The 72,089-nt window shown below is 37.3% G+C and overlaps 2 protein-coding genes and 1 long non-coding RNA gene across 5 annotated transcripts in view; all 3 read right to left on the bottom strand.

The window, feature by feature from the left end:
• plekhg4 (pleckstrin homology domain containing, family G (with RhoGef domain) member 4) overlaps positions 1-12,150 on the bottom strand; it is a 76,508-nt gene extending 64,358 nt beyond the window's left edge. The window contains exon 1 of one of the 2 annotated variants that reach the window (XM_046840172.1): positions 11,927-12,150. In XM_046840172.1, coding sequence (XP_046696128.1) covers positions 11,927-11,950 — 24 coding nt within the window. In that variant the 5' untranslated portion in view covers positions 11,951-12,150. The remainder of the gene's footprint in view (positions 1-11,926) is intronic. The other variant, XM_046840174.1, reaches the window with a different exon arrangement.
• Positions 12,151-19,010: 6,860 nt separating this feature from the next.
• Positions 19,011-28,341, bottom strand: LOC124379692. 2 transcript variants are annotated; one of them, XR_006924481.1, is made up of 5 exons: positions 28,310-28,341; positions 28,098-28,179; positions 21,828-21,883; positions 19,860-20,006; positions 19,011-19,471 (listed from the first exon to the last, which is right to left on the bottom strand). It is a non-coding gene; the product is annotated as an uncharacterized LOC124379692 (long non-coding RNA). The 2 variants fall into 2 exon arrangements; XR_006924480.1 differs by lacking the exon at positions 28,310-28,341 and having other exon boundaries at positions 28,098-28,303.
• Positions 28,342-29,364: 1,023 nt separating this feature from the next.
• Positions 29,365-71,139, bottom strand: slc9a5 (solute carrier family 9 member A5). The gene is made up of 16 exons (XM_046840916.1): positions 70,705-71,139; positions 55,559-55,861; positions 55,290-55,453; positions 50,315-50,393; positions 49,133-49,310; positions 46,585-46,805; positions 43,490-43,692; positions 42,141-42,230; positions 41,107-41,177; positions 40,043-40,169; positions 34,931-35,022; positions 34,666-34,792; positions 34,004-34,153; positions 32,725-32,797; positions 32,046-32,177; positions 29,365-31,859 (listed from the first exon to the last, which is right to left on the bottom strand). The coding sequence occupies exons 1-16, from the start codon at positions 71,012-71,014 to the stop codon at positions 31,351-31,353; spliced, it is 2,829 nt and encodes a 942-aa protein (XP_046696872.1). The 5' UTR covers positions 71,015-71,139; the 3' UTR covers positions 29,365-31,350.
• Between the last annotated feature and the right edge of the window lie 950 nt (positions 71,140-72,089).

Genomic DNA, 72,089 nt, shown 5'->3' with positions numbered 1-72,089 from the left:
GCATTTCTACCTCATAATAAATGCTTTAAATTCTTTGTTCAAGGGTACCACAAACCATTTATCTTCCAAAATCTATAAAACAAAACCTTTTCACTGACACTTGCATTAGTGGAGTACATACAGGTTATAACGCACAGATTATAAATATTCATCTCCAGAAAAAAATAGGAATGACAAGTTTTCATTTCAGAGAAATGTTTGTATGTAGTTACAGAAACTGACATCGGTTAATAGAGCACTCAATTTATAAACATTAAGCGGAATGTCTGGCTTTAACTATAAACAAAAATATGTAGCAGCCACAACAAAAAAGCCCTCAGCATATTATTTAAATCTCGATGATGTCACAAGGGGTCCAAAAGAAAAAAGTGGCCATGTGAGGGATATTGTTATAAATCAGAGTGACACTAACCAATCATGGTCTTCTGTGAGTGTATGCAGAACAGGGCACATAGCACATGACAGCCAAAGAACTTTGGCACATTATGCATAATTGGGGAAAATAATCATATCGGCCATTTCCTTAAAGAATTTCAAAACTATATGTTGCAACATTGAGGCTGCTCAAGAACATGGGGTGGTCATGTCAAAAACTGTTTTGGTGTAGATAATTAATTAGTGCCAAGTACAATCCAGGAAGGACTAAACTATGCTGGTAATTAATACATAAACCGGATCCCCATGTTAAGGTAATCCCACCTTAAACACCATCAATGCAGCACTTTCCCACATTTATCAGGAGAAAGACATTTGAATTGCAGGGCAAAAGTAACAAAAAGAGTTATGCATGAGGCAAAATGCATTTGGAAAGTGGAATAACCCAAATACATTGCTTCAGTGGGATGAAGAGTAAAACATAAGGTAATATAGTAAATGAATAAAAATAAATAAATACAAAAAATTCAAAATAAACTCCAAATAAACCCATATTTGGCTGAGAAAATCTTTTTTTTTTTTTTTAGGTGATAACAGTAGGTGATTTAGGTGATCACAGTAGATTAGCAAGACTTAACTTTTAATCTGCAAGAGTTCATTGCAGTCTGATTGTGATGAAAGCAATGCATCTGATATAAGTGAACAGCGAAGCATGATGGGAAAAAAAATCAAGCAGGACCGCATTTTCTGTGCGCAACATGGCTGAGAGCCTCATGACAGAAGCAGATTATATAGCAACTGTGAATAAATAAACACTGTAATCTCACAAAGAAACAAACAAGGCGCCATTGATATTACAACCAAGGCTACATTCGCACAACAATTACTAAATCCCCATCTACCCTGTACAGTTTAAGCATAGAAAACATGCCACGCTCTTTAAACACAGACAGAAAGAAAGAAAGAAAGAAAGAAAGAAAGAAAGAAAGAAAGAAAGAAAGAAAGACATTATTTTGTCCCAACCTTCAGTATCTTGAAGGATGAAATCTGCAATCTAGTTTAAGGTTTTTCAAAGCAACATATAATAATTGGACTGGATTTTTTTTTTGTAAAAAAAATGTTGTTTGCATGACTTTTTTATTATCAAGGCATGTCATGAACAAAATTAACACTACAAATAGTTTTTGTTTGCTGCTGGTCTGGATGTGTCACGGATAGAGACCGTTTTTTTATTGGCAAAACATACCAGACTTTCTAGAAAATGCTAGCAGTCTGGTTTACCCAAGGTAGTGCAGATGAGTGACCTGGGCCTAGAGCAATTCCGAGAGGGTCTGTCTGCTTTCTGTTGTAAAAAACAAGCTCAGGCTCACTCCTGTCACTGTTCTCTGCTCCTAATTCACTAGCCGTGACTGCACAATGCCCTGAGTTATATTCAAAATAATCAATGGCAAAATATTCATGACGGTAGCTAGCTGACTCTAACTCTGACGTTGTGCGCCACTGGCTACAATAATAAACTTTGTAGAGAAGGTTGAAAAATTTCTATTGACCCCTGGAGCATCCTAGATTTTTTGAGAAATCTATATATAGTAGCAAAAATGCCAAAATGTAATTGACACCTTGACAGTCAGGACAAAGACAAAAGCAGAGAGGAGAAAAAATTCAATTCCATTTATGCATGGTGTTTCTGATTTTTTCTACCTATTCTCTCAGCCTGTTCCTGTCAGCCTCGTAACTGTAACCTTATCTGACACCTGCTAGCTGTGCACTGTAATTTGCACTTAAAGCTACCGAGCTATTCCATCTGTAAATGCGTATTGTTGCAGGTAAAACTACCATGACTAGAGCAGGAAACACAGCGAATTCATTTGCGTCTCCCGCTATTGTAACAGAAAAGTGGAAAGATTTGCCATGAGGCAACTCGTGGCCCTGCCATTGTTCTCTGCCTCAAAGGATGACATTTTATATTATCCAGTACTTCGGTTTAACTGCCAACAGGAGGAAAGAAGAGGTCCTGTGCGTTTGTGTGCACACTGTTAACTCTAGTCTACAGGTCTAAACAGACCCATATCAATTAGCCTGAGGAAAAAGAACAGCTGAGTTATTCATGACGAATCATTTTTCAGGCTGGAAGGTAAATCATATTTAAATCACATCCCTGATTCGTTTCTATAGGTGGGGCTGTGGATAAGCATGCCTCTACTCTGGGAGGGAGTTGAAGGTGGCTGAAGGTACACTAAATGGACAAAAGTATTGTGACACCTGACTTTCCCAGCCATATCTGGTTCTTTCCCCAAAAGGTATCGCAAAGTTGAAGGCACACTTTTGTAGGGAATGTCTTTTGATGTGTTAGGATGTAATTTCCCATTCACTTGAACTTAAAGACCCAAACCTGTTCCAGCAAATTTAAACTAAATGTGTAATGTGATGCTCAGAAAGCACATACCATACTTATGACCAGGTGTCGCAAACATTTTGCAATATAGTGTAAGCTACAGAAGTAGTGACTACAGTGGCCCACCTGAGTACTGTTTGCTTAGCTCTGTCTCTCTCTGAACAGAGAGCTGAGAATTTGTGGGCATGTGAAGTGTGGGCTTGTGGCACCTGAAACAAATTTTGAAACAAAAACACAAAGTTTTACATTACTGACAGACTATCATGTAGTCGCATTGGCAGTGGGCCAAAATAAACAAGCGTACTTACATGCACCCTTTTCCTGGATCTGCTGTGCATAACAGATACATCTTCTCAGTGCAATCGTATTCAAGAGCAGCGTTTATGCTGCTTCAATAGCACTTAAACAACCATGGCAGAAAACAGAGTGATGACCTAACGCTGATCCGGTTTATCAGTGAATATTGGCAAAAGATCAGAAACAACAACAAATTATTTCCCTAGCTGTTAACGGCGCCATTTCTTTTTATCATTCAGAAAATGCACTGCTCCTGTGGCAATTCTATTCAATTTCATTTGTATAACTGTTTAACAATGAACAGTATCACAAAGCACCTTTACATAATATATTCCCGGATATGATTGTACCCCTAGTAAGCAAGCCCGAAATAACATGGAAAACTCATTGAGATGGTATGAAGAAACCTTGAAAGAAAAAGCTCATCTTAATGAACTCAGTATGTAAAAAGTGCAAACATGAACTTATACTATATAAACAATAGTTCAACCATAAGATTTGTATAAACATTTTAAACATACCACTCTACATTTAGTCCTCATTTGCTGTTATAATTAACCTCCACTCTTCTAAGATGTTCCACTGGATTTTTAAGTGTGCTTATGGAGATTCGTTTGCATTCAGTCACAAGGGCATTAGAAAAGTTGGCTTCTGATGTAGGTGAGGTGAGAAAGTCTGGGGTGCAGTCAGCTTTCCAATTCATCCCAAAGGTGTTTACCAAGATTAAGTTTAGAGCTCTATAGCAGGCCACTCAAGATCTTCCACTTCAACCCATGTAAACTATATCTCCATGGAGCTGGCTTTGTGCAAAGGGGCATTGTCATGCTGGAGCAGGGTCTCCTAGTTCAAGAAAGAGGGAAAATATGAATGCTACAGCATTCAAAGATATCTACAAAATGTGTGCCTCCAGTTTTGTGGTAACATTTTGGAGAAGAACCACATACTGCAGTAAAAGTCAGGTGTTAAAATGACTTGTTTATATAGTGTATGAGCCTATGAGCTTGTTCTCAATAACATTATTAAGATTTTTCTAAATAGCAGATACTGATACTGTACATTCAAATTAATGAATATACATAGTATTTTGTGAGAGAATCATGACCTCGAGTAAAAAAACAGTCTCCCATTTCATCAGAGAATCACACCACACTAGCAGCAGGTGGCTGTTTTGTCAGAATGGTTTTAGAAACAGAATGGTGTGGCAAAGTGTCTTTCCTAACTGTCACATAATGTAAGTAAAGAGGTTAGATTTCTATCTAAAGAGCACAATGTAACAGGCGAAAAGAGATTCCAGACCGAGACTTATTTTCTTAGCAGAAGACAAAGAGGCAGAGGATGATAAGAATGGAGCAAATACTCAGACAGAGATCAGAATCTGTGTGCATGTCTGTTTATAAACAGTGCAGTAATACGTCCAAGCTTCAGGCCCTGACTGTGGCTGGGCTTAGACATGTGACCTGTAAGATAGGGAGCACAAAGACGCACTTATTTCTAAAGCTTGAGGCACTGTGACAAACTTTCCTCCTCCTCCTCCTTTCTGTCTCTCTTTCTCAGATGCTGTTCTATGAAACGCAAAACACACTGAGGCATATTGCTGCATTTAACTATGATTGCATGGGTCGAAGAGGGGGACCCCAAAGCGCAATCTATAGTATTCAGGATGAGGACAGCGCTTCTGCTCAGCACAGGCTCTAAAATAAACATTTCAACAGTGAGCAAGATGCATAGAATTCATATCAAAGTCTTTCTGAGACAAGGTTTTTTTTTTTAGCAAGATTGTAACAAACAAGTGTTGTCTAATGGTATTATTGAGTGTCAGAAAATACTGGAGGTGAAGGGGAAGTGAAATTTTCACAGATATTAAGTCCATTTGATAAATTGATCAATCTGAAAATATTACAAATAGTTTTTCTTTGGTCAATCCCATGAAGCCAGTTGTGAAAAGTAGCGCACTGAATGTAATTTGTTACTGCACTGTAGTTTACCACCTTTTTACCAAAAATACAGGAGGTGAAGATGATGATGATGAGATTTTCAGTAAGAGTGAGGAGGATTAACAGAATTAGTAACAAGTTTATTAGAGGGACAGCACATGAAGGACATTTTTGGGAACAAAGTAAGAGAGAGCCCGATTGCGATGGTTTGGACATTTGCAGAGGAGGGACATGGCTTATATTGGTAAGAGAATGCTGAAGATGGACCCACCAGGAAGAAGGAAAAGAGGAAGGCCAAAAAGGAGGTTTATGGATGTGTTTATGGAAGACATGCAGGTAGTTGGTTTGAAAGAGGCAGATGTAAAGGACACGGGGTATGGAGACGAATGATCTGCTGTGGCTACCCCTAATTGGAGCACCCGAAAGAAGAAGAAGAAGACTAGTTTTTCTGCGTATCTGTACTTTTAAGTATTTCCTTTTGGGGAGACTGTTACTTAAACTACATCTCAAAGTCAAATCTCTTACTTTGAACTCAACTACATTTTGCGAAATCGGTCATCCCTTTTTATTAATGAGTGGATGAGAACTTCAAGCCACCAACCAGGTTAGAGGGTGCGCTCTGTTTTGAACTTGGTTTGTGTGCCTCTTGGTGGTATCTACTTAGCACGATCATACAGTACAGCATCAGCAGAACATTTTGAGAGAAATAAATGATGAGTCTTTTCACATAAACTGAGTTGATTAAGAGACTTGTGACAAAAATGATAATAGGAACATTTCAGCCATAATAAAACATAGCACTTCGGATTTAAAGGAATTTAAAGGCGAACACTTTTGTACTTTTACTTTTAGCTTGTCACAGTTTATGGTAGTTATAGTGGACAGTAAACACTGTAAAATATGGTTGATGGTACCTTAATTTAAACTACAGCAGGTTTGGTTTATTTCTGTTCTCAAGAACATAATTTTATTTTAGCTTCTACTTCTAGATTTTTGTTAACCAAGACAGCCTTTTATCAATCGAAATTGTAAGACACACACACACACACACACACACACACACACACACACACACACACACACACACACACACACACACACATAAAACAAGCTAAAAAGGTTTATGTCTCTTGTTAAAAGTGGTATGCAAAAAATAAAATAAAAAATGAATATCGAGCATTCAATTCTGGTGCTGGAGGTGAATGTCTAGCCACAGCTCAAAACAAAATTAAATCTTGCCAAACAAGCTGCTTAAAAGGGTCATGAGGGGACACAGCTAATCAAAAGCAAGACAGGCCTGTCTGATAATGTAATATGTGAAGGTTCGAAACAATCGACCTCAGTTCAGCCATAAAGAGAGAGTGGTTTAACGAGACATGCAGTAGTGTAAACAGTGCCATATGTTCCTGTAATAATTACAATTATTCATGCCTGTGTCTGATGCACGCAGATGTCTGTAGCTACCTGAGGCTGCATTTAAACCAGCATGTGTATGTTATCTGTAATTCATTTAGACACTAACATGTATAGCTCCGAGCTAACAAGGTAATGTAAAATAAAAAACAGTGAGAGAGACTTTCCCTACTACATTATTTAAAATTAAACATGGCAATGGTGATGGTATAAATTATCTGGACAAATAATGTAAGCCGTAAAATACGTTCTCACACACACAATATAGACCCGCACCGATATGAATGGGGAATTATGAGTTAAGGGGCTTGTTTTCTTTTCCAAGCACGTGATGATGATGATGATTCAGTGTCTCTCTTTTATACCTACACAAATTCCTTTCTGACACACAATGATGGAGATTCCGTGGGATGTGTGGCGGACAGCGGCTCATATCTGGAGAAATTCCTGACATTCAGATCAAAACACAGGACGAGACTTTTATATTTACAACTACAGGCTGAAGGACAAAGCGGGAAAACTGGCCACATGCTTAAACATGTACAAAAAGTGACAGGATATATTTTAGAAAACAAATTTACCACTGGTAAAGTCATACAGGTGCTATATAATATAGCTATTATGCCATGAAGGTCCGCACAGATTATTAAGCAAATTAATATTTTATTTGTAAGACAATGCTTAATGTGAGACTGTCGATGTGTACTGTAGGCTGTTGTTTTTCACATGGCAAAATCCTGTGTTTCATTTGGCAAAACTGCATGTTGTCAAATCAACTTATTACCACATCAGTCACAGGGTTAGTTTCAAATCCCAAGGGAAGAAAGTCAAACAGTGGATGGGAAGGATCCTGTGGGATTACTAATCCAATCTTTCAAAGCAAAACAAACGTCTCCGTTACAATGCTTTTAGAAGCTGTAGTGAATACTTAAATTCTAGCTCGTCCCCTATCATAGAAACCGGCACATATTTGATATTTCCACCATCTTTAAATAAAGCCCCATGGGTAGACGGAAGCTCACAGATCCTATTGTACTGGCGGAATCCCTACTGATAATATCGTTAATGCTGTAGGGTAGATAGTCAAAGCAGCCCACATTAATGACATTTTGCTCAACCAATCACTAATGATGTCTGTCAACCCACCCTGATACCTACACAAAACATTGATTAAAAACACTGTCTGGGTCGAATTCTACGGTCTCATGAGGAGAGAGCTACTGGGTTATAAATGACAATTACTCATTATTTAAATACTAGAATTAAACAGTATTGTGAAAATATTTCATGATATTTTATGATTTCAGGAAAACAGAAAATTTACACATCAGAAAAATTAAAAAATTAAATAAATCTAGAAACTGAACAGGTTTTTCTTCTCAATCTCCAGCGGATTCCTTCAAGAATTCCTGGTAGGAAATGGGTCTGGGGTTGCTCTTATAGAACCACAGAAAAAGATTCCAGTAAAGAACCCAGTAAGGAACTGTTGAGAGATGTGGCACCTCATTGGATAAGATCGGATCGGATGGGTTCAAATCCATGCACCACCAAACTGCCACTGCTGGGCCCTTGAGCAAGGCCCTTAACACTAAATTGCTCAGCTGTATAACTTAGATAACTGTACGTAAAAAGATGTCTGCCAAATGCCATTAATGAAAACAAAGGAAATGACAATTCCTATAACCTCACACAGTTACACTGAACATGTGGACACCTTACAGCTCAGGGTTAAATTCTAAGTTTGAGCTACTGCAAGTGTGGATTTTCTCATGCTCTCCCTGTGTATGCATGGGTTTCCTCCAGGTTCAGTGGTACAGTGGGTGTTCCTGTTTCATGTTTCGTGCTTACTGAAGCAGAAGCAAACATACAAATATAAATTTGATGGGGCAAAAAAAACGGGAAGTGAACACAGTCCCACTGTGACTTGTTTAGCATTCCAGTATGTTAGAAAATATTTCATAAACATCTGGCGACGTTAAAACCCATCAAATGTCTGACAACAACAACAAACCCTGGTTATGGCCAGTGTTTACTGTCCTACATTATTTTATTTCCCTTTATTTTAGGAAACCTTAAACACAATACAGACACCTTAAAAGAACAAAACAATTGTTTTTGTTCCTTTTTAATCTCGCCTAATCTTTCTGCAGAGATCACTTTGGATAAGAAGAATGTTTAAATGTGCGGGTTAAAAAAATAAGCCTGATTTCCTCCACTCTGTGAATGCCAGTTTTGGTCAGAGTTGTTGAACAGCTACGTGGCATACCAAAATACACATAATGAAAATGGCACAATTATTTTTCAGCAGCAAAAGACCTCACTCATAAATAAAAGTTGCATTTTTACATTAAAAAATCCTTTATAAGCAGAACAGGATCATTAGGAATAAAATGATCAACAAATATGTGCAAAACAAACCTCAACGCCTCAAAGAAATAGAAGTCTTTTTTTTTTTGTACAACCGAGATAATCATATTTACACATATTAATTCATTATTTTAGTTAACAATATGAACGCTATACAGATAGTCGTCAACTTACGACCTATGCAACTTACGACCACAACCGCTAGCCACGGCGTACGACAGTGCATACCAGCTTCCGGGATAATTTCACAGTACTGTACATATAGCCTACTCTACTTAAGACCAAATCGTGTCGGTCCCAATCGTGGTCGTAAGTCGACGACTACCTGTAATTATTACATCTTTACGCTACTGTAGCACAACACTGCGGCTACTTTCCTAGTGAATATTTGGTTCGTAGTATGCTGTTTAAGTTACTGATTAAGATTACCAATGAAATCCCAAACAAACTTAACTAAAACTAATAATATTAAACCTTTATATCATTCAGGTTTCCTAATGTTTCGAAAGTGAACCAGTTACATAATCAGTAAAATAACTAGTCAGCATTTCTGTCCATTTCATTAACTTATGGGTGAAAATCAATCCTAGAAAATTATGCATAAAAAAATTGTAAGCTATGTTTCACTCATACACTCATTCCTTTTTTATTAACATTTGTTCAGGATCATTTGTCCCTCTTACTGAAAGCAGGATTTGTTTTACGTGTTGATCATTTTGACCATCTAAAATCATTGTTTTAAAGTGAATATTCAGGAATAACGGTGTTCCGTCTTTTTCCAGGACTCTGTGCTGGAGAGTCAAGTTCTTCCACACCAAACTTACTCATCCATGTCTTTATGGATCTTTCTTTGTGTACTGGTGTGCAGTCATGTTGGAACAGTTATAAGGCATCACCAAACTGTTCCCACAAAGTTGGGAGCATGAAATTGTAGGAAATGTCTTAGTATGCTAAAGCATTAAAAGTCCTTTCACTGGAACTAAGGGGGTTGAGCCCAACCCCTGAAAAACAACCCCACATCATAATCCCCTCTCCACCAAACTTTACACTGAGCTCCTGTTAGCGACCCATTCTTTCACAAATGTTTGTAAAAGCAGTCTGCATACCCAGGTGCTTGATCTTATATACCTGTAACCATGGAAGTGATTGGAACACCTGAATTCCAAGATTTGGATGGATGAGTGAATACTTTTTGCAATATATTGTATTTATTTTTGGACTTTAGCAATCAAATATGCTGTGGCACACAATAAAATGTTAGCAAAAAAGTTTCCTTTGTAGAGACGTTAATAACAATATCATGAACGTTCCCTAAATGTAAATTTAATAAACCGTTGCGAGATTAACATATCTTTGATTTTTAAACTTTGAAAGAAATATCATAGCAAGTACAACAAATAAAAAAATTAAAAATGAAGGTAACGGCAACCTGTATCATACACAATAAGTAACATTGGAATGTTGGAATGCTTTCTGAAATACTAGTAGTAAAATTAATAATAATAATAATAGATACGCACTTCAGCAAAACAATAGCCTATCTGTATAAAAGAGATTTATTTCTTGTTTATTTCATTGTTTGGATCAGCTTCATTTGATCACAAGAGCACACTGTTTGGAAACAGGCGGCTACTGAACTTAAACCCGAGAGATGTGTCACAGCACGCAGCATAGCAGAATACATTGTGCAGTTAATGCTCCTAACACAAGCACACTGCATGAGGATTTTATTTCTACATACACATACAGGACAGATGGGGGTAAAAAAAAAAAAAAAAGGAAACACAATTATTAAGCTCCATTTCCAATCTGACAGATATTTGAGAAGTGATTCTTAAACTCTACAAAGAACTTTACTTTTTATTTCAAAAAAGCTTAATCACCAGCTGACATGAGTGTGTTCAGGATTGGGATTGTAATAGGATTGTAATGGAAACCTGACCTTTATTTTAAGCATAAATGCATTTTAAGATCTAAATAAAACCCCACAGAAACCACTCAAAATGGATGCCAAATCTGACACAACAATAGATCTGTGATTGCTGATAAGGTGAAAAACTGTGAACTCCTGTCAGAGGTCATGTTTAGGAAAGATGAGCTGGAGATATAAATAGAGCCAGACTCACACAGGGTATCAGCTGAGTTGCATCTGTGGGAAGATTATGAGAACACAGTGTGTATTAAGGCTTGGGGAGAAATGCTGTATGGCAAGGGCGTTGTTACAGCCTCGGCTTTGCTCTCAGACTACACAGCACTGCTAATCATTCTAAACTGAGTGCCTGGAAATACAGTATTACATTTTATGTTTGCGAAGATGTTGTAGTTTTTGTACTTTAAACATAATGCACAGTTTTATTTGGAGCTGCCCAATTAGGTCTTGTTAATGTTGCTAGTGACTTTTTTGCAAGATTTTACACTTTACTTTATTTATATATACAAAAAAAAAAAAAAAAAAAAAAGGAATACAGCTCTCTAGCTCAGATCACAGTGCTGGTTATACAAGTTGAGCAGGCAGGTTCACCTGACTCACCACCGGTGTGTAAACCCTAACTGAATTGTGCTTGTGTGAAACAATTTTCCCAACAGCTAATCATGGATCACCACTGTTTCCAAACACTACTCACTGATTACCATTGATTCACCACAAACAGTGATCACCAATGTTCACAAGGACCAATCACTATAATCAAATATTCAAGACAACCAATCACTGTTTAACAATGTTCACAAGGAACAATCACTATCACCAAATATTTAAGACAACCAATCACTGATCACCAATGTTCACAAAGACTAATCTCCATTTATCCTAATGACCAATTAATGATCACTATTGTTGTATAACAACCAATAATTAATAACGATTGCTCAAAAACGAGTAATCACGGATCACCATTGTTTCAAAAGACTATTTCTTTGTGGTGCTATAACCGAAAACAAAGTCTGCTAAAAAAAAAAAAAAAGGTTATTATAATCCAAATTTGTTAAATTCTGAAAAAATATATAGTATTTTTATTAAAGATTTTCTTTACAGAAAACCACCCTGTTCCATGTAATACATTTTAATATTCAAATAACCATTTCATTGAAGTTAGTCTACAGAGTCATCTGGGAATTTCTAGCAAAAGTTTGTGCTTACACTCACCCAAAGTGTGTCGAACGAGGTCATGTCAGCATCTGAATAAAAGCCCTTCAGTGGTAATAAATTGTACCATTTGCAAACACTTTGCTTTCGTTGTTTAGCTTGGCTCTGAAAAGAAAAGCTGAAGTCCAATCGAACATAATGTATTCAAATATAAACTGACAAATGGCAAAACAAATCAAAACAGAGCCAGGAATACTGTTAACACTTTGCATCTCTTTTGTTTCCATCAGTATGATCTGAGTAAATGCTGACGGTAAAATGAAAGCCTGAGTCACGCAAAGGGAAACTCAAACCACACTGCTGATTATACTGCGAGGCAAACATATGACTGTGAACTTGTTATGGAACACTGCACATGTCAGATACATGCATCAGATACAGCAGTGCAGCAGAGAATAAAAAGAGTAAAGAGATTTGGCGAGAGACAAGATAAAGGAAGCAGAGAGATCTAAAAGTTGATCTAAGAAATCACCTTCGACTGAGCGTTGAATGCATTCAGTCACGTGGAATCCCTTCTTTCAGTCTTTTATTGTTCGACCCCTGTCTGCTCGCTGTTCATTTATAGTAACACCCAGTAATTAAATCCAGAAATCCAGAACCCTGTTTGTTTATATATAGGTGAAGTCACCTGGTAATTGTAATGGAGGCCTGGAAAAATAGACTAATGAAGAGCAAGAGCCTGACCAGAGGAGGCGGAGCTCACAGTTCAAGAGCAGCCACCTGAGGGGGGTGGGTTGGAGTTTGTTAGTTGTCCTGTTTGATAGTTGTCGTTGGTATACTAGCTACCCTGGTTTGAGAAAAGGTAAGAATGTGCACGCACCTACATTCCACCATGTAGGTTTTACCATTGTTTACCCTCGGTAGCGGGCAGGTGCCACCCATTGTATTTTTCTGATAGCATAGCCTAGTGTAGTTAGCTAATCTGTTGCTGTTTGTTAGTTAGCTTTCAAAATACAGCTTAGAGTAGACCTTTTTCTTATGTTCTTGTTTTTGGCACTGTCCATGTTCTTTTGCCGGTGTGAGTCTAGTCTTTTTGAATCTTATATATTTTTGAAAATCTGTTTGTTACCTTACTGCACTTGACCATTAAAGCAATAACTACTCTAAACCAGGGGTCACCAACGTGGTGCCTGTGGGCACCAGGTAGCCTGCAAGGACCACATGAGTAGCCCGCGGGCCTTTTCTAAAAATAGATGTTTCCTACTTTTTTAATTATTGTTGATAATTATTATGAGAAATCGTTAACATGATCAGTGTCTTCACATAGATGAATATCATTAATTATTAATATTAACATATAATTAAAGGTAAATTGAGCAAATTTGTTATTTCAGATCAAACTGAAAACTGTGTGTACTAAAATAGTAGCCCTTTACATTAATCACTACCCAAGAAGTAGCTATCAGTTTCAAAAAGGTTGGTGACCCCTGCTCTAAACGCTGGTCCTACTACTTTGTCCAACCAACCCGCAACAACTAAATTGATATTGTTCCCACACTCCTCTAGGCCCAGCCAAGGTGGGAACGTAACAACTTTGCTCATTGAAAACCATTCTTTCTAAAGAGTAAAATCGTGCATAGATACTGTTTTAGTTATATTTTCTGCAAACTGTTGTTTTCAGGAAATGAGCAGACTGGTTGTGATGGAAGGAGTCCGATTTTCCCCTGTAGCCCACATCTGATTTCTGTGTTCTTTCATAAAAAGAAATGCAAGACAGGCTTTCTGCTGGCTGAGCAACTAACAGTGGGAAAGCATCAATCCCTCTGAATTAAATATGAGCAGCTGTGTCGCAAAGTATGCACTTTAAATGAACATGATGTGTAATAAAGCATTCTGTGATATTAAAATATAAATCTTTTCAATGCTGAATTTGAAAAATGTCTGGTGGCTTGGTGGTTAAGACATTGTCTGTCTGATCTGACGGTTGTGGGTTTAAATCCCACTGAATGATCTGATCTAGTTTGGGTTCAGTGCTGACAAGACTTAAACAGCTCCAAGCAAAAGAATCAAGAGACACATTCCATGTGACTGTGCTGAAAAAATTAGGGGTTGAACCTAGAGTTAGGATATTTTCCCCATGAGGCAACATCTGCTTGAGAACTGTGGCGTCAACACAGAAGCCTTTTCCACAACACGAAAGGTGTGGCTGAGGAAGCAAGAGTAAGGAACAGGCAGGAGTTCCTGCTGCTGGGGAAGTAAAAAAGTCAGCGAACAGCACTAATGACACATCATTCTGTATGGATGAGCAGCAATATCCTATGCCCCAGTCTGTTCCTGCTTTCTCTCTCTTTCTCTCGCTCTGCAGTGGGTCTGGGCGCTTATCCCACTCTTCTCAGTTAATCAGAGAGTGAGTGTGAAAAGTTGAGATGCAGACTGTGGGAGTGAGAGAGAGAACGTGAAGACAGCAATGGTAACGTTCCCACACTCTCAGCGCCTCCTGTAGTCTGGAACAAGATTATATCTTCTGTCTAAAATCTTTACCTTACACATCCCTCACACACACACAAAAAAGGGATATAAAATTCAAATGACACACAAAGACAATTTTCCTCATAACCATTTTTCGAAGCCAAAAATATCCCTCATGTTCCACGTTTGATTGTTCGTATAGGACTCAAAACTTTTGACTAAATAACTGACAACACTTTAGCCATTAAAATGGTGGCTAAAATATTCTCATCATTTTGCCTCTTTCAGATGTACAGTATATTTTTATTTTTTAACACAAAAAATTATAAAAAAATGTAAATAAGTTTTATGTGTAGTGCACTTTGCAATTTGCACTGGACAAGGTTATACCATATATGGCATGCATGCATACAGAATAGGAGGGCAGGAAAAGACCTGGATAAGGCTGACTCCATTGCTGTTTGGAGCAAGATCACAATAAACCACAAACTTCCAATGCTAGTTTACTAACAGGTTAATGATAAGACAAGATTTTGTTGAGCTTGTTCTCTTGCTCATGCAGATGTACACAGACCTTTGACGACAACAAATAATTATATTAGACGAGTCTCAAATAGGATGCTTTCAGGGATGCAGCCCTAAATTTTGAATCATTTGTGCACAGTAAAATCTAACAAAGTAGCATGCAATGGCTTTTTTCGACCAAAGAGGGCGACATTACACCTAGCAGAAAAACTTAATGCGATATCAAATTAAAACAGAATTCTTACACTCTGGTGCTCGATGGTGACTTTTTCACCCTGCCACTGAAATAACACCTACAACTGCCGAACAGTGGGAATGGATGTTCCAGAAAAGGTCTAAATCAGACAGACAGACAGAAGAGGAGACAGAGTGAAACAAAGACAAACTAACAGGGAGGGAGGTGTGAAATTGAGGGTGGCAGTCTGTTGAAAGCAATGACATGAGATTTATTTTATTCCACTGTCAAGGACAAAAGCTCTGTAAGCATTCAGTTTAACCCATTATTCTAACAACCAATTCACTTTGCTATTCTCTTCTGTCTAATTCCTTCTCACTGGCCTGTTTGAAACATGCTGATAGTATGTTTTAGCCAATAAGGCATGGTAGAGATTAAAACAGCACTGTTATCTGTCAGGAAAACATTAGTTAGAAAACAACTAGTTATATCTGTTCTCAATATATAAAATTATTCCACGCAGCATTCCAGCATACAAACTTTGTACAACAACAATGTGGCACTGAGACATAATAAAAAAGAGAAAAATGACAGAGACTTAAACAAAATCATTAATCATATGCCAAATGCAGGGGAAAGAATAAGTGAACATACACTGTCAGCCAGTCTTATTTTACATCAAACCTCGGAGTACACTTTGTGAAAAAGTTGCAGATGCAAAAACAGAGAGAGAGAGAGAGAGAGAGAGAGAAGGGAGAAAGAGAATGAAATAAAGTTATACTACAGACTGCTGACAGTGTGTTTTGCTCAGACATGGAGAGAGATGATTAGGGGCTGTAAGAGGACTGAGTGAGTTTCACAAACAGGTGGGGAGAGAGAGAGAGAGAGAGAGAGAGAGAGAGAGAGAGAAATAAAAAGACTTACCCTCAGTAAATCCCAATGCAGCCAAAACTCTGCAGACAAAACTCTGCAACTTTCAATAACTGTCCAAAACCATAACCAAATCCCTGTACCAGTGCAGCACTTGAAGTAAATACATACACCTTCCTCCACAATCGGAAACAAAGTGTGTGACAAGCTGTACAGTGTATATATCCACACACACACACTCCAAATGTCAGGGAGTCTGTTAGATCATCCCGAACAAACTCCTCCTCCTTCTCTCTAACCAACTACCCAGCCAAGTCTCGCGCACTCTCCTTCACAGAGGGGCAAAATCAGGCCTGCTCCTCCCACTGGCCTGCTATAGCATGTGAGAGCTGCACTCAGACCAAATCAGACCCTCTATTACATACACACAATATGTATTATTAGCAACAGCAGACATTTATTTAGATAAATCAATATAAGACGTTATATCGATGCAAAGCATTAAACAACAAATTTAAGGATCAACAGGTAAAACGCAAGTTAAGACTATTACTGGCTATTATGACCATATTTAACTTCTGAAATAATGATTTACAATTCCAACCATAACATGCATTTCGTTACAATCTCTGATGTCAGAATCAGAATTTCTGATGTTTTCCATGTGTTTAGTCGCACGGTCGGGGGCGACGTACTGTCATGGCAACTGCTGCCTCACAACGTAACAACCAATCACAGCTGTGCATATCCCATCTAGCGCCAAACTTCTAGCAGCAATGAGAGTCTGCTCCTAACTCCATAAAAAAAACTTTTTGGTCACGTCCACACTAATACTTATTGGTTTAAAAATTAATATTATTCTCTCCCTTTTGGCCTTCTGTCCACAATGTAATGTCGTTTTCATTCAATGAGTAGATACATTTGGAAACGCTGCAAAGTAAATAAACGTCAGGCAGAAATGACGCAGGACAAAGTGTCTTACATTTTGCTTTTACATGTGTTGTAAAGGGACGTGAGTGTTTTCAGATGTTTCAGTGTGAATGAGCAACTTTTGGGAAACGATTGAAAACAAAAGTGTGGACACGGGGGTTTTTTTTTTTTACCATAACGTTGTTCTCAAATGTATTTGGATTAGTGTAGATATAGCCTTTGTTTTATAATAAATATTTTGAGAAATTAATTCAATTTTATATTTTAGAAATCTGAATATGTTGAAACGCAAATATTCTTTCACTACTCAATGTTCTTTTTTTATACTAATATACCTAAAAATCACTCAAATCAAATTCCATACTTTTCCAAAATGCGTAGGGACCCTGGATAGATAAGTGGGTATGTGGGCAGGCAGGTTAAATATTATTATACCAATAATATATACTCTTAAATAAGAATGTTTAAATATATGCACAGATACTAAGTTTTTCTTTTTAAATTACAAAAGATCACACAATTCTAAGGTTAACATCAAAATCCTTTCTTCAAGTTTCACTTTTTCTATTTGACTTTAGCACAAGTCTATTGTTAAAAGATTGTCATCATATAATCTAACATGGAATGCACATTATCCCACAGACTATTATCCATCTGAGTTCACTGACATCATCGACCACAGTGTACCAAGTACTTAATCTTAAAAGACTGCTGTAACCACACAGCATTATACCTGCTCGAGTCCCAAAGTGGCTTACAATTACATTACTATGAATTATACTGAACGTCATTGTAGCAAACTCACAGGTTCCATGCAGGAAAAAACGAGACAGGCAAAAGTTCACCAAGCAGAGTTTTCTTTATTTCCTTTCCAGTACTCAACCACACACTCACGGTTCGGGATGTCTTTCCATCTTCACGTCCGCTGGCGGCCACTCACAGATCGGCCCGCCTTCCTCCGGCATCCACCCATCTCACTCGCGGATTGGCACGCTTTTACTCTTTAGTGCCCACCCGAGGTTCCTCGTGGACCGGCACGCATCTGTCCGAGTGCACTCGCCAGCCAGCACGTCTTTCACTGGCGCCCCCACACGCTCAGTCAATGTTCTGATTAGTCGCTCTCTCGCTCCTCTTTATTGGCATCGCTAGACTGAAACGGAGGGCACTGATTGGTCTCATCAGCTGCAAGTGTTTCTTATCGCTTGTTCCGTCCGGCTCCACCCTTCACTCGCTTACCGCTGGCACACATGCCAGCAGATGGCAGCACAAGGCTGCATGCGCAGTCACAGGGAGCACCCGCCTTCATAAGTCAGTGTACCAAAAGACATCGTCCTGTGTACATTGGGAGCCGTGCAACTGGTGCTAATCTGACCACATCTGCAAATTCATCATGGACAGAACAAAAACAAATGAGAAATTCTGCCTGTAATTGGCCAAATCTGATTTGATATGATTCAGCTTTAGGCGATGCTGCAATGAGTCGTTCGAGGTGTTTTGAGTGGCACAACAGAAGAACATGACGAGAGATCCGGAAGACCGTCAACGAGCTTAATCTGGGAAAATGTCCAAACCTTTCGGCAACTTGTGCATGATGAGAGTCAGAGAATAATCCACAACATTGCCTGGACTGTCCCAATTGACACACTGAGAATGGCAGCAATCCTTCTGTGTGATTTTAACTAGCGGAACACTGCGCAGAAGTCAGTGTGACTTGGATGACCCGTCCTTCATGTCGACGATCATTACTGGTGACAAAACTTAGAATTATGAGTACGACCCTGAACAGTCATCACAGTGGAAGAGCCCATCATCTCCATGACTAAAAAAAGGCAAGACGGGTATACAGCTCTAACAAGTACATGCTGACTGTCTTTTTCGAAATTTGCAGCATTGTGCACTGAGAATTCGTCCTCAGGGGCCAGACTGTCAATAGCGAGTTCTACTGCCAGGTTTTAAGGCATCTAACGGAGGACAGCGCTAGAACAGAGTTAGTCTTGAAACGTTTTGATACCATCTCATACATGTGTGTTCATTCACAACATTGTAATTGCTCCTAAGTGTGAACGACTGTGAAAATAGATTTATGCGAGCCGTGAACTGGTGTCCTAGGCTTTAGATCCACGTCTTTTGATGAATGTGTGAGTTTAAAAAGAAAAATGGTTCACTTGACCAGACTTAGAGAATCATTATAAATTTAATAAAAGAAATACATTAGTAAAATTATTCTTATTAACTTGGGCATTATACAAATCCTGTCGCAACAGTCCTCCTACATTCATTCAATCATCACACTAAATATATTCTGTCACCTCCTCCTGTTTAATCCTCTGAAAAGCGTGCATGTTTGAGGTACTCGGCAGCTGCTGGGCTGCGGTGTTGACAGTTGGCCTGTATGAATGAATATGGGGGGTCTGACACGGGTACGGTTGAGGCCTGCCTTTTTTCTTATATTAGCGCTGTCATAATTATTCAAGTCAAGTCTACACTGCTATTCTCATTAGGGAGAAACATGAGGATTTAGAGTTGACATATTAAGGCTTCCTGTCTGGGTCTTAACAGACTCTCAGGAGCAGAGCATACAGTATTAGTTACAATTTGTGGGGTTTGTGTTGCCTCCATTTAAACGGACACTGCATCTGTTATAAAAATGAAGAGTTAATAAGGGAAAGAAAAGAAGGGAAATATAAATCACCTGATATGAATTTCATCACAGTGGTAGCAGTGTTATAAAAATCAAACAAATCATGGCTGAACGCTGTGCATGTCAAATCAAATAATAACTTTATGAATATGAAACAAACATGACTATATTATGTGTATAAATAAAATGAAATCGCGTATCATTATATGACGGCAGAACAGACATACCCAACCACCCGACTGGCGTTTTGGCTTTCTCTTACATAAGATTAATTAAAGATTAATTAAAGACTGGGTTAAAACCTTGATTGCTTTGCTCTAAACTCTCGCTTCTTTCTGTTTACACACAACTTCAATGAATTATCATTTTAATCAATAGCTTACCCCGGGTTCCCTGTTACATGTTTATTTTAGCAGTAGCACACTGCTCTTTGCTGGAGAGAAAACCTGCTTTGGTCTCTGTCCAGTACTTTTTTCTGTTAGGGAAGGCTCTTCTGTTTCCTGTTTCCTCACAGGGTCTGGGATGACAGTCTACAAATGTACCAGAGTTTCACTAAACAATGATGACACACTGAAAATGAATGTTATAGTCCTTCAAGTGTTGTTTTATTGTTTATTATTTATTATATATAAACTAAGTTATCTATGTGAAATTATGGGAATATTCTTCATAATAAGTAATGGTAATATTCTGTATATAAGGTTATGGCAATATGTATGCAAATTATTAAACATCCTGCATCGGTTAGCTGAAAAGTTTTTTTTAATATAAGCATCACTAACTCATGGTAACACATGGGGAGCTTCATTCTTAGCTTGATTTTTTTTTTTTTACTATTACTTTTTACCTAACATTGGGAACTAACCATAGGTAAAAAAAAATAAATATAGTTAATAATTAAATAAAGTAGAATTAATATGGAAATTATTTCATTAATTTTTGAGTGAAACAACTTACATGGCCTATTAATAACTAGTATCGTAGTTCCAAAAAAATAATAATTACAAAAGGTGGTACAAAAGATAGAAAAGTTAATAAATTATTTAGCAAATTATATAATTATTTTAGTCTGGGAATTAAAAAATATACCCTCCTACAGTGTGGGCACAAAAGATAATTTATTAATTATTCACAGTATTCAATTCAGAGGTGCTTCAAATCTAATGCAAAACCTCAGATTAGCTGAGTCATGACAAGAAAACACAACCATGAGCAAAAATAAAAACAACATTTCACACACAGATAGGATTAACCATTACTATTGGCCTAAACATCCGGGATTATCTACAGCAGTAAAACTACAGCATGAAATTGTAACTGTGTTCATCATCTTCAATGTTGTTTATAATACTTAAAAAAGTGAATTACAAAAGATATACACAGATCAGGCCAAGCCACAAATGTAGCTTAAATTTGAAGCTTAAATTTGTCCAAAAATGTCACTCATCGTATCAAAGTGTGCCTCTAATTAGCACCTGTCATTCATCAGACCGAGGCCAATTAACACAAGGACGCCAACACAGACTCGACTTCCATTAGTCAGAAGCAGTCAGTTCCCAAAGCATGGAGACCCTTTAACCTCAAAACACTGGCCCTGACAACAGACACAATGGGGCGTCCCCTTGGGGTAAGCTAATCAGTAGCCACGTTTAGATGCACACTTTCCGATTAAAATCATTCCGAACGGATGATTTGGTGGACGGTTTACATGGGACGTTATCTAATCCGATATGTTGTTTATATGTGCAGGTGCTTTCGATCGTAATGCGCACATTACCCTATGTCCAGTCCTGTCCACATGGAGTTCCATTAATTCTAAGTAAAGTGTTGTTCTTAATCAATGTGGATGAAGGTCCGTAGTAGAGCTGTCAACTATTTTAGTAATCAAGTTTTCTCTAAATTTTATTTAAATAAAAATTATTTAAAAATAAAAAGCTCAGATTTCCAAAAGAAAATGTAATCTGAGCTGACAGATTTCTCTTCAGGGACCAGAGGCTTAGTCTGATACCATGCGATTCTATTGATTGTATCTGATTTCATTTTCAAAGTGTAATTGCTATATTTTTTTTTTTTATGTGGCAGAAACGGGCTTCCATGTAAATCTTCTCCTCGCCCCTCACTGAAGAAAAACTTTCCCGGATCATTCAAGTAGATGAATATTAAAGTTTTTTTTCATCAGTGTTCATTATTCAGTGCCCAATAATAAAGAAATTAGGCCTTTCAGCCAAACGACATGATTCTTGGTCAGAAAAACTCTTAGGTCTTTATGCAACATTGGTATTGTTCCGTGTCTACTTTGTGATGAATACACAGTCTCGATTTTTATGACATTTTACTTAACGTTTACTTACCTAATGTGAGAAGCAGCCAGTACAGTGAATCCTCCTAAACGATTAACTCAATAATTCTAAAAAAAAAAAAAAAAACACAATACAAGCAGTGGATAGAGTATAAAGACATAGAGAAGACACTGTAATAACCATTTTATAAACAACACTATTCGTACAAAGCATTAATGTGGATAATAGAGCAAAAAAGGAAAAGAAAACCAATATTCCGACAATTAAAATAGTTTTGGCAACCAGGTTTTTCCTCACGGCTGGAACAATTTTACTGCGATTAAATCCCTTTACTGTTGTGCTGAATTCAGTTTTAAATGATTTATGAACTCGGGTGAACGTCGTATTCATAAAAAAGAGAGGTGCAACTGGTGTATTGTTCCAAATTCAACACAAATTGACGGATGGGGGTAAAAACAGTCTGCCTTTTTCAGGCACTTCTTATTCCAATATTATCAAGAATATTAATCACCATCACAGCCACATCCAAGTTCGCATGATGTACACTGATGGTTTTGTAAATGTTTGGTAAAGGCTGGCAGGGGAACTTGACCACAGGCACGATAAATGTGAGGGAGTTCAACTAACTGTCCAAAAATGTGGAAATTAAAATCCTTGCTATTTTTTTCTCTGGCTTGGAAGTGCAGTCAGAAAAGCACCTAAAAAGCAGTTTTAAAGAGCAACGTTAATACCCTCAGCATCACCATAATCCTTTTTATACAACTAACAAATGCACATTTACAATCCTTGTAAAAACTGAATTAATATCTATGACAATTTGCAGTCTCTTATTATGCCTACAGGTCAGTTTTGAGGGCACTGCTGATAGGGCTATTTTTATACCGTACTGTACAACTGTTAATGCACACTATATGACCAAACGTATGCAGACACCCAACTATCACATCCATAAAAACTTTGTGAAAATCAAATTCAACCTTCAGCCTGCACTGATGTTATAATGACCTCCATTCTTCTGGAAGGCCTTCCACTACATTCTGGCTCATTTAGCTACAAGAACATTAGTGAGATCAGACACTGATATCTGGGATGTGCTCAGTGTTCCAATTCATCCCAAAGGTGTTCAGTGGGGTTGAGGTCAGGACTCCACAATACAATCCCTGAAAACTTGTCTTCATGGAGTTCCCTTCATGGTTTTTTAGATATCCTTAATTTACAAGACACTTATAATAATTAAAACTGATAAAGGGCTAAAATACAAATGAAACTCAAATAATTTGCCTCGATGCTTTGTTTAGTCCATTTAACTACACACGGTGCACTGTGTAACCCCACAAAACACTATTACTGACGCACCACCCGCTAAACTCTGGACCACTATCTGTATGGGCAATTCCCCTTCTCGCCTTCGGTTTCCACGTTGTGAGAAAGATATCTTGGATTATAAGGATTATGCATGACTTTATATATTTTTTGTAAATACTAGGTTATGTTAAGCAATAGTGTTAAGTAATATCTTCCCTCCCGCATAAATAAAAAAATTAAAAACTTTAAAGCTCCAAAACCATGCCAGCAGTTTTACTTGTGACTTTGAAATAAGCCATTGGTGTGACTGGACACTGAATGAATAGCATCCCATTTAAAATGGTCTTGTCCAGAAATTGTGATAGCCTTTTTGTTAAAAATAACTAAATAAAACAGGAACTGCTCCACTACAATCAATTCCTTCACATGGTTTAAATCTGCTAAAACACTTTGCTGGATCCGTATCCGGACAACGATGAAGCCCTCAATTAGATCCTACAAAACCATGACAAATTACTCGGATGCAATAATATGCCTCGTTATAATGCTATTACTGCCACACCAGTACAAATGAAGTCATTAAAGGTGTAAAAGTGTGAAAGGGAGCATTCCTGTTTGTGAGTCTGTAGCAGAACAGGCACGTATCTCCCAAGTCACTGAACACTGACAATACAAATTATCCAGTAGGAATGTGGAGAGGTTTTCCACACGGAGTAGCAATTTCCCCCAAGCCAATATCTAACGTGGTGTGAGCGAGAAGGTCTATAATAATACCCTAAAGAACATGGCTTTCATGGAAGATTTGGTGAATATCAGAAATGAAAGGCACTGACTGATCGTATTTCCAGCTGTAAATCACAGTAATATGTGAATCCTGAACATCCCGGTTTAGATTCAGATCCGTTGTTATAATAACCTCCACTCTTCTGGGAAGTCTGTCTACTGAATTTTGGTGTGTGGCTTTAGGAATTTGTGCTTATTCAGTCACTGATGTGTGGGATGTTTCAGTCCATCCCAAAGGTGTATGGTCAGAGCTATGTGCTATAGTTCTTTTACTCCAAACTTGGACAACCATATTTTCATTAAGCTTTCTTTGTACATTGCCATGCTGGACCAGGTTTGCATCAGATGTATGCTGAATTTAGTGGCCTGTAAGATGGAAACACTATACTATAAACTACAGGCCAGCGAATCCATCAATTACAGAAAAAACAGTCCATAAAAGAGATTATTACTGCATTAAAGTATCAATCGTTTCAAGTTTTCTGTTTAATGACTGAATATCGCTAGAAAGAATTGAGACACTATAATAAAAAACAAGGCTTTTGTGGTAACAAACAAGTGAAAACAAGTTTGATATAATCTGTCACAGGTCAGTTCAACTAGCCTTCACATTCCTATGAAATGTACTTTTTACAGAGGCTCAGACTGGTCCACAATGTATTCCAACCACACTGATATTGCACACAAATACAGCTGGAGACTGCTTTAGATTGCTCCCAGATGAAGTGCTTGGCTGTAAAGTGATATTCAGTATGTGGTTAATTACTACTGCAGTGCAAAGGTGAAGCGGAGCAGCAGGAAAAGAGTAAAATGACCCACAGAGCAGAACCCTGAACAGCTGGAAGTTCTACTGAACAGTCAGCAAATTCCACATGGCTATTATCTAAAAAAGAGCAGTGTTTTTAGAGTGGATTAGAGAAAAGAATAAAACATGACAGGGCATGCTGCTATAGACAAATAATCCACAAATGGATGCTGTGACATCGACATGTAAAGCACATTTACTGTTATTCCACTTATACCACAGAAGTTTTTCAATAAGGCCTTAGTGAGATTACGAAATGCTAACGTAGCAAAATCCTTCGATAAATCCTAAATAGTAACACACATAAATCATGCATGTACCTGTAAATCAGATGTTACTATAGAAACACCCAAGTATTTGAAAGAGCAGCTGTTATTAAAAAAAATTCAACACCTTCTGACTAATCAGAATTCAATAGTGCTGTACTATATACTGTGTGATTCAAATATTTTACATATCTGCTAGTAATCATTTTTAGAGAAAGAAAATGACTGCATGACTAATAAAGTGAATAATATTACATGCATTATTTCTACAGACAAACATCAGTGCCTCTGCCAGAAACACTTCAATGGAAACTCTGTACATTAGGTTACATAACGAATGCACCCTGAGGGCAAATGTGTGGAATGGCATGCATAAGCCTTAAGGAAAGCTCATCAGTCAGTCAAGATAACAGAGGAATGCAATCAGTGGCAAACTTACTTCAGGCTTTTAACATTTAACAGGAGTCACTCAGACCAGGTACCAGAATTTGGTACCAAAGGTTACTGACCATCATCCAGATGACTCCAAGACTTAACCCTAAGACTTAACCCTGCAGAGACGCCCGTTCACTATCAGCTTCCACACATCATTAGGTTTAGACCACAACACTGATTCGGACTGACAGATGTTTTAAGGTATGCGATTTCTGTTAAAGCACAGTTGAAGCAGAATCAGACAGGTTTCGACCACATTACAGTTCCACCAACTGTGCCAAGTTGATTGAAATAAAGAAAAGGTTCTACTCTTCACCCTAGGAAGTAGATGAAAACAAAAATGAAAAACCTTTGCGAAAGAAAGAAAGAAAGAAAGAAAGAAAGAAAGAAAGAAAGAAAAAAAATAACCCAACGAATAACTTCATATTAGTGTGCTAAGCCTTTGTTATTAGTGCTAAAAAAATGATGTGGTGGAATTACCAATGGAAGTTTAAGGCTGTGTAAGAACTTAGGTTAATAAAAAAAAAAATAACAACTGTTTTAAAACTAAAAATAAAATAACATATATAGCAGCTCCTAAGTTAAAAATTCTGAGCAGTGTTTATTTAAAATTAATAGTTAGGTTTTATGGTGGATGTATTTAAGAAAGTTAGATAGAAATCTTTTTAACGTATCCAACCACAAAAACAGGTAAAACACAATTCTGATCTATTTTTGTTTCAGAGTCAATTAATCTTTCGAAAGTTACACTTTTCCATTTAAATTTTTGTAAACTATAATCAGGCACAGCAAAATACCAGTATTTATTCTTGGATGCCAGCAATAAACTCAAGCCCCCTCCAACCCACAATAACTGTTAAATAAAGGCCTACAAACCAGTGTGTACTCACACGTCTACAAACCAGTGTACTCAGTTTTCTTGCCAGTTATTTAGACAATAATGGCTGTATGTTATTTTAAGACAGTAAGAGTAAATCTGTACTACTATACAAGCTGCACAATGACTACTCTAAAATGTGGGCCGTTAATCGATTAAAATATTTTTATCTGTTCTAAATGTACCTTAAATTATTACTTTTCAAGTTTTTAATAATTTAATTAACATGGGCATGGCGGCATAAGGATACTTAATGCAAATCTATGTTTATTATTATTGAAACCAAACTCAATAGAGCATGAAGACAAAATAAATGTTTGTAAATTGTTCTAAGTAATTATGGTGTTTTAAATTACATAAATCATCAGGACATCAAATTAAACTTATGATATGTTTCCACACAGACGGGTTTAAATGCCAGATTTTGGTGCTTGATTTGAGACTTGGCGCATCAGTAAAACGTAAACTTTCTTTCGGCTTCTCCCATTAGGGGTCGCCACAGCGGATCATCCGTATTCATGATCCACATGTTTGATTTGGCGCGTTTTTTTACGCTGGATGCCCTTCCTAACGCAACCCTCCTCATTTATCCGGGCTTGGGACCGGCACTAAGAGTGCACTGGCTTGTGCAACCCCAATGAGTTTGGAAAAGTTGAAAGGGCGTCATTAATAAATGTGTGTTGCATTAAAGGTTTTAATTTCGGTATACATAATTGTATATGTATCCTTTTTTTCCATTAATACTGAAGGCATCCAAACTATGAAATAACATGTTATGTAGTAAACAAAAAAACAATATAGAATATGTTTATATTTTAGATTCACTAAAGTAGCTACATTGATTGGTAGTCTCATGGCATCCACTCATTAGGTAGCCACCTGGAATGGTATTTAGTTCATCAATTGTCTTGTGCAAAACCATGGGTGGGTATAGAGTCAATAGCCCTACTAGTGCTACAACAAATTTACTGGGCAAATCCATATTATGGCCAGAAATTATGCAGTCACAAAAACTATAAAACACTTTACTAAAACAGGCTCCCATAAGGACTTTCCCAGGGAAAAATAACCAAGAGCTACCTCTGCTGCAGAGGATAAATTTGTTAGGATTACCGGTCTCAGAAAGCAGTGATTTAAAGCATCTCAGATTAAAGCCACCATAAATGCTTCTCTGAGTTCAAGTGCCAGACATTTTTTTAACATCCACTGTTCAGAGGATTCGGCATGTGCAGGTCTTCATAGTCAAATTGCAGAAAACATTAAAAGTAAACAAAAGTAAACATTAAGAGAAAACCATTCTAAGTGACTACCTGATGAGGATGACTGAGAGGATGCACAAAACTGTATTCAAGGCAAAAAGCTAGGCTAGTAGCCGGGCTACTTTAAATAATCTGGGGTATTTAACACTGTTTATTGTTAAGTTTATTAATATAGAAAAGTGTTTAAGATCACTATCCAGGATAGGAGTTTCCCCTCAACATTAACACAACTGCAAAATGTTAAAATCATGATGTGTCCTTGTTTAATATACTACTAATTATTAACACTATTTTCCTACAACACTGCTAAATTTAATATTTCTTACTTAAACAAAAAATTAGTCTAGCAACATTAGAAAACATCTAGGCAGCATAAACATAAATATATATAAGAAATTTCCCCACTATGAGACGAATAAAGGTATATCTTATCTTATATACAAATGAAATTATATAAATAATGAATGTTGTATATAAAAAAGCAAATAAAAAAAAGAGTTGTAAATGTTTGGGTCGGTTCCAAAGTAACTTAATTTAGCTGTTTTGGTTTAAAAACACCCATAAAAATATATATATATATAAAAAACGTACCTGCAAACTTGAGACCGAGTGCTAGCTGATTAGCCGTTTAGAGAAAACTAGCAGAGCATCGAGTCCTGATTTACAGCAGAACCTGCACACATTATTAGTCAATTTAAAAAGGTAAAAATAAATGTTAAACATCGTGTATATGTCTCCCTTTGAATTTTATTCTGCAATAGAACTGATTAATTCATAAAATCATTTAAAAAAAAAAACCCCACACAATTATTACTGCGAGGGACGGGAGAGGCGGGAACTATACTCTCCTGTGATTGGCTTATTTAAATCTAATCCAAATATAATTGGTTTAGATGCTGTCAATCGAAACGATTATATTTGAAATATTTTGTAATCACTTTACACGTTGAATATGGAATTATAGAGATGGTGGATTTATATAAGTATTTAAAATAAACCATGAAATGTATTTTAATTCTTACATATTATAATAAAATTGAATAAAATTCACTATTGTGTTCATGTTGGTCATTACGCATTTAAAAAATAAAAGTCCTGCAATCTAATTTCATTAAGAGGCTTGGTAGAATCAATAAATTATATATTTGAATGAATGAGATCAAATTACTCATTCATTCATTGTCAGGTTTTTAATGAATCCGACTTTAACTTTAAAACACTGGGCATTGGATGAAGAAACACCTCAGTAACAAAGCTGATTGCCTGGATAGGACATCATTGAATGGTCAAAAGTGTGCTGATGAAGTGGTGTTTTAAACAAAAAGCTGAGTATGAGTAACTTTACAGGCAATACAGCAACACAAGGAACAAATCAGACATTCTGCACATGCAAATGTGTCCTATATTTAATTACTGCCAACATTACCCTGTCTGAAAACCTTGACTTCCCTCCATTGCGATTCGACATGTAAATCTAGCATTTGTCTTCTAACCGGTTACCTCATGGCTGGCTGAGGACCTACAGGAGCAGAAAAGAATCAAAATGGCACATTAGCACTTAAATACAATGAGGGGCAATAAAGGAAAACCCTACCTGCACCAGAGGGACTGTGAGAGTTTAAAGGAAAACGATGTCTTCATTATTCACTGGAGTCCCCCTTGCTGGGCCTCCTGGACCTCTGAAGTACAGGACAGACCAGCTGAGCTCTATCTAATGATGTCAAGAGAAAACTAGACACATTCAAAATGTGCATTATATCACTATTTGGCCATGCGTGTTTGTGAATGCTGAGATACAAACTGCTTAACTGCAATAATCAATAAACACACTGGACATTAGCATAACTGTAAGAAAGCTTTATCTTTTTATTAGCTTCACTCTTGGACACTACCCAAGGTTAACATTTGGCACACAGACTCTTCATCTAATTTTAAAAGAACACCCGATGGGTAGATCGAATGAAAACATTTTAAAATGTGCAATAAAACAGCCGCATATCTCATGTACATCTGAATAATAATAAAAAAAACAAAGCAGTAAGGAAAAATATCTGACAAACATGACTAGGTTAAGTGAGACAGCACGAAAAAACGAACTGCTTTTAACTGTTTGCCAGGCACGACAGATATCAAGGCCCCTTACACAGCACGTTCCAGACTCTTTCTAAAGGCACGACATATTCTGAGAACAGACGTAATTACATAACCGAGATAAATAAAAAGAAGAGAGGAAAAACGAACCAATGAGATAGCAGCTTAGATATGACCAAATCAGGGTTTTACATGGCTTTTGATCATAAGGTAAAAATCATAAGCTTTGCATATAATACTACATTTAATCATCAAGCATAAAGGGATAGTATCTCATACACAAAGGTGTAATGTGCTATGGTCCTAGGTCTCTTGGCAGGCCAAATGACTACCAACCATTTTAAATAAATATATATTACTGAATAGATTTCTTTAACTCATGTTATGTGCATTTGTATACTGCCACTGTGATTACAATAAAATGTTGCTATAAGACATGTTTGATTCAGAGATTTCTACACAGTGGATTTCCATTACCTGTTTACAGACAAAACACACAACAGCATGTGAAGAGACGGTCAATGCTAAACACACAAACACATAGAACATTCATTTAGATCTTTTCAACTCTACATACGTATATGTTGGTCCTTCAAACTGCTTAGTATGCGTTTGACAATTTCACACATTTCCCCCTAAGTAAGTGCAAAGAGGAACAACTTCAAATAAATACATTACAAGTGACATGGAATAAAAACAGAAATAAAGACAGGCTTATACAATAATGCTAAAATGAGGTCTTTTGAAATGTGAACTAGAGTAGAGGATCAATCCAGCAAACAGCACAACTAGTCTGTGAGTAGAAGCACGGAGCTTATGTCCCATCTAGACTATAAATTGATGTCCTGCTCATGTGTTACAGAGATCATGCTGAGTTTATTATGCACATCTACATTCTAACCCTAACCCTAACCCTAACCCTAGTTTATGATGCACATCTATAGCCACGATATCTAAGAGCGTACATCATGCAGTATATCCACTTCACACATGTTGTGTGTGTGTGTGGGGACATCATTATTGAGCTGCCTGGTTTTGTTCCCCATCGCAAATGAGAACGCAGTGAATCGGAGCACTGGTTCCTTTCGGTCTCTGAACACAGCCAGGGGAGAATGGACTGCTCTTTTCAGCCAAGAGTCATTCAGAAAGTGGAATTTGGACTCGTAACAGTGAGGTTTGGCTGGATTGAATACCCCTTATTCTCTCGCTTTTGTTTTGCTTTTGGATGACTGGGCAGAGGCAAAAAAAAAAAAAAAAAAAGTGAAGTAGTTACAGCAGGGCTAAAAAGCAATTGGACATTCTTTTAGTTTGAAGTATTTTTCTAAGACTTTTCAAGCTTGTGTTTGGCTTGTAAATGAAAGCCATGATTGGCTGACACACCCAAAAGCCCCTGCTCTAATGTGGGAAAGGCAAATATATTTTGTGCTAATATCTTGACGTGCATTTTGATCGCACAAAAAAAGAAGAAAAGCACAAAAAGTGGAAGGATTTTTCAATGTAAGACGAACTGCCCTGTTTGTATAGGCACTGAAACCGCAGGTGCTGCTTGTCAGCCAGTGGTTTCTTAAGGTCCATCTGTGGAGCCATAACTTTCCTTCACCCCACTGCTGACAAAATGTAAAGTTGGAAATTAAATTCATATAAAATAAAGTCAGCATGAGGCTTTTATATTAGCCAGCAGCATGGTTTTAAGGAGGCCCCAAAAGCAGCAGTTATATAAAGATATAAAGAAAAAGATAAAGAAACTCCTAAACTACAGCTGTGTGGGTTTCCTGCTATGTGGCACACTGTTTGATGGTGGTGTTGTTACAAGACTCCTCAGATACACACACGGATTCCTCCTCTTCCCAGAAGGCAATGCGGCAGAGGGTGGGAGAGAATGGAGTGACTGCCTCCCAGATAACATGAGAGGCTGTATTTCCTGCAACTGCTGAGGGAGGCCGCTCTCCTCCTCCTCTTTGCCTACAGGGAAGTGGAACTCTGCTGAAGTGGGAGGCCGCGTGGGTGCGGAAAGTCTGGAGAAGGTGTTGGGGTGAGGGTGCTGTGGTTCTTGAAAGACTGGAGGTGAGGCCAGGCTTTCCAGTGAGGAGATGCTCTGGTTCCAGGCCTCCTGCAGGTCTATAGGGATGATTTTAGTGGCCTCGCTGGACACACACGGAGGCAGAGAATCCACATCTTCCTTCCACGGCAGGTTTTTCTCTCCACATGTGGGAGATGGGGGGGCGACAGATGGGCTCTGACACACCTCTGTAACAGATGAATCTGTAAAGAAATATATATATACATATATATATGAATAAAAAGACCATAACACAATCTAGACTTTGCTGTGGCCATAATTCTGCATTGTTGTAGCATCACACACAGCAGTTGCGAATTATTTTTATATAACAGCACAGTCTGTCGTATTTTAATCCTTTACGTATTTCAGAATGTTCCTTCGGGTACCTGATTTGGGCCGTGCCGTTGGTGTTTCTGAACCTCTGTGGGCCACAAAGGTGATGCCAACATCCTCATCCTTCTCTGCCTCTGAATGCTCTGCCTTCTCTTCCCCAGGCTCGAGTGGTATTACTACAGGGTCTACAAATGTAGAAGTATAGGGTAGATTATATAGCAAACATCAGATCATGACAAATTTTTAGAACACATGATTAATATAAAACCATTTACATTTAACAGCATGCCAGTAGAACAGTTGCCATATTTAAATATGTTCAGTGGCAAATACAAACATGATTTTATCTATAAAATAATATTACATACACCTGAAATATGAAGGAAAAAAAACAGATTACATTTTGATAACATCATGTATATAATGGCATATGGTTTTAACCTACAAACTCACAACCTCCTACAGCCTGCTTGCATGCTGCGGTGCAAAACATCCTGTTGCTCTGCACTATTATAAATTATCTCATCATACTGTCCAGCCCTACCTACACTAGGCCCATTTTCTTTATAACCTATATTTAGGTGTTAGGCGTTTAATTACACCTTTGTGTTCATCCATAAACTTTTTCCAATCATTCCTTTGAAGAAAACAGCAATCATGGGAATCCCCCACTGCACATAGCACACATGTGACATCCTGTATGATCTAAAACAGTAACAACATGCATATCACCTTTGTCTTGCCAGCTGACATTTCTCCTGGGCTTTTCGATGGTTTCTTGCTCCTTTGCATCTGACCCTTTGCGCTGTGACGAAATGAAATGTTATTAAGTAACATTATTGTGACAGCAAGTCAATAAAGGCAAATAAGACATTTATACAAAATGTAAAGATTTAAGTAAATCATAAGGAAAGACAATGAATTGATGCTGGGATTGAGGTGCTGTTTAATGAGGGGGCTTTAAGTAAAATATTATTAAAATGCTCATGAATATCATAAGAAAAGCCCACAAAATAAAAACCTAAACCTAATCACTGAAAGTATCATATAGGACACTAAACAGACAAAACTATTGGGACACATGGCTTTTCTATACACGTGTTTCATACCCAAACTGTTACCACAATGTTGGATGCACACAAATGTATAGGGTGTCTCTGAATGTAGTAGCATACAATTTTCCCTTCACTTAAACTTGGAAACCAACAACTACAATGCCCCTGTGCACAAAGCGAGCTCCAAGCAGATATGGTTTACTGGAGAGGAAGATCTTGAGTGCCCTGCTATAGAGCTCTCAACCCTATTAAACACCTTTTGGATTAATTGGAACACTGACTGCACCCCAGGCCTCCTCATCTCACCTACATTGGTATCTGACTTCACTAACACCCTTGTGGCTGATGAGCACAAATGTTCAGAAGCTCACTCCAAAATCTAGTGGAACATCTTTCTTGCTTGAGAAGTAGTGGAGGTAATCATAACAGCAAACGCAGATGTTCAAAAAGCAAACACAAAGCTTATGATTAGGTGTCCAAAAACTTTCGGCCATATATTGTGGTTCTGAAAGCAGGATTAGTTCATTTGTACAAATGTAAGTAAATGTTATTGAAAAAAAAGCTATATTTTTTAATACTTATAGTGCTCTAATTACTCTATGCCAATTTCTATAAGTATCATTTTGGACCTCAAATCTGTAAAAAAAAAAAAAACTGTTAAAATGTCAAACTCCACAGCAGATGTGAGTTTGACCATGAAGATTAAATTCTCGAATAGAGAAACTGATGTTGGAATTGCCGTATGCAAGATTTTATGACCCTATTTGATAAGACACAACTGGAATCAGGGACATATATGGCACATCATTCTCAAACCCTAGATAAATTAAACTCTCTTTCTCACTCTGTCTCTTTTTTTACACTCGTTTACACTCTTTAAAACTACTTAGGCCTGTGCCAGGTATAACTAAAGAGCTCCAGCCCTGTGCCTTTACTTTTGACTCCTTTGCTTTTACCTTCTTCTGGCTGCGGTCCTTCTTGTGTCGTTTGTACTGGGTGGATTTGAAGGACTCCAGGCGGCTGCGCATGTTTCTCTGGAACACTTCCCGGTCCTGCCTTTCCTGATCACCCGCAGTCATGAAGTGACGACTGTAGTGAGACTGGTACTGCAGGAAGACAAAAGTGGAAGGACATCCTGAATTTTTATATATCCAGTACTGTATCCAGCAGAATAAAACAGGTTTTATTTCAATGAGGCATGAAAGACATGTTCTGTAGGAGACTTGGGACTGAGGTTTTATAGTTTTAAGATTTTAGAGCACACACTTACACATACTTTTAAAAAATATATATTTTCTTGTATTACTGAATGAACAATGCCTATGAATAAATGTATGCAATTTAAATGCGTTATGTATTAACAAACATAATTCAGAGCTTGAAAGTGTTTTAGGTGACATCATTCCTTCATTTTAAAAACCCAAAAAGAAAGAGCAGCACTTTGTGACTAAATCTCAATCTATTAGTCATATATTTGCACAACACATGTACTACAACACAATTATCCTCCTACCTTTATAGGATTTAAGAACGAAATGCTAAAAGCAATAAAAGGATTAGGTGTTTGTTTGTGTGTGTGTGTGTGTGTGTGTGTGTGTGTGTGTGTGTGTGTGTGTACCCTTCTCCTGGGTTTGTACAGATTCCCAGCCAGAACATGATGTGTTTCTGTTTCCTCCTCGACTTTTGCACTTGGGATTGTGTCAATCACCTGAAGATCCAGACACACACCACTACCATTCTCTCTCCTGGAAACATGCACATACACTTGTCAGGAGAGAAATAATATTTTCGCTGTTTTTAATTAAAAAAAATGTAATATTATTTCTTCATCCATATAGCTCCAGCATAGCATATCATAACCTCAGCATTTAGATCGTACTCACAGGTAGTTGGTAACATTGGTCATCTCTGGAAAGGATGCTCTACTGGCCATAGAGGGGAGTGAGAGTCTAGCAGAGGTTAAAATGTTGCCACCCTGACAAATGGAGTGATATAATAATTGTGCATGTTAGTAATGTACAATTGTGTACAAAGTTACAAAAGTTTATATATGATTAGATTTAACTTTATTGTCATTGTGCAAGGTACATGAGCCAATGAATGCAGTTAGCATAAGTGCATAAGTGGCCTATTTACAATAAATAAAGGTAAGTGGTCCATATGCAAAGGGGGGAGAGTGAATAATGTACAGAAGGTGCATATGTTTAAATGCGGGTATATATTGTAACATGCAGTATAACTGTGCAAATAAATGACATGATATAGATACTGTATGTACAAGTATAAAATGTATGATACAGTATATACATAATAAATATAGGTGGAATGAACAGTAGTGCAATGATAAACATACTAATGGATGGTGCAACAATTCGTAGTGATAAAGCAGATAAACTTCACAGAAATTGACAATGCAGTAGAGTATTTGTTAACATTGTATGATGATCAATGGTACAGCAGTCAAAGTTCTCCAGTATCCTGTAGCACAGACGGGACTTTTTAAGTCTCCTCAGAAAATACAGACACTGTTGTACCTTTCTGTTTAGAATAGAAGAGTTCAGAGCCCAGGTGAGATCCTCGGAGATGAGGACTCCTAAGAACTTAGAGCTGTGTACACGCTCAACAGCAGCTCTGTTAATGTGAATGGGAGCATGAGTGTGATTGCCAGCTCGTCTAAAATCCACAATGACCTCCTTCATCTTAATGGTGTAAAGATCCAGGTTATTCTCCTCACATCATGCTACAAGGTGCTGGATCTCCTAACTGTAAGTCGTCTCATAAGTTACCTCTGATCAGGCCTACCACCGTGGGGGTCATCCGCAAACTTAACAATGCTGTTTGAGACATAGGCAAGTAATTCACTGCTCTTTATTTAGAAAATCATTTGTAGTTTTTTTGATGAACTTAAATGAACTTGAGGATGGCAGTAATATGGATAATATGCTCTAGAGACACACAGTCCTGGGTTCTGACTAGCTAATTGCTCCAGACAGCACGAAAGCATTTTAAATCATTGCGTGCCTCTGTCTTCTCTCAACACACAAATTAACCATGCTTAGACAAATAATATGTAGCAGACCAAGATATAATAATACCACTGGCAATTTATAAATGAACTGTACATGTGCAATCAAAAGATTGTAGCATGAAAATGTGGATAAACTATTTTTCCAAAAATATGACTTTCAAAAATGCTTTTCTGGCACTTTTAGTCACCAGAAATCCTTTATTATATCTTTCTTTCCCTTGTCATCGGGGTGGCCAGGAAAAACGCTGAAAGAAACTGCTTTCACCATTCCAACTGTGCTAATATTAGCAGGATAACTCCGGCAGGCAGGAAGCTGAGGGGCATGAAACTCAAGGCTGCAGGAAATGACATTCTCCAACCTCAAGAGCTGCATGACACTTTCTGTTGAAGGCTCCTGGAACCTCAAACCCACTCACACCTCAGCACAATTTGCAGTGTGGGGCTTCATATAATCTGGAGGGTTACAATTTGTTTCAGGCAAGCAGCAGACAGTTTTTACACCATATTATTATTCTGGCAGCCTAATATAATTTAAGAGATTTGTCAGCAGAATGCTGAACATTAGTCAGTGGAAACATACAACGATTATAAAAAGTCTACATATAAACAGTCTGCATTTTTTAGATTAATCAGGTCAGATTGTTTATCTCTATAATGTGATACACAAACTAAGCTGAAAAATAAATAAATGAATAAATAAATAAATAAGATTAAATCAGTAAAAAAAAAAAAACCTAAAAACCTATTAGAATGAATTATTCACATTCAAACTCGGCCCTCATCCATCCAAAATATGTTTCAACAGGATAGAATGGAAATGGAAACATATCAGGAAGAAGTCCAAGAGACCTAGAACATTAAATCTGCAGCAAGAAAAATCTGGCAAGTACTGTCACTCCCTGCATGTGATAACCATCTCTCATCTTCTTATGTCTGGACTATGAAGTAGTAGAGACTCACCCCACACTGAGGAAAAAGTGTTTTGGTCTGATAAAGCCATTGTACACATTGTCATAATTCTAAATGTTTGATGCAAAACAAAGACAGATTATTACCTAAAATAATACCAAATCCGGTCTCTAGCCAAGGTACAGAGAATAATGGATACAAATAGCAAACAATTTTGGCACAAATCTCTTACGCTTCTGTTAAGCAGCTAAAAATTAATAAAGCTTTTACTTACTAGCACAATAACCCAAAGTGCAAATCCAAATCAACAAAGGAATGTATTGAGAAGAAGAGGATCAGTGGTTCAGAATGGCTCAGGGAGAGCCTAAATCATATTAAAAACCTGTGTAAGAGGGCTTTGTGCAATGGGATCCCCTTTGCAGTTTGATAAAGGCAAAATTGGTCATGCAGGTATCATGAATGACAGTTTTGGTTATGCACTTTGGATTTAGGTAGAACTAAACTAATATTACATAGTCTCATGGCTTCAGTGCAAAAGTAAAGCCACAGACATGCAACAACTCACATGCCAGAATTATTTGGTGTGTGAAATTATGCATTATTCTCTGCATCTGGGTTAGAGATCTCCAGGTCCATCTTAAAATAGCAGCCCCTATATTATGGTTCTTCCACCACCATGCTTTACTGTGGGTATGGGGTTTCTTTTAGTGTCTTTATTTTGCACCAAACATCATATGATTTATGCAATGCCTTATTTGATTAATTTAAGTAAAACGTTAAATTGAAGTTTAAAACATTTAAAGCTAACTGTTCAAGCCTATAATGCTTATTGGCACAGGAGTAGAAAGAGAAAGAGAGAGAGAGAGAGAGAGAGAGAGAGAGAGAGAGAGAGAGAGAAAGAAACTCTAATTAAACTGTCAAATTAATTCCAAAAAAGGAAGCAGCCTTTTTATCAATAAAACCAGACAGAGCAGTTTATTGTTAAAGAGATCAAGTGTAATATCAGGATCAGGTGGAAGTGATTTTTTGGGACTGGCCATGCGAATCAGAGCTTTGCACTTCCCTGTAATGAGTCTCATGAAGGAACTTATTCCCCTCTGAGGACTAATACCAAACCTGAATACTAGTACTGACACTGATATCACCCTCCTGAGGTGCCCCTCTCTCTCTTTCTCTCTCCCTCTGATGTCCTCGATCAGTATCTTGCAGCGCCCCTGTTCAGGTAGCAAACTCATGCAGTGAGCCAGGGGTGGCAAAGACACTTTGGCGTCAGTGTGGATAACAAAGGAGAGGATTATTCTCTCATCCCCGGAACCTGAGAGGAAGCGATCACAGAGCCTGGGAGATTTCCGAGCCTCCTTTACCTCTCAGTGATAGACTGTTATACACTCGACTCTCCAGAGTTCTCATCTCCAGTCAGTTCTGATAAGAAAACAGGCTCAATGATTATTTAGAACTGCTAAAAGTGTGGTTCATACACCACATTACGTGAGATTCAGGATGTGATTCACCTGAAATGTTTGCCAGCCCTTAAATAGACAAAAGCACAAAAGTAGACTGACAATGTAAAGTCTAGTTTAATTCCTTGCTGTTCTGTGTAGCATAGCTGATTTAAATAGAATAAAGTGATACTAAGTAATAGGTCTGCTCTAACAAACGTCTGAAAATATTTGACTTTAGACAGACACTGTTTAACAGCAGGTGATTCACAAAAACAGTGCAAACCTCTCACAAGCTCAAACCAAAATGTCAGTCCACAAATCCCAACATCCTGAATATTCATTATTGAACTTAGCTCATAATGACTCAGGTGTTTAAAAGAATATATCTTATATACACCATATAAGAGTAGCACACCCAGAGACAAAGAAATAATGAGTGCCATCACAATGCCTACAGCAAAAAGATCTCATTCCCATATACACCATGCTGAAGGCCGGCTTTCAATACCTGATACGTATGTTTGCAAAAAACATTGTATGTTCTACAGTGATGGCAAAAGTACATACATTATTCACTCAAGCAGAAGTACAGATACTCATGTTTTAAAAGACTGGTAAAAGTTTAAATACTGACTATACTTTTCCACTCAAGGTAAAGTAAAGAAGTTTGGGCTCTGACATGTACTTAAGTAAAAAGTAGCCATTAGTACTTCCTGTTGGAGTGTCACGCTGGTAACTGGACCTTACATCATATTAATATATTATATAATTAATATAAAATAATGAAAAATGTTGTTATTTAATAAATGTATTCAGGCTGAACAACCACCATATAGAACACAAGCAGGGAAAAGATGATGTTGTTCTCAGTAATGTTTACAATCGCTGACTTGCTCTGTCTCATCCCTGTTAGCTATAACAGTTAGTATACTTCTTGTTGCTTTCTGCCTTGCTCTTTGTTAGCTTCGTAAACTAGCATACATCTGTGGGGTGTGATAGCCAGGAAATGATACACAAGTGATAGTTTGATGGGCTGAAAATGACATACAATGAGAGGAAAAAATATTGATCCTGTCACCAAAGGATTAAAACTAAAGTAATGAGCCTGTTTTGAAAATGTAAGAAGTAGAAAGTACAGATATTTGTTTACAAAATTTAATGCGTGAAAGTAATTCACTCATTATGTTTGAAAGAAAATAAATAGTGACGGATTGTACTGATACCAGAAAAATCTACTTAAGTACATCAACAAAGTATTGGTACTTCATTACTTCCCACCTCTGCTGCAATAAATCGCAATTCTTGCTTTCTTTCTGAATCATGTAACCCCTTATTCAATCTTATTAAATCGGTGAAATGAGATAACACATGGAGAGAACAGAAGACTGCAAAAAAAGCAGGTTGATTTATTGGAGTAAAGCGCCACTTAGTGGTCAAATGTCGCAATGCAGCAAACTTATTCACATTTACACATTTAAAATCAATGTGAAAAATGCTACTAAACGGTCTAACTAACAGACTAACCGTTTGTGCTTTCATGCAAGAGAAATATTTCACTTACACCTGGAATTTAAATGTCATTCCTAATGTAGTACTAAAGCTGATAGGGTATTTACCTGGTCAATAACACTGATAGCGTCTCTGATGTTGATTTTCTGATACGCCTCCCACAACTCGCTTTTATGGTACACGGATTTGCGCATCAACAGTTTACTCAGATAGTTTTTGTCAAACTGTTCCCATCTGCAAAACAAGCATGAAAACAAGGTCAAATTATCTAAGTGTTCTTAAACGAAGTACTTTAAGTCAAAACTTTTTTTAATGAAATATATGTGAAGTGTAGATGTGTTTTCATGTGCTGAGAGAAGAACAGAAGTGAAAGCTGAACGTTAGATAAATCTACATAAGAACAGTTTTGGTAGAACGGTCGGATTTTTTTGTCTCATCATAAGACTTGTTAATTGTAAAGTTTGTAGTGCTTTGAATGTGCGCTGTAGAGTTTTATACACCAATCAGGCATAACCACTGACTGGTGAAGTGAATAACTCTGATTATCTCTTCATCGTCACACCTGTTAGTAGGTGGAATTATTTATTAGACAGCACGTAAACATTTTGTCCTCAAACTTGAAGAGTTAGAAGCAGGCAAAATAAGTAAACGTAGGGAGTTTGACAAGGGACAAATTGTGATGGCTAGACCACTGGGTCAGAGCATCTCCAAAACTGCAGCTCTTGTGTGATGTTCCCGGTCTGCAGTGGTCAGTATCTATCAAAAGTGGTTCAAGGAAGAAACAGTGGTGAACTGGTGTGGTTCCGATCCAACAGATGAGCTACTGTAGCTCAAATTGCTGAAAAAGTTAATGCTGATAATGCTTGATGGGTCAGGACTGTTTTAGCAGAAAAAGGGGGACCATCATAACATTAGGCAGGTGATCATAATGTTGTACCTGATAGGTGGCCATAACATTATGCCTGATCAGTGTATATAAATATTATATATTATACTAAATATTTAATTATTAATATTAACAGCTCTTGGACTTAAAAGTGAACTGCGGTTGTGTATCAGGGTTGTTTTTGTACAGGCAAATTAGAGACATGTGCCTTAAACAATCTAAAATAAATTGTCTGTTGGAGAGTTAAAGTTATATAATATAGTATTGTATTTAAAAAGCACTGACTTGTCCCTCCAGTGATGGTAACCATTCAGACCAGCAATGTCTTCCACAGCAGCAAGAATGTGGTCAAAGGCCTGAAAGTGAAGGAAATATTGAAAGACATAGAGATCACAGTAATTAGAGTGCTCACCAGAGCTTTTACATTTGCCCCAACCTAAAAAATCTGCATGACATTCATTGGTACTCCATATCGGTTTTAATCAAACTGTACAGGCACCCGAGTGTCAATTTCTGACAGTCATAGCCATTCTTGTCTGCAAGTCTATGAGAGGAAAAAATAAAATTTCTCTTTCAGCTAGTTAGAGAAAAACTGGCCAATTATGGGCTACTGTGAAGCGAGTGATGTTGCATGAACAGCAAGTTAAAAATATCACATTTGGGGTTATACATATGTAAGCTCCTGTTTTTTTCCCTAGTACTTAGCTGTCAAAATGTGTGGTAAAACTCACTAATTGGTCTAAATCGACCTTGTTGAGCCTAATCTGTGAGAAGATGTGGGAATGAGGACAGCATGTTAGTTCAGTGAACTGGAAATGTTTCTGTTTCTAATAAAAATACTAATAGACACTTTCTTTCTGTGATGCAGTTATACCCTGTCTATGTTTAGCTGTGATTTTAGCATACTCAGCTGGGTTCTCAAAGCCTGCGTGCAGGAGGCTGTGTGACATTCAGAGTGTGGAAGAGGGCAGGGGTATGAAGTGCTGAAAAACCCCTCACTATTTTCTACACAGACAGTCCCTACAGCTGGAAAATGCGGTTTATTTCACACTGTGTGTGTGTGTGTGTGTGTGTGTGTGTTTGTGTGTGTGTGTGTGTGTGTGTGTGTGTGTGTGTGTGTGTGTGCATGTGTGTGTGTGCGTGTGTGTGTGTGCCAATAATCACATCACACAGGCCAGAAGAAAGAAGCGCTTATGATGAATTCATTGGTCTGAGAATAATATAAGTATAACCACTATGCTTTAAGGCACACATTTCTGCAACAAGTTAGAAACTACTGGGATACAAAAAGGACAGCAGTCTAACAGTCACTGACTTACACGCTCATGGATCTCTTCATTAATTGTAGGTTTTCTGTTAGTGCTGCGAGGAACCTTGAGCCATTTAACCAGAGGCTTGATGGTCAGACCCTGTGTGATGGAGGTGAAACAGAAAGAGGAGAAACATTTAATGATACTTGCCCATGGCCTGGTAGTTTTACTGAAAGATGGTAAACAATTTTTTGTAAACAAAGTTAAACTGCTAACATTAGGGATAAACTGATGCTGACGTAAGCCTTTTGTACTAGACCCTTTTTATGACCTTATACACTGTTTACACACTGTGATTACTGGCCATTTTCACCCTAGTTAGGATTATATTTCCATCTTCAATTTTCCTGGCAGTTTGTAGCTCAATATGTGTTTGATAGAAATACTCAGTTGATGGGTAGTTGATGGTACAAACTGTTACCACAAAGTTTAAGGCACACATTTGTATAGGTTGTCTTTGGATGTGGAAATGTGCTGAACTTCGTCCTTTCACTTAAACTAGGAGACTCAGACCTGTTCCAGCATGGCAATGGCCCTGTGAACAAAACAAGCTCCATGAAGATATGGTTTACATGGGTTGGAGTGGACGATGTTGAGTAGCCTGCTCAACCCTATTGAATACCTTTGGGATGAACTAAAACACTGACTGCACTCTAGGCCTCCTCCCCGACACAATACCCCACTTTATGTGAAATCAGATGTTCAAAAAGCGCATGCAAACCTCATAGCGAGGCGTCCACAAACGTTTGTCCATATCATGTATAGAGGAAAAAACAAGGTGTCCCTGGTTTTGATATATATATATAGATCTTTTAAATTCATATGGGGAATAAAATCAAAAAGCACATACAGTCTTATGGTCAGGTATCCACACAGTTTTGTCCACACCATGTGAATTATAACATGAAGTTATATATTGACAACTGCAAAAACCTGCAGGTTTTTGAATAACATTTAGAAACCGCTATAAAACAAACAATTAGTCTTTATCGAGAAACAGGCTTGTGTGTGTGCTGACTAAATGGTGACTAAAATTTCGCTCATTTTTATAATGTTGCAAAACAGACTCATCATGCCAAAGGCAATTTACACACACAAACACACAGACACACTAACAAAGGAAATTAGAGTGAAGAATATTGGCATATCAGTTTAGTCACATCTGATAATGGTGCTGACCTTTTGTTCACTGTCACAAATACACTAGAAAAAAAACACTGTAATAAATCCTCTCATTCATCATAATTACGATCAGCAGACCTGTGGCGATCACGAATTATCACTGCCTGCTGGTGCTTCAATTGCTCACATTCACACATATACATAGGCAGAAAAAAAACCTGAATATAACACAATACCTGAAACATGACTGTGAAGAAAATCACAACAATAGTCGTGGCGACGAAGTAATCCTTCGCCTTCACATGCTCCTCATCCAGTAATACCACCAGGGCAAATGCAACTGCACCTCTCAGGCCACCGTATGACATCACCACCTGGTCAATCTTTTCCAGATGAACAAGTCGAAACTTGTTTAGAATCCAGGTCTGTCCGACTACACCTGGAAGTGTATGGCAACAAACATATATGGCATGACAGTAAGGTCAAAAATCATAAACTGGTGTTGAACTTTTTCCACATTTTGTTATGTTACAGCTTTATTCCAAAATGGATTCAATTTATTATTTTCCTCAAAATTCTACAAACAATACCCCATAATGACAATGTGAAAGACGTTTGTTTGAAATCTTTGTGAATGTATATATATATATATAAAAAAAAATAAATCACAAGTATTCACAGCCTTTGCCATGACACTCAAAATTTAGCTCAGGTGCATCCCTTTCCACTGATCATCTTTGAGACTAGATTGAAGTCCACCTTTGGTAAATTCAATTGATTGGACATGATTTGAAAAGGCAAACACCTGTTTATATAAGGTTACACAGTTAACAATGCATGTCAGGGCACAAAGCAAGCCATGAAGTCCAAGGATTTGTCTGTAGAGCTCTGAGACAGGATTGTATCAAGGCACAGACCTGGGAAAGGGTACACAAAAATCTCTGAAGGTCCCAGTGGAACAGTGGAATCCATCATCTGTAAATTGAAGAATATTGGAACCACCAGGACTCTTCCTAGAGAGGGCTGCCCGAGCAAACTGAGCGATCAGGGAAGAAGGGCCTTAGTCAGGGAGGTGACCAAGAATCCATTGGTCACGCTGAAAGAGCACCAGCGTTTCTCTGTGGAGAGAGGAGATATTCCAGAAGAACAACAATCTCTGCAGCACTTCACCAATCAGGCCTGTGTGGTAAAGTGGCCAGACGGAAGCCACTCCATAGTAAATGGCACATGACAGCCTTCCTGGAGTTTGCCAAACACTTTGTGAACTCTTTAGCCTGAACGCTGAATGCTAAGCATCATGTCAGGAGGAAAGGAGGAAACCAGGCACTGCTCATCACCTGGCCAATATCATCCCTACAGTGAAGCATGGTGGTGACAGCATCATGTTGTGGGGATGTTTTTCAGTGGAAGGATCTGGGAGATTAGTCAGGATTAAGGAAAAGATGAATGCAGGAATGTACATCCTTGATGAGGATCGCTCTGGACCTCAGACTAGGCTGACCGCTCATCTTCCAACAGGACAACGACCCTAAGCACACAGCCAAGATAACTAAGGAGTGGCTACGCTCTAAATGTCTATGAGTGGCCCAGCCAGAGCCCAGACTTGAATAAGGTTGAACATCTCAGGAGCTCTGAAAATGGCTGTGCATCAACACTTCCTACCCAACCTGGTCTGCAAGGACCCTCTCAATCTAAATTGTTTGCTTGTTTTTTATTTCTAGTAAATTTGCAAAGCTTTCAAACCCACTTCTTTAATGTTGTTATTATGGAGTATTGTTTGAAGAATTTTGAAGAAAATAAGGAATTGAATCCATTTTGGAATAAGGCTATAACATAAAATAAAATGTGGAAAAGTGAAGCGCTGTGAATACTTTCTAGATAAAATGTAAATGTATCACGATACGCAGCAATGCTGGAGCATTTACAATCACTAGACATTTGATTATACATTCTTCTAATATGATCATCAGTAAATGCTTTATCCCGATCTAGATCAAGGTGGGTTTAGGAAACACTGGGTGAGAGGTCGAGATGGGACGCAAGTTCTTCGCAGGTTACTGTGCACACCCATTTTGTGGTAGCCCAACCACCTAATGCATGTTTCTGAAAGGTGAGAGAGAACTGAAGAACCTAGCAAAACCCATGCAGACATGATGAGAACTAGCACAGAAATCAACACGCACAGTAACCCGGCAACTTTAGGCCGGAACCATGGAGATGTGAGACGGAAACACTACCTACTGTGTTACTGATTATCATGTTGGTGCCCTCTTACAGTCACATCATCTCCCTACCTTCTGTGTGCAATTTGAGTAAACTTTATTGGTACCAGTTTTGCCTGCTTTGCTTGAATATTATTTAACATTTTGAAAATCCCACCAGCACTGCTGAACACACACACACACACACACACACACACATGTCAGTGTCACAAATGTGCTGAGAATAAACCACCACCTGAATAATATCCGGTCATTATTAGTCTTATGGAGGTCAAACTGAGTCAGTGGTGGAAGCACTGAATCAGAATTTAAAAGTTGCTAAATATGTTCTGAAGCTGCTACATTTATGCATTGCTCTTTAATATTCACTCTCACTGTTATATTTGCTCTATTTCCTGTACTTCCTGGAATGTACTCTGTGAACATTAGACTATTTTTATATGTATTTAAGACAAACTTTAGACAAAAAAAATTTCAATTGCTGAGCTTAGAAGAGATGCTATGCATTCCTTATAAAGGAGTAATATATTTTAGAAGGAATGCATAGCATCTCTTCTTAGCTCAGCTTACTAAATTACTAAAAAGGTATAAACCCCCCCCTCATCATCATTTAATAATACTACTGTGTGCAATATTACCTGCAATACGTGCAATATTACCTGAAATATGTGCAATATTACCTGCAATACGTGCAATACCACCTGTGTGCAATACAACCTGCAATACGTACTTTCCCTCATCTGTATTTATATATTGTGTTGTGTATACTTGTAATATTGTAGTATGTCTTATTCGTCTATTCTTTTATATATTTGCATTTATTTTTTTATTTTTTTTATGCTGCTGTAACAAAGAAATTTCCCCACTGTGGGACAAATAAAGGTTTATCTGATCTGTTATCCATCTCATCTATCCTATCCATGACTCAGACAGTCCATTCTTGGATCTAAAATCAAATACTTTTGAGTTTGTGATTGATCTGACATCTTTCTTCCAACACTCAAAACTGTAATTCATTTTCAGAGTTTTTTCCAGTTTTGCCTTGACTCCTACATTCATTTGAATAATTTCAGACCTGACTGTAAAAATTATTTCAGGTAATAACTCACCTATGGCTCTGAAGACTAAGATGAATATAAGAGTACACACGATAAGGCCAGTATCCCAGGCCCATTTGGTCTTGTCCACAGCTGAAATGCCAAGAAAAATGAAGATGATGGTCTCAGCGATACTAGCTAGAGTCTTCATCGTGTACTTGACAGCAGTGCGGGACTTCTGGGATATATTGGCCTCCACATACTTGTTGCAGCCAATGCCACAGAAGGTCATTCTGTGGTTAGAGGAAGTACATCAGTTCATGATGAAATAAAAATAATAAAATCAGCAATTGTCACCTAGACTGTGTTCTGTAACTCTACTGAATTGGTTATATGTCTGCAATACACATTAAACAAATCAATATTAGTAAAACAGTGCAATATAAAATATATTTTGTTATCTGAAAAATGTTTTGTTTTACAAATATTATTTATAACAAATATTCAGGCTCAACACCCTGAGCTGTGTAACCCTAAGCTGTGCAGCTCTTGAAATTATGTTTTACACCTGATACAACACATTGTTCACACTAACCAAAGCAGCTAAAACTACTATACTGTCGGCTTCAGTATTATTGATACACTTGGTGAAAAAATAAATAGCAATTAGTCGAATCTCCCTATGGAAATAAGAGTTGTTTTCAAATTAAGTATAAAAATAAATAAACAGCAAAATTACAAAATGCCAAAATGATTGCCACTTCTAGCAGTTCTTATAAGCAAAATGTAAGAATTTTACTTTTAATTTGATCAGTGCATCAATAACTGTGATGTGTTTTCCAATGTTTTCTTCCTGATATGGCAGGTCAGTTAGCAAAAATCTAAATGTGTTTTTGAAAACACATATTTACCAAGGTTGGCCAGTATGTCTGAAGCTGACAGTATTATTGGCAAGTAACAGAGCCTCTTCAGCAATGCCATAAAATTTAATGCCATACACATCTGTACAAACTCCGAACTCTAGCAGAGGGAGCAGAAATGTTAATATGAGAAGCCTACAGTGCTGTGTTATTGTTAAAGAGAACTGAAGTAGTGACAATAACGTGATAACTGACTTAAAGAAGGACACTCCAGTCAGCCTGCTGTTTCATGGTGAATATGAAGTACGTTTGAAGAATATTCAGCTTCGCTCGATGCTGATGCCTCCGTTTCGATTCTTCACCGTACGGCGTACATACTTATCCATGGAACTCCAAAGATGTAATGTTGTTCACCATTAATACAAAATGTTCCTATATTTGCATCAAGAACAGCTTACACATGCATCACTGAGTATATTATCTGTGTGCTGAGTCACACGTGAGAAAGTGAGAATAAATGGAGCTCGGCACAGAGATGCAGATCTCACTTGGGATTTCTAGTTTAACACCTGCTGTGGTTATATTTTTAACATTTCCATTCATTATTTGTCTGCCAAGCTACATGAACAATCAAGTGTATAAACCACCATAAGGGGGCACTTGGAACATTTCCTTATTGAACTGGGTTTCTGAGTGTAGTAAATGAGCTTCTGAAAAACTGGCCTGCATTTTATACTTTCACTCTTATTGTTCTTTCACATCATCAATGTGTAAAATAATCTGTGTTCCTGTCTAACCCAATGTACTGCAGTATATACAGTGTTATTCTTATTAGTTCCTGGATTTTCAGACACCCTGTAGTACATTGATAAAGATTAGAAAAGGATGTTGCTCGTGAAGTCCTTTAATCAAGGAAGACTCTTTAAGGTCATCTTGGGCATTTAGGGTTAATTGGGTTGACAGTGTAATTCTTTCAAGAATAATCTCATTATTTCAGACATATAGAAAATCTTTATTAGCGTTTCAGCCAGACTAAAGGATATGGCCTAATAGAAACTTGTCAACAATCGTATTAATCCTACATGTCCTACATTTTCTCTGTAATAAGAAGAAATTCAGTACTGTGCAGGTGTTAGGAAAAAAACATTAGTCTGCATGTTTATGCTCAAAATATGACTTTTTCTAGGATCGTGATTTCGATTTGCCCTCTGTCCAGAATTTTGCATGTTTTTCCCCGTATCCTTGTTTCATCTGGGTTTACCAGTTTCCTCCCACATCCCAAAAACATGCTAGAGCCTGGACTCACTATTCATTTATTGTGAATGAATGTGTACGGTTTTCTGAATTGAGCTGCCATTCCATCCTGCCTTACACCGAGTGTTCATGGGACCTTCCTGACCAGGCGAAGTGGTGACTAAAGAGGAATTATTCAAAATATTACTTTGCATGTCCTATTTATTGTATAGTATAATATCTGCAGTTTTTATAAACGGTAAAAAAGTTCTTAGGCTTACTGCAGTTTATTTGAAGGTTGTATATTTCACACACCACTTGTCTACTTGTCTTTGTCTCCCCCTCATCACAGACCTTTTTCCCCATTCATAATCTATCAACTGGCTCTCTTCATCTGTCTCTAGCATGAATCACACTTATTCTCTATATGTCATTACATGGGCACATAGATACATTTTGACTCATATTCCTAAAAATCTCACTTTTTGTGTGTAAGAGAGAAAGAGAGACAGAAAATTTGTACTTACGAGAGAATAGCGGAGAGAGAGAAGAGTTCGGCTGTAAGGTAAGCCAGATACACCAGCAGGAAGACAAACAGCGGCTCAATGATGCGCACCCTCTTGGTGAAACGAGTGATGAAGGCCAGAATAACAGCAAAAATCAGTCCCACAAGCGTCCCCCCGATGCTAACGATGAGGAAGGAGGCTGAAAATAGAGAGCTACTGTAGTAAACAAGTTTTATTTGGCCAAGTACTTTTTGATATTGTGAGCTATTGTGCTTGGACTTTTTTGTCATTTCAAGGCAAAGGCAAAGTATTCTAATTGAAAAAAATCAAAAACATGCTAGTATTTTAAAACTGACTTTATAATGTGAATCTGATCAAACAAAATGGCTTGCAGGGGTAGAAATGTGTCTTAATATAAAAAATAAAGTAACTTTGTCAGAGGGCATATTTAAAATGATAAAGGTATAATTGTTGCACAGCTGAAAAAATTATAAAGCTTTTTTAAAGCTAATTTATCCTAAATTTAAATTTTCTTTTTTCTCAAAATATGCATTAATCTGTATACAGACTGTTATATTCCAAACAACAAATAAGCAATGCTACCAATTAATACTTTCAAATCAATTCCAAAAGATCATGAACCTCATTATTTTTTATTTTACTCTTTCGTAAATATCTTTTTTATTTAGGATTATGTGTATATATAGTACAGTTTAATTAAATTCAATTAAATTCATTGTTATTTGTATAGTGCGTTTAACAATGAACATTGTCTCAAAGCAGCTTTACACAGATAATGTGGTGATTAAAAGTGAATATGTTCTTTATAAGTAAGTTTGTCCCTGATGAGCGAGCCGGTGGCGACTGTGGCAAGGAAAAACTCCCCAAGATGGCATAAGGAAGAAACCAGACTCAAGAGGGAACCCATCCTCATCTGGGTTGCACCGAATGTCCATTTGTAGCAGATATAAGATGTTGCGGGGTACAGTGATGATGATCAGAAGCGAAAAGTAGTCCTGAGTCAATGTAGCAGACTGTTGACATTAACTACAGTCCAATCCATCCTCAAAAGCGCCCGTTCTTACTCCGGAATTTCATGGAACCACCCAATTTACCATAATACATTAACAGTGCAACTCCTACCACATGCTGAGCGTAAAATTTGATTTATAATAGGAAACTAATAAAGGACACTGAACTCACCAACACCTTTGAAGTAGTCTGCTGTTTGGACATTTCCAGGACCCACTGCTACAAAGGAGATGTAAACCTTATACATCACCTACAAAACAGAGAGAACACTTGAGAATAAATTATTTTCAAGAAATAATTTTAGAAATGCAGCCACATTTAGGTTAAAACACTGCTGGCTTAAAACACTGCCAATATAATTATTTAATAAAGTTGTAATTGAATCCACATTTATGATGCTTTGAATATGTGTGATCTTGAGTAACAGTAAAGTAATCTTACATGTGATTATATCACACGGCCTGTATTCAAGTAGCTTAGCATCATGTATTTGCATAGTATGGCAACAGAAGCTCACAGACAGATGGCTCGATTACTGCATGGATGTCAGAATCAGATTAGTATCAGGTACTGGCTAATACTCAAAGCTAGAAAAAGTGCACAAATTGGGATCATCCTGAAATAAAATATATATTTTTTTAAGGCATTTGTACAGAGCAAACTGAAAGACAGAAGGCTTACCACACTTGCTATAAGTATTAATTGACTGAGTAGATGGATGGTTGGATGAGGTAGTAAATGTATGAAAAAACAAATAGAAACAGCAGCTTTTGGTAAGAAAAATGGCACTCATCAGCAGTTCTCGTGGCATGTATTCTGCAGAATAAGGTGTGCTTGTGTTCTTACATTCCTAGTTGATCTCTAAATATAAAGCTGCAGTAACAACCAAAGCTTTTCTTTCCAGGTCAGATGACCACATCCAAGAAAGACCACATGCTGAAAATAAAGCCTCAACCTGAGGCTCAGTGGCAGTGCACATGAACCCATTAAAGGCTCAGTTCCACCACAAACTGACTTAGATCCAGTATTACATTAATGCCAGCCAATCAAGTTAATAAGATCTAAATTTGGCACACTTGGCTTATGCACTTGCCACTTTTGCTGTATTGATACCGCTCCTTCTATCCACATGAGCATGGTATTGTTTTTGCTGCAAAGATATCCTCTGTCCTCTGGTAAATATGCTTTTCACTCCTACTCTAGAACAACAAGTGTGCTGTTTGGACATAGATTTAACCAAAACGAGCAAAATTAAAAAGCTTTGACTCATTCTTTTTCATATCGAGCTTAAAGGCTTTCCAAACAACCGCTTAACTGTAGAGTGTGAAGCCCTGTAGTTCAATAGCTTAATTAAATAAATCGTAATTAGGACAGTTATGCAAATTACAATTGCATGCTCGAAATTAGAAACCTAATCAAATAAAGCCAGGTTACTTTCTCATTGTAACTTTCATTTGCAATTTGGGTGCAGTAATAATCCCATAATGCTCCATCACTCAGCTGGTAATGTGGAGGTTCTCATTCCCTTTAGCTATTTGGGAATAAACCAAAGAGGTCAAAGGTCTCTGACTATAAATGCAGTAAGTTTAATAATCTCTGGAATAACTGGGTGAGCATTATTAAACAGAGCTCATGTGGAATTTTTAAAAACAATGCAAGTAATGAAAGATTTTTGAGCTTTTAGGCAAAAACATTAGAAATGTATTATTATTATTATTATTATTATTATTATTATTATTATTATTATTATTATTAATTTCAGGTTTATGGAAGTTAGAACTGGAAAAACTCTCTAAAAATTGTTTCCTTGTGTCACTCTGTCCATACACAAATGAAAGGATGGAGCATCCTGCACAACAGTGCATTTTAATGCAAATATTTAAACATAAAGACACTGTAGCATAAGGACCCATGACCTATCAGCTGGATGTATCAGCATTGTTTCCTAGTTGCATGGTGAATGGTGTCTTGAAGCAGAGCAATGACAGCAGATTAAGTAGGTAACAGTCAGGAATGTCAAAGGTGACAAAGGGGTATTTAGTTTAGCCCTGCAGAAAGTGGTGCTTATGAAAATGAGTTTTCAGGTCAGTACAGCTTGATGGCTTTATACTGAACCCTTTGGCAGATGTAAGCCAGGCACATGCGCTGCTTGAGTCGTACCTTTAATGATTCATACCTCCTGAGGATCTTACATATTAAGCTTTTGATGAGCGTCTGCTTTTGGTATTTCTACTTTTAGTAATTCAGTTCACGTCAAAGCATGGTAAATGGTTCAATCACAAGGCACCGTACTGTGTTTTAGATTAACGCAACTAGTTTATATTTATATTATGTGAATTTAGTCTATATTAAATCCAGTAGAGTACACATGATTAACTGTTTTGAGGCTGGTGGTAGAACAGACTTGGCTGTAAATAGTGCCCATGACTACACTGATGTTTATTTGGGGAATTAGGAATTCACAGCACAAACTTGCATGGAATAAAGCTGGATTGATTTTAATGTTATTGCACCACTCTTACAGCTCTTTGTATTTCATATTGAGAGTTAACAGCAACAGATTTCAAGTGAAAATACCACACTTGAAATCAGCTTTAGACTTGTTATGTGCCTGTTTGTGTCAGGTAATTAGGGGTTAACGCATCTGAGCAGCCAACTAATCAGAGGCAATTATATTTCAATTGAATAACACAAAAGTATTTAGCATAACACTGTAAATATACTACTACTCTGCATAGTGACACGTTGAATCTAAACCAATTTTGTAACAGTGTGTGGATTTGGTACAATATTGATATAAGGAGCAAGAATAGAGTCAAATTAAGACCTTTTGTCATCAGATAATCATATCAATAACATTATAGCTCAGGAGTATAATCCAGCCAAAACAAGGACCGGGAGAACTTATAGAGAAGTCCATCAATATCTGTATATTGACAGAATTGTTTTTTTATTTATTATTGCTGCCTACTACAGTATATTAGAGTTGAAATTAAATAATGAGGTGAACGGTGTAGGAATAAGAATTTATACAACATTTGTTAAATGGACCCAAAGTTATTGGAAAGTTGGCTGCTCAGATGTTCTCATGCATTAACCACTCATTACCTGACTTACAAACAGGCACATAACAAGTCTAAAGCTGATTTCAAGTATGGTATTTGCACTTAAAATCTGATCTATTAACTCTCAATATGAAATACAAAGAGCTGTCACTGTTAAATGCCAAAGTCCAAGTATTTTTGGTACTTTAAAGCATGAAAAAAAAGTAATATTAAATATGAATTATGACTGTGTCGCTCATAAAAGATGCATACATTTAAAACTGACTCAGTATAAAGCCTCAGCTGGTTTGCTAATATTATAGATTAATAGCAGATAGATTACCGTCAGTGAAAATGTCAGGCCAAGGTCAGTAAACCAGCTCTTACAGAAGCTATTACCTTTCTTTTTTTTTTAGATTGCTTGTTCTTAAGCATGTCTAGCTGTCTGTGGGAGTTCACTGAACTTATTACAGACGTTAGTCACTCTATTCCCCCAGTGCGCTAGGTGTAGCAGAGTGAGAGTCTCCTCATAGCAAACACACTTACTAATCTACAAAGTGCATCTGATCTGCACTAGTCCTAGACTAGGGATGAACAGATTTGACAGCATGAATACTGAAACACTTTTTAGTATAAGATTGGATTTGATGCATTTGCTGACTCTGATCCACTTGTATTTTGTGGCATGAATAGGGGTACACATAGACAATTAAAGATACAAATAAAGAGAACACTAGAGAAACTAAGAGAAAGATCTTTTTGAGATTTGGATTAGGATTATACGGGATGCACACAACCAGGAAATGTTTATTTTCATCCAGTCTGTAATGTAAGGTCAGATATGAAGCACAAGGAAGACATACAGGTATAATGCATGATACATTTACAGCATCCTTAGTAACTACCTGATCAATAGCGGTAGTACACACTCATTTACTAGTGGTTTATATTTTGGAAAATAGAAGCAACTAAATGCAGAGTCTAGTATGAACCCTAGTGAAGAAACACAACATACCCAAATGTTTCTAGACAACTGAATTTACACTCATATTTGTTTTTTGAACATCCTATTCCATCCCTTTTGCCACTTGCTTATGCTTTTTTGCCCCATGAGACACAAGAACATAAGTAAGGTCAGACACTGATGTTGGGTGGGTAGGCCTGGAGTAGAGTTTGTGTTTCAGTCCATTCCAAAAGAGTCAGTGCTTTGTGCAAGTTAATCGTCATATTACTGTTAGATATAAATTACAGGAAATATTACAGTACAGTTATAGGAATAGTGACACATATAGTTACAACTACAGATAAGTTACACTTTCACTACATGTAACAGTTACCGTACAGTTACACTGTCATTACAGTTACAGCTTCAGTTACAGTAGTTATAACTGCAGTACAGCTGTTTATAGCTGCTGTATCATTTATCGGCTCCCACTCTATACATTCTATACACAGTTCACACAATGAAAATCTCAGATCTTAGCTTTGCAAAGTTCTTGCACGAAACTAATCACATCCCTGGTTATTTATGACCTCCCTGACGCATGCTGTGAAACCGGTGAAAACTTTTACTGTACTGAATCTGTAATTGTACCTGTAACTACGCATGTAACTATGCTGAAGCTGTAACTGTACTGAAAATGTAACTGTTCCTGTAACTCATATCTAAAACTAAAATGTATCACAAACCTGTGTGTGTCATTGAGTGCAATGTAATTAAACATTAGCAGCTCAGATCTCAGCTCTGGACAAACTCCAACCTTGACAAACCATTTCTTATTGAGACTGCATTTCATGCTGGACAAAGTTTGGGTCTCTTTGTTCCAATGAAGTGAATCTCTTACTCTACAACATACAATGCTTTCAACTATGTGGCAACGGTTTTTGGAAGAACTACGAGTGCGATGGTCAGGTGTCCATGAGCTTATAATGTATCGAAGTTTAAGCTTATATACATTATAACACAAGCATTAACAGTTATGAAAAATAAAAATGATACTGTGTAGAGGTTTACAAAAAATAAATTTCACACAGTAAAGTCAGTATAAAATCTGTCAGAATAAAATCTGTCAGACTGTCAGGGTTAAGGCCCTCTGACTCACCACAGTGACTGCGTCGTTGACGAGCGATTCGCCGAAGACGATGATGAAGAGCATCTCGTTAACGTGGACCTCCTCGAACACAGCGAGCACTGCGACAGGATCGACGGCTGAGATCAGAGCTCCGAACAGCAGGAACTCCATCAGTCCTGCCTCCACCTTATCATCTACACACACATAAAGTCCCAGCTATTTAATTTCTTCATCATTGCACGGTATTAAACAGATTTGGTCCAACCTTTACACTTCTGTTTCATGTCGTCATAACTTACCAATCACTCCTGCCTGTTTCACTCCATAGAGACAGAACCCAGTACAGAAGGCATTCCACAGAGTCCCCACTACCGCATACATCAAAATGGCACCCAGGTTGTCGAAGAACAGGCGTGCAGGCATAAAATATCCAGCATCCCCTACTATCGTGGGGAGCAGGAAGAGGAAGAAGAGGCCAGGGTCTAGCTGGTAGAGCTGCTTCTTGCTTGCGAGGAGCACCACACCACCCAGGATCAGACCCAACAGAATCAGCATACAGCTCTCTGGGACCACCGTGGTGAAGCGCTGTGAGAAGTGAAACACTAAAAGAGAGACAGGAACAAAAAAATTAGGTTTCCATCAACCCATGAAGGCATAAATATCAAGGATTCACACTTCAGACAAACGGTTAGAAATTTTATAGACAAAAGCAAATGTCATATTCATATTCATATGATACCTGCTCTCAGCTCACTATTACTATTCATTTTGTGTGAGACCCTGAGCTGTATCTGTATCTATCAGCAGAAGAAGGCAAATCATTTTTTAATCTAGATAAAGTGGCAAAGCCGCTTCTTGATGTTTCTTCCCATATAAAAAAAAGTGCTTGTATAAAACTGAATTTAATAAAATAGGTTGAATAACCATTTATTCGTAACCTCACAGGGCTTAATGAGGTTAAGGTGCGCTCGACAAACATTGTTTAAATTGACTCATATACAAGAATAAACTGTTTAATTCAATTTCCGAAGCACCGAGGAAAAGTCATTTAAGCTTGCACACTAACAAAGTTACAGAAGGGGCTTCATGCTTATTTTGATTTCACATTGAAACACATTAACCAGTGAGCTGACAATGTTACTTAAGAAGAACATGCAGTGATGCATGTAGTGGAACTAAAAACTAATTATAAACTCATTTACGCTGTTCTGTGCAGTGTCACAGGTGGTGTTTATCAAACAAAAGTCTTTAGAAAGAGAGAGAGTTTGAGCAATGAAATGACTGCAGTCATGAGCATAAACTCAGCTGAATATTATTGTACAATATGCAAGAAATCAAACTCAAAGGCAATAATGATAAACCTATGGGTGGTGTTTTGTGGAGTTCCAGTCAAAGCTGTAAAAAAGAAAAAAAAAAACAGCATCCCAGCATGTAGTTTTTCTATAGCAGTTTGCCAACAATTATTGATGTCTTATTAATTAAAGAACAACACAGCATACTCTTTATGTTCCAATTCATTCCGTGAGGTGAGGAGGCCTGGGGTGCAGTCAGCATTCATCACAAAGGTCTTCACTAGGTTTGAGGTCAGAGCTCTATAGGAGGCCATTCAAGATGGTCCACTTCAGCCCATGCAAACCACAGCTTTTGGGCTCATAAATGAAGGGAAAACTTCATGCTGCCACATCTAAAGACATCCTATATAATTGTGTGCCTCGTATTTTGTGTTAAAAGTTAGAGAAAGAACCACATATGGCTGGAATAGTCAGGTGCCTCAATACCTTTGTCCTTATAATTTATGTGTGAGTGTGCAAGCAAAAAAAAGTAACTTGAAAGAACAACACAAAATACTATATTATAAATATATATATACACACACCGTAATTTCCGGACTATAAAGCGCACCCATACATAAGCGCACCCACTGAATTTTACAAATATTTTTATTTTTAACATAAATAAACCGCACATGTCTATAAGCCGCAGGTGTCTACACTAATGAACTTTACACAGGCTTTAACGAAAGACAAGTTACACACGGTGTAACGGGTGAAATATGTTGCGCTTCCTTTAGGAACATAGCGGTATTTTGGGACTAGCATGCCACTGCATTTTTCCAGTATTACTGCGTGTGTTCAAGACGAGGATTATGTCCTTATTATTTTCTGATGCTCATTTCTAAGTTTCTTTGACTAACCCTTAACGCTGTTGCCAAGAAAAATAAAAAATCACGAGAAACCTGTCTGTGCTTATATGATTTCTGTTGCAACTGGAGTTAGCGAGCTCTCCCTTCACCCAGACTCAACGCGCTACAACGGCTTGTATCTAAACAGAAGCCTACCAAGAAAGTCATTGTACACTGTCTTCCTCCTTCCTTTCACAACTATTTCTCTCGGGAGTTTATCTTTTGGCATTGTCATGCGTTTAAAAATCCCCCAGTGAAAGCTTTTCTCCCGAAGCCGTGCAGCTCAGAACACAGGTGAAGTGCGTTTTTTCGTTTCCGCTCGGAAATTTAATTGGTCTAATGTTATGTCGCTCAGTTTTTTGGCTTGAAGTTTGTGAAACTGGGAAAAACCCAGGAAAAATTCTTAAATTAGCAGCTTCGTTGTTTAAGGTATTTTTAAGGGTTTCAAAGCGTAGGAAAAAAGTAGCGGCTTATAGTCCGAAAAATGTGGTATACAGAGTATATCGATCAGGCATAATATTATGACCTGTTAGTAGGTGGGATCTATTAGGCAGCGAGTGAATATTTTGTCCTCAAAGTTGATGTGTTAGAAGCAGGAAAAGTGGGCAAGTGCAACGATTTGAGCGAGTTTAACAAGGGATAAATTGTAATGGCTAGACGACTGGGTCTGAGCATCTCCAAAACTGCAGCTCTTGTTGGATGTTCCCAGTCTGCATTGGTCAGTATCTATCAAAAGTGGTCCAAGCATGGAACAGTGGTGAACCAGCAGCAGTGTCATGGGCAGCACCTGACCATAATATTTATATGTGCTTTTTGCACATCCTGTTCCACATTTAATCCCCATTTACCTTTATAATAAACTTTACTCTTGTAAAAAGATGCTCCACTAGAATTTGAAGTGTGCTTGGGAAGATTTGTGCTCAATCAGCCACAAGGCTGTTAGTAAAAGTATTGGAAGTGGTGAGGTCAGGAGGCCTGGGGTGCAGTCAGCATTCCAATTAATCCCAAAGATGTTCAATAGGTCAGAGCTTTAAATCAAGCCACTCAAGATCTTCCACTCCAAACCATGTAAAACATATCCTCATGGAGCATATTGTGGGTGGAAATGTTGGGTGTCCCAATACTTTATCTATAAAGTGTGAGCACACAAGCAGTATGTGTAAGAAAATAGCTTTGTTAAACTTCTATATGTATTATAATTATATTCAGATTAGGCACTACAAACCTCTGCTATTAAGAGAAACTGCCACACACACACACATTACACATTAAAACAAGAGGAACCCAGGGGTACATTGAATTCACTGAGGCAAGTGATCGATTTGGAAATGCAGTAATTTGCTCTAAAGACAAGTCCAATTTGTAACTAAGTGCCAAGTATTGTAATCTAAAACTCCCCAAAGCAGTTCGAATTTCACAGAGTGAAACCGATCTAGTGTGGAAACTCTTTACATGGATAGTATAACAGATGACCATGTGACGTGATGATCTACAGGTTGTCCCCTCGCCGAACAGAGAGCGAGAGATAAGAAAAAAAAGAGTGAGAGAGAAAAAGGATTAGGAAGCAATGTGCCGAGAGGAGCAGGAGGGTAATGGGAGCATCTAATGGCAGTAATTATTCATGTTTTTTATGGACAGAGAGATCAGAGCACGACACACACAAACACGCCTACACCAGGGACACATCAATCAGCCCCGTATTATGAGTCATTCATCAGAGCACAGAAAAACACTCCCTCTCTCTCTCTCTCTCTCTCTCTCTCTCTTTCTCTCTCTCATTTACTCGCACATACAACAAACTGTACTTTCATTCCCATCCTTAAAATACATACACAAACGTACAATCCTCTAACGAACAAATGTGTGGAATTAAAAGTCAATGTTTCCAAATTTTGTTGATGCTCACAATTTATAGAGAAAGAGAAAGGCAATTTCTATCCATCACATCCAGCCCCTACTATTCTTTCACAAACAGTCCCAGGCTTTTAGATTGCAATTGTTCTGGAGCAGACGGGCCATTAAAGCTCAGTGTCTGCTTCCTCCAATCAGATAAGAGCCATAGTGCTGTAAACTGCTAGGTCATAATTAAATACTCTATTAAGTAAACCGTGACCCTTTATCATCGCACAAGAACAGGGCATGCTGGCAAGACGTGATATATCACATATAAAGCGCTTTAATACAAATACGCCTGGCTTTCCTAATGGAGGTGAATGTACGGAAATTAACACGTCCTGCGAAAGGATTTGCCAAGTCAAATAACCTAGGGTAACTAACCATCTTGGTTTACTAATAAAAAGATGTGCAAAATCACCTTCATGCCTTTTTAGCCCCGCTTTAGAGATTAGCCGAATGATTTACAGAAGCAAACACATTAATCCCTATAACAAATAAAGCTATCCATTTCAGGTTACAGCGACAGAAACAAATTGCAAGATGCACCTTTTCTGATGTATTTTAGGTTAAGAGTTAAGAATATACAACTTTAAGGCACATATTATCAACACTTAATGAACATTGAATATTTTTTTTCCATTTCTGTAAGAAGGTCTCACATTTAATAGGGAAGGGATTCTCTTAGGGGACGCTGTTGCTCAGAACAGATACGTCATCAGTCCTGCGAGGAAGCAGGAACAGTAAATATTGACCTTGGTTTTGGTTTAAAATAATTGCCATAATGAACTGAGAATCTTGTGGCACTTCACAGGTCATTTATAATAGAGACTACTTCAGTAAAGTGAAATAGGTGTCCACAAAAGTGTCCACATGTCACAGCCGCGTTATAACAGTAATGTGACATATCTTAGTTCTTGGGTTTAATGACACATCATTGCCTGCTGTAGCAGAGATGAGCCAGAGAAGGAACTACAAACAGTATGAACAGATGCATTCTCAATCCAAAAGTATCCTGGTCATCTAACCATGCCTCAAAAACACATACCGTAATTTCTGGACTATAAAATTTTACAAATATTTTAATTTTTAACATAAATAAGCCGCACCTGTCTACACTTATGTACTTTACACAGGCTTTAACGAAAGACACGTTACACACGGTGTAACGGGTGAAATATGTTGCGCTTCCTTTAGGAGCATAGCGGTATTTTGGGAATAGCCTGGCACTGCATTCTTCCGGTATTACTGCGTGTGTGTAAGACTGAGGATTATGTTCCTATTATTTTCTGATGCTCATTTCTAAGTTTCTTTGACTAACCCGTAACGCTGTTGCCAAGAAAAATAAAAAAGCATGAGTTTTGGAAACCTGTCTGTGCTTATATGATTTCTGTGGCAACTGGAGTTAGCGAGCTCTTCCTTCACCCAGACTCAACGCGCTACAACGGCTTGTATCTAAACAGTAGCCGACCAAGAAAGTCATTGTTCACTGTCTTCCTCCTTCCTTTCACAACTATTTCTCTCGGGAGTTTATCTTTTGGCATCGTCGTGCGTTAAAAAATCACCCGATGGAAGTTTTTTCTCCCGAAGCCGTGCAGCTCAGAACACAGGTGAGGTGCATTTTTTCGTTTCTGTTCAGAAATTTCATTGGTCTAATGTTATGGGGTTCAGTTTTTTGGCTTGAAGTTTGTGAAACCGGGAAAAACCCAGGAAAAATGAATAAATTAGCCGCTTCCTTGTTTAAGCCGCGGGGTTCAAAACGTGGGGAAAAAAGTAGCGGCTTATAGTCCGATATAAATACGGTAAGCATTTATTAACTCTGACCTCATTATTGATGCAAGATGCTAATTATTAAAAAAAGACAACTGCTTTATAGCAAAATAACAGATATGTCCATTTTAGAAGCAATCCTTTATTATCAAATGTGACAAAAATGACCAAATATTATAGTATATTAAATATTATAGTATTTGAAAAAACTGAAAAACTAAAACTCATTTACTCATTTTAACTGCTTTCTGACCAGATGTTGTACCCTATTGTTTGTAATATTTAGTCAGTAACCAAACCAAACACATACATTTTCTTCTTGACATACTGTATCTGTTCTAACTACTGTATATACAATGATCATCAGCATAACTTTATGATCACCTGCCTAATATTGTGTTGGTCCCCTTTTTCTGCCAAAACAGTTGGCTGTTAACAACATTAACTTCTTCAGGATTTGAGCTACAGAAGCTCATCTGTTGGATCGGACCAGACGGACCAGCCTTCGCTCCCCACATGCATTAATGAGCCTTGTCTGGTTCACCACTTTTCCTTCCTTGAAAGACTTTTGATAGATACTGGCTGATGCAGATCATGAACATCCCACAAGAGCTGCAGTTTTGGAGATGCTCTGACTCAGTCTTCTAGCCATCACAATTTGGCACTTGTGAAACTCACTCAGGTCCTAAAGTTTGCCCATTTTTCCTACTTTTAACACATTAACTCTGAGAACAAAATGTTTACTTGCTTCATAATATATCCCACCCACTAACAGGTGCCATGACGAAGAGATCCAAACCAGTTTCAGCATGACAACTCCATGAATATTTAAGTTGCCAAGCTTGGAGCAGAAGTACTCAAGAGTCCAGCACAGGTCCCTGACCTGAACCCCATTGGGGTCAGGCTCGAACACAGACTACACCCCAGTTCTCCTCACTCAACATCTGCTCCTGATGTCGCTAACACTCTGGATCACAAATGCTCACAGCCACAGAAGAGTAGGTTTTATTATAACTGCAAAAGTGAATTAAATCTGAAATAGGATGTTCAAAAAGCACATACAGCTCTGGCGGTCAGTTGTCCACATACCACTGGCCGTATTGTGTAGGTGCATAGATATGATAAATGTTTAACATGGTGCATACAAACTCGTGCCCTTATCTGTTTGAGTATTCATCCCTGATAATCAGGAGGGAACATGAGGGGAACATGCAGGTGCTTTAGGTATTACTATTCTGTAGCCTGCTTTTCTAAGACAAATATTCACAGTGAATTTTGATGCGGTTGCCTGTGGAAATGAATTCTGCATAGAGAGAAAAAGAGAGAGAGAGAGATAGAGAGATAAAGAGAGAGAGATAGAGAGAAAGAAAGAAAGAAAGAGAAAAGAGAGAGAGAGAGAGAGAGAGAGAGAGAGAGAGAGAGAGAGAGAGAGAGAGAGAGAGGTCGAAAATAGAAAATGTTTCTGCTGGCTTGTGGAAACCGAGTGGGCTGTACGCCCAACACTCCCACGCTAACAACACACTGCTCAACAGTAACACAATGGCAAATTAGCAATGGAGTTAAGGTAAAAAGCAGGTGATGGGTGAATGAGTGCAATCACATGGATTGGTGTTGTTTATTTTTACTCATTTTACAACAGTAAAGAAAAAGACAGACGGTGTCTATCATCATGCATCTGCAGCAATCTGCTGATGGCTTTTTTCACCGCCAATATCCTTCTGTTCCTGTATGACGCATAAAGAGAAGATTAAAGCTATAGTCGGACATGTCTGATGTGCCACCTTGTACCTGCTTTTGGGAGCATTGATGTGTGGTGTGTACACAAGAGGGGATGGTGTGATCAATCAGACGAGCACCTCCATTTCTATTTGGAGGTCCATTTTGGAACAAGTGACTATGAACCAGTGGAGGTAGGCTCTTTCAGTATAGGAAAACAAGCCAAGAAAGCCGGCGTCCAGCACAGCTTTATCATTTTGGGGAATATTTCTAGCTTTAAAACACCTACCGCACCTGGTCACTGACTGTAGAGCCCAAGCAGGTGTGCTTGAACAGGAAATGCACCAAACTGGACTCTGTAACTTTTATACAAATAAAAGCCTATTTTTTTTTTAACTAAATTCTGAACTTGTTAAAAACATCATACGCACTCATGTGCAAACACAGGCAGCTGCATAGCTCCAGTACTGTTTGGTGAATTCCAGCTCAGTGACCAACTAATGAAGGGGTATAAAAGAAGGGTTGTGCAGGAAATGTCATACAGAAAGAGCTCCACCTCTGGACTGTTGATTATGCAGTAAGCAGTACTTGAGAGAAAGAATCATTCTTTTTTCTGCAGTTTTCTTTGGCTGATTTGGTATGAATGATCTCAATGCTAATAAAACAAACAAAGATGGCCAGTCTTCCTGATGATGCCATCTGTGCTCAGAAGTCCAAGAGAGCAGAACTGGCTGTGCTCTCTTTTTGTGGGGTGGATAGAGCGCTCTTTTTAACCTATTAATTACACAGACATAGGTCTTTAATGGGTGTCTAAGAGCTCATGTACAGGGAAAAGGGTGGACAGTGCTGTACTCCAAGTGTGTTATGCCACTTTGTGATGTAGAATGTGCAGCAGATCAGAAAACCGTGTTTGGCTTGCTTTAAGAATCTTGGAGGAAGCACATCAACCCGTAGTAGCTGTTGAATGATAAGGGGAAATAAAAATAAATAAATATATAAATATATACACACTGCCTCTTTGAGCCTGTGCAAAACTCTATCTTGTTTATGTTTATAGTTTAATATAGACTCATGTTGTTTACATGCGTCAATAGGATTAGTAGAGTGGCTGGACTGTACCGTCCTTGTAAAATGATCAGCAACTGTATTTTATCTAATGCTTTTTTTTGCACTGAAAAGCCAACACAACATTATTGTGTTAGTATAATAAAGATTCATGCCTTTATAACTGGAAATATTTGATGAAGCTAATCTAATCTCAACAAGCCTCACCAGTAAAACACATAATCCAAATTGGTCAATAAATGAGACACTAAAACTAATCTATTTTATCTATTTATCAAACAGTAAAAAAAAAAAATCTAGTTTTCACTTTGGACACTGTCTAAACATTGAATATTTGTGGGTTTTCCAACTTTCACACTTTCCTGTGTAATTACCGGTTTGCCATCTGCCATGATAAGTCTTACTCAGTCCCACTGGAATTTCTTGTACAAATGGACACCTTTTTTACAGGTCCACAAATCCTTGTGCCTATAAAGGTCTTTGCTGACTGAGAGAGACTCATTGAAATAAAATAGAAGTGCATCATTGTGTGCTCATTTTTGTGCCAAGGAACGAGGTGCACTTAATCCAGGTTCTGATATGTTACCTAAAGAAACAGGAAGCTTCCATTAAAGTGGTTACTCACCTTTGGACCAAAAGTAGCCATCTCCTGCTTTACTCTGTATAATGCGTAATGCTACATTAGTAAAAGTAACCTTGCTTTGAAAAATGCAACATACACCAAAACAATCAGGTTAATCGGTATACCTGTCATAGTAATGTACTTACTGATAGTAAATGTTCCCTCTAACTTGGCTATCAGTATTTAGCAACTACGAGGTGTGTTTCTAGCTATAGGTGATATAAACTAACTAAATGGATCTCTAAGAATGGAGGATTTAAAAAAATTGATTTGTTACCATGGTGCAGTCTATTTTTGCTGATGGCTCACTTGTACTGTGCATCCATCAGCACCAAGTGGGATGCAGCAGACCACCATGAAGTTTTATTTGCTGGTTTATTCTCAGCACAACAGTAACAGTGACACAGTAGATTGTACAATACCAGTCAAGTTGAACTATGGATTCAGTTGTGTGAGTTTTCAAAAGCCTTAATGCACTGCTGAGTCAAAAACAGTCTGTCAAACAAAAATATCCAGCACTCCTACGGTCAGAACTTGACACTAATGAAGGGTTAAAGCACAATTAACACAAATTCATTCATAAAAACACCTACACTAACTGTTGCTGTGTCTAAAAACTGACCAGTAATTCAACATAGGGTTAAATATAATATATTAAATATCTGGTCAGTGACAATGGACAAACTACACTCATATTTTTCTAGATTCTTGTCCCTGTCTATTGGGTCCCTAAGTAAAATCCTCAGCCCTCAACCCTTATCCAATTATTTTAGTTGTAAATAAATAAGTGCATTGTAATAAAGCAAATTAACAAATGTATATGATAAAGTACATTTGCTTTGTAAAGCACAAAAAGGCAGTGTGAACATAAAGAGCCGTACAGTCGAGTAGACCTTTTGCTCTCTCACAGGTTTTACTGACTGATATTAAACCACTGGTATTTCAGGCCTTTATTTGTTCAGTTCAATTTGAAGTCAGTTTGAATGAAACTGTTTTCCAAATAAATACCTGATTGATCATTGCAAGACAAGGCTATGTATGTATTTACATTATATCACAAAAGTGAGTACACCCCTCACATTTCAGCAACCATTTTAGTGTATCTTCAAAAGGGACAATACTATAAAAATGAAACTTGGATATATTTTAGAGTAGTCAATATGCAGCTTGTATAGCAGTATAGTTTTACTGTTGTCTAAAAATAACTCAACAGCCAATATTGTCAATTTAGCTGGCAAAAAAAGTGAGATAAAGTGGTGTATTCACTTTTGCGAGATACTATATATGTATTTATGTGTATATGTATAGTATGTAGTGTACATACATATTATACATATGTACAGTAAGTCTGTATGTATGTATGTATGTATGTATGCATGAACGTATATTTGTAGATATGCATGTGTATATATATATATATATATATATATATATATATATATATATATATATATATATATATATGTTTCCACATAGTATGTATATACATACATACATGTATGTACAAAAAGCATGTGCAGTATGTATGTATAGAATAAGTAATAAAAATAATTAATAATAATCTTCTTTGTTCGGCTGCTCCTGTTAAGGGTTGCCAAAGTGGATCATCCTTGTCTATACTACCCTGTCCTCTACATCTACATCTACATCTACATCTCCATACTACCTGCACCTTCTACAACTACCTGCATGTCTTACCTCACCACATCCATAAACCTGCTCCTTGGCCTTCCTCTTTTCCTCCCTCCTGGCGGCTTCATTCTCAGCATTCTCGTACCGATATACCCCATGTCCCTCCTCTGCACATGTCCAAACCATCTCAATCTCGCCCCCTCACCTTGTCTCCAAAATGTCCTACATGCATCTCCAAAACGTTCTATAAACTAATTTCTAATATATATATATACATGTACACTGACCAGGCTTAACATTATGAAATTATAACACTATGACGAGTGAGTGATTAACACTGATTATCTCTTCATCATGGCACCTATTAGTGGGTGAGATACATTAGGCAGCAAATGAACATATTGTCCAAGTTTTAGAAACAGGAGAAATGGGCAAGTGTGAAGATTTGAGTGAGTTTGATGGGGGCCACATTGTGATGGCTAGATGATGGCATCTCCAAAAGTTCTTGTGGGGTGTCATCAGTGGCCAAGGCTCATTGATGCATGTGGGGAGCGAAGGCTGGCCTGTGTTAATGAGCTGATGGGTCAAGACTGTTTTGGCAGTATATAACCCTACATACTGTTATATATATATATATATATATATATATATATATATATATATATATATATATATATATATATATATATATATATATATATATATGTATAGACACAGTATGTATGTATATGTGTACAGTATGTATATGTACAGTATGTATATGTGTACAGTATGTATTTATATGTGTACAGTATGTATATGTGTACAGTATATATGTATATGTGTACAGTATGTATGTATATGTGTACAGTATATGTATATATGTACAGTATATATATATATGTATATATATATATATATATATATATATATATATATGTGTGTGTGTGTGTGTGTGTGTGTGTGTGTGTGTGTGTGTGTGTGTGTACAACATGTATGTATATGTGTACAGTATTATGTATATGTGTACAGTATGTATATGTATATGTGTACATGTATGTATATGTGTACAGTATGTATGTATATGTGTACAGTATGTATATGTGTACAGTATGTATGTATATGTTTACAGTATGTATATGTGTACAGTATGTATGGATGTATGTGTGTACAGTATGTATATGTGTACAGTATGTATGCATGCATGTGTACAGTATGTATGTATATGTGTACAGTATGTATATGTATGTATATGTACAGTATGTATATGTGTACAGTATGTATATGTGTACAGTATGTATGTGTGTACAGTATGTATGTATATGTGTACAGTATGTATATATGTGTACAGTATGTATGTATGTGTGTACAGCATGTATATGTGTACAGTATGTATGTATGTGTGTACAGTATGTATATGTGTACAGTATGTATATGTGTACAGTATGTATGTATATGTGTACAGTATGTATATGTGTACAGTATGTATGTATATGTGTACAGTATGTATGTATATGTGTACAGCATGTATATGTGTACAGTATGTATGTATATGTGTACAGTATGTATATGTGTACAGTATGTATATATGTGTACAGTATGTATATGTGTACAGTATGTATGTGTACAGTATATGTATATATATATGTATAGTATGTATGTATATGTGTACAGTATGTATATGTATATGTGTACAATATGTATGTATATGTACAGTATGTATATGTATATGTGTACAGTATGTGTATATGTGTACAGTATATGTATGTACAGTATGTATGTATATGTGTACAGTATGTATATGTGTACAGTATGTATGTATATGTGTACAGTATGTATATGTGTACATGTATATATGTACAGTATGTATGTGTGTACAGTATGTATGTATATATGTGTGTACAGTATATGTATATGTGTACAGTATGTATATATATATGAACAACATGTATGTATATGTACAGTATGTATATGTACAGTATGTATATATGTGTACAGTATGTATGTATATGTGTACAGTATGTATGTATGTACAGTATGTATGTATATGTGTACAGTATGTATGTACAGTATGTATATGTGTACATTATGTATATGTGTACAGTATGTATGTATATGTGTACAGTATGTATATATGTGTATGTATGTATATGTGTACAGTATGTATATATATATGTACAGTATGTATGTGTGTACAGTATATATATATATGTGTACAGTATGTATATGTGTACATATGTATGTATATGTGTACAGTATATGTATGTGTACAGTATGTATGTATATGTACAGTATGTATATGTGTACAGTATGTATATGTACAGTATGTATGTATATGTGTACAGTATGTGTGTACAGTATGTATGTATATGTACAGTATGTATGTGTACAGTATGTATGTATATGTGTACAGTATGTATATGTGTACAGTATGTATGTGTGTACAGTATGTATGTGTATGTATATGTGTACAGTATGTATATGTATATGTGTACAGTATGTATATGTATATGTACAGTATGTATATGTATATATGTGTACAGTATGTATGTATATGTGTACAGTATGTATGTGTACAGTATGTATGTATATGTGTACAGTATGTATATGTGTACATTATGTATGTATATGTACAGTATGTATATGTGTACAGTATGTATATATGTGTACAGTATATATGTGTACAGTATGTATGTGTACAGTATGTATGTATATGTGTATAGTATGTATGTATATGTATATGTATATGTGAACAACATGTATGTATATGTGTACAGTATATATATATATGTGTACAGTATGTATGTATATGTGTACAGTATGTATGTATATGTGTACAGTATGTATATGTATGTATATGTGTACAGTATGTATGTATATGTGTACATTATGTATGTATATGTGTACATTATGTATATGTATGTATATGTATATGTATATGTGTACAGTATGTATATGTGTACAGTATGTATATGTGTGTATGTATGTATATGTGTACAGTATGTATGTATATATGTACAGTATGTATGTGTGTACATTATGTATGTATATGTGTACAGTATATATGTATAGTATGTATGTATGTGTACAGTATGTATATGTGTACAGTATATGTATATGTGTACAGTATGTATGTATATGTGTACAGTATGTGTGTACAGTATGTATGTATATGTACAGTATGTATGTGTACAGTATGTATGTATATGTGTACAGCATGTATATGTGTACAGTATGTATGTGTGTACAGTATGTATGTATGTATATGTGTATAGTATGTATGTATATGTGTACAGTATGTATATGTATATGTGTACAACATGTATGTATATGTGTACAGTATGTATATGTATATGTGTACAGTATGTATGTATATGTGTACAGTATGTATGTGTGTACAGTATGTATGTATATGTGTACAGTATGTATATGTGTACATTATGTATGTATATGTGTACAGTATGTATATGTGTACAGTATGTATATGTGTACAGCATGTATATATGTACAGTATGTATGTGTGTACAGTATGTATGTATATGTGTATAGTATGTATGTATATATGTACAGTATGTATATGTATATGTGAACAACATGTATGTATATGTACAGTATGTATATATGTATATGTACAGTATGTATATATATGTGTACAGTATGTATGTATATGTACAGTATGTATGTGTGTACATGTATGTATATATGTGTACAGTATGTATATGTGTACAGTATGTATATGTATGTGTACAGTATTATGTATATGTGTGTACAGTATGTATGTATATGTGTACAGCATGTATATGTGTACAGTATGTATGTGTGTACAGTATGTATGTATATGTGTATAGTATGTATGTATATGTTTACAGTATGTATATGTATATGTGAACAACATGTATGTATATGTGTACAGTATGTATATGTGTACAGTATGTATGTATATGTGTACAGTATGTATGTATATGTGTACAGTATGTATGTGTGTACAGTATGTATGTATATGTGTACAGTATGTATATGTGTACATTATGTATGTATATGTGTACAGTATGTATATGTATGTGTGTACAGTATGTATGTATATGTGTACAGTATGTATATGTATGTATGTATATGTATATGTATATGTACAGTATGTATGTATATGTGTACAGTATGTATATGTGTACAGTATGTATGTATATGTACAGTATGTATATGTATATGTGTACAGTATGTATATATATGTGTACAGTATGTATATGTGTACAGTATGTATATGTATATGTGTACAGTATGTATGTATATGTGTACAGTATGTATATGTGTACAGTATGTATGTATATGTGTACAGTATGTATGTACTTAGCACTCACTTAAAGAGAAAACCAGATGTTTTTCACAGCTTTTGCACACATTGTTTCATTTCCTCCACAAAAATAATCACTAAACAACTTTTTAGCTGCCTGAAAGTATCTCCCAGGAGGAGCACAGTAATCTCCCGGGTAGCTGATGAAGCACAGAGATGCGCAGCAAGGACAAACTCAGAACCTCCAACTCGGACAACTTTTATACCGGAATGACCCAAAGCGAGATATTTTACTCACATATTTTGGCGACACTGGCCAGCAGGAGCCAAATTGCTATAATGTACGGGGTCTGGACGTAGCTCCATTCCCACTGCACTATCCTGTAGCCCCCTCCGTGGTGGTGAGACGCGTCGTCTTGGACCGTCGTCGGTGTCGGATGCTCTGCCGAACGGGCCAAAGCGACTGCGGGACGCGAGGACTCCTCGGTAGCGGAGCCGGACGGAGCCGGGGACAGAGCCGGGGACGGAGCAGCTCCATCCGCGTAACGGTCAGTCGCCACCTCGCCGGCGGCAGCACTCAGGAGCAGCACCAGGGTGAAAGAGAGCATCTTCTGGTTACGGTGCTGCTTTCAGAGCTCGGGAGTCTCCATCGTGGCTTTTTTTCTTATATACCGCTCCAGGTACCGGTTTACATCAGCAACACCTCGGTGACCGCCGGTAACTCGCCAAGGTACGTCCGGCGCATGCGCACACAGAGCGCCGGTCTATCTCGGAAAGCCCATACTAGCGTACTAAATAGTCTAGTATGGATTTCAGACCTTACAGTGGAAATGTTCACATAATGCTGAGTATATAAGATATAATTCATATATATATATATATATATATATATATATATATATATATATATATATATATATATATATATATAAAACCCACCACGTAGCAACTTATGATTGTTAATTTCCTCTGACTCAGTATTGTCAAGAACACATTTAATCCTATATACGTCTTATTTAACAATTGAAAATAGACTAAATACTAAAGTAAAAAATACTGGAAAATTGTATACATTTGCATAAAACGCCGGCGCTTATGGAAAGACCTTTCACACGTTACTTTTTAATCGTGTTGGTTATGTGGTTAAAGCGCGACCCCTTGCGGACAAACGGGGAAATGTCAAAATTAGAAGGGGTTCTAGGGAACAGTGGGGTAAGATGACCCCATGCACTTGCACACACCTCTTGTCACATGACCATACAACCGAAAAGCATTTTGTTTAGTCAAGTCACGTCAAGTAGGCTTTTATGGTCATTCCAACCATATACAGTACAGTACACAGTGAAACAAAACAACATTGCCCCAGGACGAAGGTGCTACATACATGGGTAGTGGTTTCTCAGTGGTTAAGTTCTGGGTTACTGATCGAAAAGGTGGGGTTCAAGCACCAGTATCTACCCTTAAACAAGGCACCTCAACCCTCTGATCTCAAGGGGTGGTGTATGATGGCTGAACCTGTGCTGTGACCCCAGCTTTCTAAGATCACTGGTATATGCAAAGAAAGAATTTTGCTGTGCTGTAAAGTACATGTGACAATTATATGTACTCTTTCTTTCTACATATGACAACATAAATGAACAATAGCAATAGTAACCCAAGACACAGAGCTACACAACACTACCT

Source organism: Silurus meridionalis, chromosome 26 (genome assembly GCF_014805685.1).
Source record: "Silurus meridionalis isolate SWU-2019-XX chromosome 26, ASM1480568v1, whole genome shotgun sequence".
Taxonomy (NCBI): Eukaryota; Metazoa; Chordata; class Actinopteri; order Siluriformes; family Siluridae; genus Silurus; species Silurus meridionalis.
The sequence above is the reverse complement of the archived record's forward strand: the minus strand, read 5'-3'. Positions and strand labels throughout refer to the sequence as shown.

Coding starts and splice junctions, on each gene's coding strand:
- slc9a5 (XM_046840916.1), bottom strand. CDS start 71,014: ATGCTCTCTTTCACCCTGGTGCTGCTCCTGAGTGCTGCCGCCGGCGAG. Junction 42,231..43,489: donor TCTTCACAGTCATGTTTCAG/GTATTGTGTTAT, acceptor TCCATCACACAG/GGTCTGACCATCAAGCCTCT. Junction 40,170..41,106: donor TACCATCACTGGAGGGACAA/GTCAGTGCTTTT, acceptor CTTGTTTTGCAG/ATGGGAACAGTTTGACAAAA.